The sequence below is a fragment of the Hevea brasiliensis genome, chromosome 8, assembly GCF_030052815.1.
Source record: "Hevea brasiliensis isolate MT/VB/25A 57/8 chromosome 8, ASM3005281v1, whole genome shotgun sequence".
Lineage (NCBI taxonomy): Eukaryota > Viridiplantae > Streptophyta > Magnoliopsida > Malpighiales > Euphorbiaceae > Hevea > Hevea brasiliensis.
The window spans coordinates 25626695-25698783 of NC_079500.1; the positions used below are offsets into that span (position 1 = coordinate 25626695).

At 32.2% G+C, this 72089-nt stretch overlaps 1 protein-coding gene across 1 annotated transcript; it reads right to left on the reverse strand.

The window, feature by feature from the left end:
* Window positions 1–33933: 33933 nt before the first annotated feature.
* LOC110651742 (scopoletin glucosyltransferase-like) lies at window positions 33934–36329 on the reverse strand. Its single transcript, XM_058151500.1, has one exon. The coding sequence runs from the start codon at window positions 35479–35481 to the stop codon at window positions 34039–34041; it is 1443 nt and encodes a 480-aa protein (XP_058007483.1). The 5' UTR covers window positions 35482–36329; the 3' UTR covers window positions 33934–34038.
* Between the last annotated feature and the right edge of the window lie 35760 nt (window positions 36330–72089).

Consider the following 72089-nt stretch of genomic DNA (forward strand, 5'->3'; position numbering starts at 1 on the left):
ACAAGCCACCATTGCCCTTTCCTTAGAGGTTTCAGAAAGCACAATTAGATAAGTAGTTTGGGAAATTCCTTGAAGTTTTGAAGAAGTTGTATATCAACATTCCATTCACCGATGTCATTTCTCAAATGCCTTCTTATGCTAAGTTTTTGAGGGAGATTTTATCAAATAAAAAAAGGTTGGAAGATTATGAAACTATTGCACTTACTGAGGAGTGCAGTGCTATATTGTAGAACAAGCTCCCACCTAAGCTGAAAGATCCTGGAAGTTTTCCCATACCATGTCACATTGGAGAAACAAGTATTGAGAGAGCATTATGTGACTAAGGGGCTAGTGTTAGCTTGATGCCACTTTCATATGTGATAAGTTAAAGGTTGGAGATCTAAAGCCCACAACTATTTCTTTGCAGTTAGCTGACAGATCTATAAAGTATCCAGTTGGGATTTTAGAGAATGTACCATTAAAAGTTGGGAAGTTTTTCATTCCAGTGGATTTTATTGTACTAGAGATGGAGGAGGATGTAAGAACGCCCATCATACTTGAAAGGCCATTTTTAGCCACTGCAGGAGCTAATATAGATGTAAAGAATGGGAAATTGAAGTTGACAGTGGGGGAGGAGGAAATAGAGTTTAATTTATTCCAACATTCCAAGGAACCAGCTATGATGAATTCTTGTTATAGGGTAGATGTTATAGAGCATGATGCTGAAATTGAAGTTACTAAACTAGAGGAAAATCAAGCTATTCCAATGCAATGCAATCAGCATAAAGTGCGAAAGAAAAAGTCAGCTTCACCACCTCATTTGATTAACAATGAAGCTTCGAAAGTTAAGCTCAAGCCTCCATCAAAATCACTCAAAAGAGGAGATTCATCTAAAGTTTGTATGAATATTCTTCAAGATATAGTTGGGATTCTGAACAAAACAACAGGTATTTTCACATATAATGGGAAAAAGTTGAAGTATAAATTCATTTCAGCACCTGTTGTGAAGGGAGGTAATATTTTCCAATTCCAACCACCATGAGCTTTGAAAGGAAGGTCAAGCTTAAGACCTTAAACAAACGCTTCTCAGGAGGCAACCCAAGCATATCCTTTTTTTTAGTTTATTAATTTTCTATTTCATCTCATTTTCAGTTTTTACCCTCATTAAACTCAAAAGTGACATTTGTTTATCTTCTATAGGTCATTCACGAAGATTGGGCAAATTGACACTTGTAGCAAAAAGAAAGAATTGGAAGGGAGCAAGTATAAAGCAAATTTCTGCACTTTATCCAGTCCCTGTGAATAGTAACATTTTTAAACTTGTGCTAACTTGCTGATATTGAAATCTACTTGATAGCACATGTTTGATTTTGTGTCTTGTGCAAATTTTGTGAAATGTAACATGAATGAGGATCAATTTTGATATTTAGGACTGATGTGAATTTTATTAAAGTGCAAAAATAGTGTTTGCTAAGTTTTACCTTTTAGTGTATATATAGTTTTTGTAGTCTGTTAGAATTTGCATGTTTTTGTTTGAGTTACTGCTAGTTTTTGTAGTCTGTTAGTTTTTATTACTGTTCACGCTACTGTTCATACTGCTTAAGAAGTCAATTTCTATGTCTTTTCTACAAGTTTTGAATGCTTGGAACTTGTCTCAAATATTACTGAAAATGTATTTTGGGTATAAGCTTAGGTATAAGGCAATTTCATTAAGTTTGCAAAGGGTGATCACAATCCAAGCCTAATTTGACCTATTTGCCTTTAAACTTTCTCATGGTTGTATTATGTTTGATAAGTTTATGAGAGATGATAAGCTAAAATTCTTTGATTTTATGGTGTTTGTGTATTTGAGATTTGCTGAGGGTTATGATAGCATTCCATAGCATTTGGACTGTTTTTTGTAAGTAAAATCACAATTTTTTTTCTAAAGCCTGCTGAAATTTGCTGATAATGTTGCTTACCCTAAGCTGTACCCTATGCAAATTCTGCTTAACCCTAAGCAACACCAGAATCTTTAGTTCAACAATTGCTATGTTGCTTACCCTAAGCTATACCCTTTACAATACATGCTTAACCCCAAGCATAACCCCAAGTTATCAATTGTCTATCCAAAATTTTAAAAGTCCCAAATTTCTGCCACTTTTATTCCACTCTCACTCTCGATAAACCAAAGCGCTGTTCCACTCCCTCCACCATTTTTTCAGGCCATGCTTGGGAAGTTAAAGAGATTATTTCTCTTTATTAAATGGTGAGAACCAAGATGTGGTCTACCCACAAACCCAAAAAATTCAAACACTCTGCTAAATCGAAAATGGCTACTCCATCTTCACCTTCTGCTAACCCTAACCCTGGTCCCAGTCCGCCGCCACCATCCCAGTCACCACCGCAAACACCACCACTGCATCGCCTCCACCGTCTTCACCACCACTACCCCAAAACCAAACATCGACCCTCATCCCGCTGAGTCCCCTAGCACCACAAAATGAAACCCAAAATGAAACACCCATTTTCGAAACCCAGATTCAAGAACCGATGCCTGAACTAGTGCCAACCCAAGCCAAATCTAAAGCTAAAACCAAAATGATTGTTGGTAGACCCAAGAAAGCCCCTGTAGGGAAAAGGAAACCCCTCTATTTCTTTGGACCCCGACTCTTCACATAAGGTTTCCTTCGAACCCGTTAGTAAAAGAACCAGGTCATCATCTTCAATTTCATCACCAGTGGCTCCAATCCCTGTATCGCAGTCACCCTTAGCCTCTCCCCAGCCTGCCAGTGCTCCAGTAGCACCTGCAACATCTGCCGATGACATAGAGGAGGTCCTTTATCCATTACCTTGGGCTTTTAAAGACATGGATATGAAAAATTCTTATGAGAGTTTAGCTTCTAAGCCCATTTTGGCAAACAAATATATGGATGAGTAGATTTTAAAAGAGTTAGGAATTTATGACTCTGTATTTGCTTATTTAGATGCTGTCAACTGGACTGAGTTTGCTAGGATTAGGGAACCAGTGTACAAAGATTTGACCTTGCAGTTTTTGAGTTCATTAAGATTAAATTTCAAACCTACTGTCCCTAAGCATAAAGATGTGATCTGCTTTAAATGCGTTGGCATTGATAGGGAGTTAGACATGGGTTCTATGAGTGCAATTTTTGGTTTTCAGGATACTGGCTATAAGAGCATTGAGTGGCAACAAACCATCTATGATCCTATTAAGTTCTGGAAAGAAATTGCACCTTACGGGGGTTATTATAGGCAGAGGACAGCAAAGGCCACTAGGATAGTGGATCCTGTGTTAAAATACCTCCATAGATTTATCTCCTACACTGTCTTGGGCAGGGGCCACAGTAATAGCATTGTGGGTGCTAGAGATTTATTTTCTTGTGGTGCATCAAGGAGAGAAAACCGGTTAGTACACCCCATTTCCTAGCTACTCATTAGCACCAAACTGTCACAAGGCATACCACGGGTAGCATAGTTTTTGGAGGCTATATAACTGCCATAGCCAATTCATTTGGCTTTGATGCTAGTTTACATAAGCTATTGCCAGTGTCTGGTGAGTCCTTCATAGACAGCACAATGTTGCTTCACATGGATATTTGTGAGAAGGTAGGACATACATATGTCTTGTTACAGCAGCATGCTGATGCTAGTGGGTCTGCAGAACCAAGTGCTTTTGCACTAGCAGAACCTCAAGCAACCACTGCCTAGCAGTTTTCAGTAGATATTTTATCCCTCCTAAGATCCTTAGAATCTAAAGTAGCCAGCTTCATTGCCTAACCATCTGCCCCTCACCTAACACCACAGATATCCTTGCAACCTTAAAGGGCTTAAAAGTTAAAATTGATATTGTGAGTCAGCAACAAGTCCACCAGCAGAAGAAGTTAGAAAAGAAGCTTAAAACGAGATTTTCATCTCTTAAAAAGAAGGAAAAGCAGCATCAATTTCAAATGTTGGAGCTCTACAACAAATTGGCCCAATCTTTCAACAATCTATATCATTAGGGCTAAGACATGCTCCAGCAAATGAAGGACCTCACAGAAAGCTTTGAGACTGCCTCTGAAGCTTCAGATCACAATGAAACTACTCCAAAACCTGAAGCAGACCCTGATGCAGCAACAAAGCCTTGACAGCAATAGCAGTAGCAGCAGTTTCTTTAGTTTAACAATTTCTATTTCTATATTTGTTTTTGTGTTTGTTCCAAACTTTGGTTTCATTTTATCTTTTGTTTGTTAAACTTTAAACTTTGGTAACAGTTGTGATTTATCTTATTTTATGGTTGTGCTCGCACTCACACATTTTCTTTAGCTTGGGTACACATTATCTTTGCATTTTTTTTAAATTATTTAGTTCTAATTTTATGGATATTAATGACTGGCACAGTTTATTTTGAGCCAAATCTATTTAATTTCATCATAAGGTACTGACTCATTTGCAGTTCTCGCTTAACCTTATGCAAATCTTGCTTAACCCTAAGCAACAGGTTAAGCAACATCTTAAGTAATTTCTTAAGCAGTGTAAATTCATACATTTGGGATACTTTTTCATATTTTTCTCTCTAAAGCTTCATTGTTAATATCATTTTGAGCTAATTTTGGAATTCTTGAGCTTATATAGATTTAATCCCCAATTGTATATATTTCATTAATTGATTAGTTCACACAAGTTTGCCCATCTTTGCATTCATTTTAGACATTGACGACAATGTTTCATTTGAGTTTGGGGGTGAGGGTAAAATTTTTGCAAAATTTTTAAAATTTTCTTTAAAATTTTCATTCATTCATTTATTGCATTTCATTCATTCATATATATATAATCCATACACTTATACATATACCACACACATGTCTATACTCAAACACATACATTTGCATATAGTTTTCATATAGATTACACTTAGTTTTAATTTGATTTATGCATTCATTTTAAGGTCATGCATATCATAAAAATAAATTTTTACCTTATCCTTAGAAGATTGAGAATTACTTTGAAGAGCAATTAAGCTTACTTTTAGAAGGGTTTGATGGATTGAAAGTTCTAGATAGGTGCAAAGTTATTAGATTCTTGCTTTAGTTTATATCTTCTTAGTCAAGGGTCACCCAATCAATTGCATTGACTTTGAGTGCCTAGAGAAAACTCTAGAGTGAGAAGTAGCTAATTGATGTCTCACCAATCCTAGAATAATCTTTCTAAACCTTTCAAGGCGAAATCATAGCATGCACTTGAGAAAGAAATGATCTAGGCATTCTTTGAATTTTAAACCCATATTTTAGCCTTAGCCAACCTCACTTTAAAATTTCCCTCTAGAACCAATTTGAGCCTATATTTATCCCTCTTATTCCTTTGGAACCCACATTAATGCCTAGCCATAAACTCAAACACTTACCTACCCTCCATGAGAATAATTCTTTGAGTGATAGATATATTTAAATAATAATAAAAATATATAAAAAAAAGAAAAAAAAATAATTAGTTGGGAGAAGTGACCAAAATAAAAAGACCAACAAATTCAATTATGGTATGTAAAGTAATTCACCACACAAGTACACAAAGAAATGAGTTTGGGGGTGAATTGAAAGGGACAATTGTAATTCAAAGTCAATGTTATTTATGTAGTCCCTCCAAAAGCTTCAAAATTATATGCTAGCATTGGTGAATAGTTGTAAAGTTCCTTCTCCCATTTGATTATTAAAAAAAAAAATTGTGTGTCTTGATCTTTTAATAATTTGATTATTCTCATATTTTGTTACCTTTATCCTTTCCTTGTTAGTCATATTATTACCCCCTTAGGCCCATTACAACCCTTGAAAGTCCTTTTGATCTTTTGATGGTGTTTTGCTACATTAGTAGAGATTGGAATAGGAGAATTGCCTATGGGATTGGGATATCATTCATCCATTCATTTACTTTCATCATTATTTAAGACACTTTAGTTTATGGATTACTCTATAGTCTATTTAGGCATGATTAATTTTTGTGATTTATGGGTTTGGGCTTGATGATATGGATAATTGACACAAGGATAAGCGATGACAACTTTGGTAAGGATTGAATTCTTTATAACTTGAAAGTGGGTATATGGTTTGTTGGTGGCTAAAAGTAAGTTTGAGAGTTTGGATAAGTAATTTTCATAAATTTAAGGTAAGGTACCCCAAATTGCATTAATTATTTTTAATTTGCTTGAGGACAAGCAAAGGTTTGAGTTTGGGGGAATTTGTTGCACTCATTTCATATAGGTATTTTAGGGTAGTTTTGCATCCATTTTGCCCTTATATTTTAGTATATTTTATATTTTTAGCTTTATTTTAGCTTATTTGTTAACTTTAGATACTTTATATTTGATTTTTGTAATTTTGTTGTTTTTGATAGGTTTTTGTGGCAAATCGAAGATCAACGAGCACATTAGGAAGTGATTTGAAGAAATTTGGAGTTCTTTAAGCATGGGGGAAAGTTGAAGAAATCAAGCCTTGAAAGAGCAAGTTAGCCAAATTTTGCTTGAAACTTTGCTTATGATATTGCTTAGGGGATGTCATATAAGCTTAACCTTAAGCCTATTCAAGCTGAAAGTCAAGCACGGCTTAAATCCTACATATTCAAGCTTTTACTCCACAATCTGCTGAGAATTGCTTAAGATCCTGCTTAAGGTAAAGTGGCAGTGCTTAAGGTGCAGCACAAGTCAAGCTGGAAGTCAAGCATGAGCAGAAAAGTCCATTTTACTCCAAGTCTGCCGAGATTTGCTGAGGGTCTGCTTAACCTTAAGCAGACAGTGCAACCAGAGGCTGAAATTTACTAAAGAAGCTGCTTAGGGTTAAGCAGTATCCTAAGCAGACTACCCAGAACGTGAATAATGCTGCTAACTTGGATAATTTTACACCTCATTTCCTATCCACTCCTTGGCTCTTATCCACTTTTAGGGCAACTTTTTGGGACCATATAAATTCATCATTTCCTAGCTTTTGCCACAAGAGGAAACGGAAAGAAACAAAAGAAAAGAAAAAGAGATAAATAAAGAGAGAGGAGGACGCCATTTTTCTAAGGAGGAGCTGCTGCAACCACCTTTTGGAGCTCCAGAAATCAGAGTTTTGGGTTCTTCTACTTGAGTTTTTCTATTTTTAGTCCTCTTATCATGTTTTTCTTTACTCTTTCTTGTAAATACCAACATGAGTGAGTAAACTCTTTGGATTTCAGAGTTGGGAAATATTATTTAGATTAATTTGTGGATTTAGATTGGATATTTCCTTATTTTATATAAATATGAGTTTTGATTCCTTCCTTGTGTGCTTGATTTACTTGCCTAATGTTGGTACCCATTGGGTATTGTGTTAATCTTTAATTAAAGGACCGAAAGGTGAAAGTCATTGATAGATAATCAAGGATTGGAACTTAAAATTACCTAGATTTATAAATAAACTAGGGTTTTAAGAGAAATTAATGATTGGTTACAAAACTTAATGGGTTTTAAATTAATCAAATATCGTAAGAAAGTAGGTTTGGCTATTTTAGAACACACTTTGGTTTGCTTGAAAAAGATATCAAAGGAATTTAGAATCAATCACCTTCAAACTCTATTTTTCCTTAAAAATTGGAATGCCCAAGATAAATCCCAATTAATTTATGCATAAACCCCCAACTCTGGAATAACTTTAAATATAATTAGACTTTGATTCAAATTACCCATTATTAATTTGGTTCAATTGCATCTAGATTTAGAATTTATTTGCTTGCTCTTTACCTATTCCAATTAGATTAATCAATTTACTTTGCTCATTTACATTTACTATTTATTCACTAATCATTAGCCCAAATAATTGCTTCATTCATAGTTTGGTACTCAAACGACAAATCCTCATGGGAACGATACTTGATTCATCACTCTATTATTTGAGACGACCCATATACTTACGGATTCGCCCATCACTTATCATGTATAAGTGCCCATCATATTTGTTATATGGCATGAGACTCACCATTCCATCTTATTTATATCTCATATAAATAACTTAGGAACAAGCATGATTACAATCTTTCTGGATAAGTCATGTCCTTATTGTGAAGTATCCTCGATTGTGAAACTATTTATGATACTTTGTACTAGAAATACTATCACTCATATTCTTAACAACTTAAGAATATAATTTCTAACAAAATATCAATGAACCTTTTCTATTACACATAAATATATTATGTAAATGGAAAAGTGAAAATGCATTTTATTAATAAAATATATACAAGATACATACTAAATGATATGCTCTAGGGCATACTACTAACAAAAATAACCTTTCTCAATGTTTATATTGAGAAAAACATATTCATGGAACAACCTAGGGGCTTTGAATCCCAAAAATGTTCCAAGGTATGCAAGTAAAAAAGGTCCATTTATTGGTTAAAGTAGGCTTCAAGAAGTTAGAACATCAGTTTTGATGAAGCCATTAAATCATTTGGTTTTATCAAAAATGAAGATGAGCTATGTGTATACAAGAAAGTTTGTGGGAGTGCAATCACTTTTCTTGTCTTGCATGTGGATGATATATTATTAATAGGTAATGATGTTGGTATGCTTACAACTGTAAAAGTCTAGTTATCAAATACATTCTTCATGAAAGACTTTCTAGGAATTCGTATCTAAAGAGATAGAGCGAAAAGAATGATAAGTTTATGCTAAAGTCTTTACTTGGAAAAGGTATCAAAGAAGTTTAACATGCTTAATTCCAAGAGGAGATTATTACCAGTAAGACACGGTATCCACCTTTCTAAGGAGATGTCTCTAAAGAAGCCTAAAAAGAGAGAAAATGGCTAGAATTCCATATGTTTCGGCAATTGGTAGTCTAATATATGCAATGTTGCATACTAGGCTGGCTATCGCTTACGCTGTTAGTTTGACTAAAATGTTTTGATCGAATCCAAGCTTAAAATACTGGATAGCTGTCAAGAATATCCTTAAGTACTTGAGAAGAATTAAGGATTTAATCTTAATGTATGGAGGAGGTGATCTTCAATTGTATGGCTTTACATATTATAATTTCCAATCAAACGTGGATGATAGAAAGTCTATCTCCAGTTTTGTGTTTATATGTAATGGAGGTACAGTTAGATGGAAAAGTTCCAAACAGAGTACAACTGCCAACTTCACCACAAAAGCCGACTATATTGCTACATCGGATGCTGCAAAAGAAGCTGTTTGGATAAAAAAGTTTGTAACAAAACTTAAAGTGGTCCCCTCTATTCAATCACCGATTCCTTTGTTTTGTGACAACAATGGTGCTGTGATTCAAGCAAGGGAACCTCGGTCTCACCAAAAATTCAACACATAGAAAGGTGCTACCACATTATCAGAGAAATAGTTGGGCAATATAGCCACGTAGAAAATAATATTAGTTGATAATCCAGCTGATCCATTCACAAAGTCCATGACACAAAACCAGCTAAACTGACATCTGGAGAAGATGGGTCTTAGATATTATAATGAATGGCTCTAGTGCAAGTGGGAGATTGTTAGTAGTACCTCCTAGAGCATATCATTTATTTGTATCTTGTAAAAATTTATTTATCAATAAAGGCAGATATTCTTTTCTATTAATATAAATCGTTTATGTTTAATGGAAAAAGTCCTTTAACATTTTGTTAGATGTTCTATTCTTAAGGTGTTAAGAATATGAGTGACAGAACATGCTTGCACAAATATTATAAATTATGGTTCACAATCTAGGATATTTTATATGGGACATGATTTATCTAAAAAAATTGTTATTCATGTTTGTTTCCATGGATTAGTATAAGATACTAATAGGATGGAATAGTGAGTCTCATGTCATAAGACAAACATGATGGGCACTTATATGATAAGTAGGCTGAACCAGTGACACTTATGACATGCACATGGAGTTTACTGTTATCAATGCAATGTCATAAAGATCATACTAGTGCATATAATTCCTTGACCTGAGATAACACAATTATCTTATATATAGGTGGTTTGAGTTTGATACTGCTTTCATACTTGTACTATTTATGAGTATATGGGCATGTGTTGGCTTTTACTAGTTATATATGGAGATAGGTGCTAGTCAAGATGGGATCCATTACCCTAAGTAAATAGGGATAAAATTCTATGTTCATTTAATTGTTCTTGATGATTTAAGTTCCTGACTAGGACAGATAGACTTTGCCAGAAAAGGGTTTCTAACAAAAAAGTCTAATTAATTAAGAACTAGAACTAAAAGAGAACATTACATTCGATACAATTGGAGTTTGACATAAACTATGACTCCAGCTATAATTGAGATTTTATAACAGAGAGATTCTAGTGCGTGGCATGTATGATCAAGGGTTCATGAATTTAAGATGTAATTCATAGCTAATTGGGTAGTCATAATACATAATGCTAGATGTCAATTATGACTTATGAGGACTTGAATGAAATTGGTATTTCATTCTAAGTTTGGAACGATTTCAATCATATTAAGAAGTTAATGTGATCCTCATTGCTAATTAGTGATGAACCTAGTAAGTCACACACACATGATAGCATTTTGATCAAAGCATAGTTAGTTTGGTTAATTGCTTAAAGAGTTTAATTGATTAATTGAATTAATAAATTTAGTTTGCAATAAGATTGTAAAGTATCTAGCATGACTTATAAGTTAATATTTAAATAGTTTAAATATAACTTGAAAATTTACTAAAGGAAGAAAATGAATTTTGGAGAATTTTGACTTGGTCAGAGTTTGATTCTTTGACTTGGTCAATGGAAGACTAAGATTAATTAAGTTAATGTTGATTAATTAATTAATCTTTGCATAATTAATAGTGATTAATTAAATTTTAATTTTTTTGATTAATACTTAATGGTGACAAATGGACCAATGAGATTGGGACAAGAATTTGGATTAGCCAATTAATCATCACCATTTGTTAAGTGTATTAATTGAAAAGTTAAGATATTTAATTAAGGATAAGAAGAAGAGAATTGTTCTCTTCTTCATCCAAGCGGCCAGCCACTTTGTCTTTCGTCTCTCCATTTTTAGTTTCATCTTCATCCTTGATAAAATTCAAGAAGACAAGTTGTTGTCTCTATTGATTAAATCCTTGGAGAAATTGTTTCTCTTCACTTCCACTTACAACATACTCTTCCTCCTTTCTTCTTGGCTGTTATACTTTTGAAGAATAAGGAAGAGTTCTTGGCTGTTCAAGGTTGCTTTGGTTAAGTGAAAGTATAGACAAGCTAGAGGACTAGCATTTGAGAGTCTTCACTACCTGAATTAAGGTGGAATTTGTGATTCTGTGCCTTGAAGGGTATGTGTTCTCCAAAACCCTAGTTACGTTTAATTTGGGGAAAATGTTTCCTAATGGCAATTAGGCGAGTCCAGCAGTAGAAATATGATTTAATATAACTAAATGATGTATTTTTCAATAGCTAAATGAGGTTGCATGATGCATGAAACCCTAGCTTAAAGAAAAATTTCAAATTGCTAAATTCTGCACTTCTTGATGAATTATTCCTTCAATTGGTGCATTAATCTTTCACACAGAAAATTGTTAATCCTTCAACTATTGTACCAGATGGAACAACTGGAGGTTATTATCAAATGCACCAATTTGCTTGCAATGCAACAAAGGATATTATTGGACAATATCTTTTTGTGCAGGTAATTAACTTGTTTATCATTAATTAGTAATTTTCAATTTATATTAAATTTCATATGAATATTGTTTATCATTAATTATTAATTTACAATTTATATAAATATCACATTATAAGGGAAATGATAATGTGAATTCAAATTAGTGTTTCCATATCAGTAAAGGGAAAAACTCCATCAAAAAGACTTATAGCAAAGCAATCTGAGTTGGTAAATTTACAATTTTAGTTAGATCATGCCATTTGTTAATCCTGCTTATCTCATTCTAATGAATTTTTTTTTCTCAAAAAAAGCAAATACAGGGAAAAGGGAATTTTTTTTTTATTGGTAATCAAGATGAATTAATTTCAAATACCATTAGGACTTCACAACCAATTACAACCACAGAGTAGGAAAAGCAATGTAACAAACTTTCTCCTATAAAAATTGCAACAACTCAACTTACATTCCAATCAACAAGCTTGGTAATTTTTTTTTTCTTTTTTTATGTTTTTATGGAGTTATGTTTAATTTGCAAATGTCATTAGTTACAATAAAACAAATCATAGGGGAATACAAATGCTACTAGTAATCAAGTTGAATTCCAAACACAGCCAATTGGGACATCCAAGTCGGATTGTACCTCAAGACCAATTGACTCAAGTTTAAGGAAATACGCAAAATTGGTAATAAGTTTTCATTTAATATTTGGTTTTAATGTATTAAACATTGAATTTTACTGATTATTAAATTTGTATAGGATATTAATGAGATGCGAGAAGGTGTTATAACTGGAAGTAAGGCCAAGGCTAATTCTAAGCCAACACAACCAGAAAATTTGGTAGACATAGTTAACTTGTGATTGTTATGTTGTCTTTTCTTTTCAACTTATTCTGTCAACTTGTGCTTGTTTTGATTGAATTTGTTTTCATTAAAAAAATTTTCAATAAGGGTTTTGCTAAAAATTTAGGGGGGGAAATATTATAGAAAGCCAAAAGGGCCTGATGCAAGAATGTGACTACATTATGATGAGGATACAGAAGCAATGATATACAAGGCACAATCATTTGACATTTTCATATAAATAATGTGTTCTTAATTTATATTGACAATTTCTATTCTATTGGACAAATTATTCTAATCATATGCAATATATATGTAGCTAAACATTAAGAGTAGCCAGCTTATTCATGGTGTGCAAATTAGGAGTAGTTAACAAGGGTCAACATCTAACGCAAGACCTTCTACTGGATCAAGGAAAATTGGTGTCTTTAATGAAGAATTTGGAAAACCTCCAAGCAATTTGGGATCTAAGTCTCCTAGTTCAAACTGATAAGGGCAACCATGTGTTACTAGTAGGCAATTGAATGAAAAAGGGAGAAGAAAATAGGCAAATCATCTAAGGGGGCTATGACTAGTGAAGTTTAGATTTGTCACATAGGTTTTTTTTTTTTTTGTGATGTATATTGATATGCTTATGCATTTTAAAATACAACTGATCACTTTTCTGTAGATACTTAACTGTTTTGAATGATCTTTTTTGAGGTTGATCATGTATTGACCAAATAGAATGGAAGTTATTGGTTTATATACTCTGTTTATCATTTTGTAAAATATTTATTATGGAATATATGATCACATTGAACTGCCATTTTGAATATATTTGTTGTTAATGTTTCTGTTTTATGTAATATCAAGTATATTTGTACATTATATCAGTACATTATGTGATCACTAGTGAAAAATTAATACATTTTTGTTATGGACACAAAAGTTATTGATCTTACCTAGAAATGACTAACATTATGTGCAATTACATGCTTTTTTTGTTCTATTTGATTACCAATTGGTCATTTTTCTATTGTGTTGTATATTAACCTATTTAGTGTCAATATAAAGTTGTGCTTAGTTCATTCATATGTTGATACATTTTTGTTATGGACACAAAAGCTATTGATCTTACCTAGAAATAACTAACATTATGTGCAATTGCATGCTTTTTCTGTTCTATTTAATTACTAATTGGTCATTTTTTGTTGTGTTGTATATTAATCTATTTAGTGTCAACATAAAGTTGTGCTTAGTTCATTCATATGTTACATTTCAGAAGTAAAAAATATTTTAGCAAACTAATAAATTTCATTAAACTAACATTTTTCATTACAACTTCCAATTATAGCAAAATCACTCAATCAACATAACTCTTCCACAATTCACTCACAAAAAAAAAAAAAAACTCAAAAAAGCCTGTATACCTAACAACCATTATTTCCTTAACATCCTTACTCCATCACATACCACAACCCCCAACAATCGCATCCAATCCCAAACTACAAAATAAACCAAATAAATGCAAACAAAATCCATGACAATAGTAATGCCAACATTAACAATTTTGCACTCCTATTGCTCCTTGTATTGTCTAGATCAACTTCATATTTCTTGCCTTCTTTTACTTACTTCAACTCAGCTCTCAATGACTTTATTTCATTGAGAATCAAATCTGCCATTTGTAGTTTCCTTTGCTCCATTAACTCAAATGTAGGTTTTTTTTTTCTTTTTCCCTCTCTCAACTTCTCATTGATTAGATCAGTTGCCCAAGCTGGAGCTTCAGCATTAATCCATTCAAAGTACCCACATCCATTGCACTCTGCATTTTGCCCAAACAAAAGATATACACACATTATCAACATACCTGAAAATTACCAATCATAAAAAAAATCTAGAAATTACACGAAAAAAACTTCCCTTACTCAAAAATTTGCACAACCATAAAACCTTTGCCCAGGATTAATCTCCTTTCAAGTTGTCCACTATTAGATTTATGACCCAAAATCCTAGTTGAGGATTTGGAAGACCCTTTCCTAATTTGAGTGGGAGAAATATTCCTCAATAGGATAGAAGAATATTTCCTATATAAAGTAAAACTCCTATTTTAATGTTATTCCTAAATAGAATAGGATTCCTAATTAGATTAAGATTGAGGGAATTAATACTATAAATAGATGAATGGTAGAAAGATTATTTTGGCTTTGCCCATGGAGAATGGCTTTCCCATTAAAGAGAGTGGCTTTCAACTCATAGAGTGGGGTTGTCGCACATTGTAGAGAGGGGCTTTGCCAATTGCTGAGTATTTAGCTCTATCTATTAATGAGGGGTTCTTGCCCATTGCAATCTCAGGGAGGGAAAGAGGCTTCGACCTAAGGTAGCGAAAGGAAATAATCCAAAAGAAAGGGATTATTGTCCATTATAGTTGAAGGCACACTTTATGGTATAGTAGTTAAAGTAGTAAATATATTAGATTATGTCTATAGGAGACTAAGAGGACAAACTAATATATTTGCTATGGGCAGTTATATAGTGTGGGTTCTCTTAGGTATAATTGGGTTGATGGGTAGTATAGTTTGAATTTATAATTGATGATTATATTTATTAATGATAGTGGAAGAAGGCACACCCATAGATATAGCCCTATGTTGAGAGAGTGAATCACATAAATATTGATGTTTTGTGTATTTACTTTATTTTTATGTAGTTTACACTCTTTTGCGATATACAACACCCACACTTTAGCGGGTGCTCAATAGTAACAACTCACTAATGGCTCACCAATGTCAACTGTTAACCTTCTTTATGAACCTAATCTTGCTAAAACAAAAGACCTCGTGGATGATGATGAAGATTCCATTTTCTCCCTTTAAATCACTCTTAGAAATTGAACAAAGATCATGAGAAAGTTAATAAGCAATCAAAAGCCCTAATGACTGTTGTCAATGAATGTTTATGAGAAGAGGATGGTAAGGTAGTTGTAATTCAACGTTCGTCCGTGGTCACATGACCACATGCATGTCCTTGATTTTTTCTAAACTAGTTTCTATCAATTCTAGTTTTAAATGGCCATTTTCAATAGTTCAGGGGGTCAATTGGATCCAAAAAAAAAAAAAAAGATTAGGGTGCAATTTGACTATTGGAGAATAGTTCAAGGGTCAAAATGGGCCTTTGGCCTTTAAAATATCTCATTAATAAATATTTTGTTTGTTAAATATGTGAACGTATATTATTACTTTTTTATTCAATTATAAGTGACCACTTCTAATAACAATTGTGATTATATGGATGAGTACTTTTACCTGAACACCAAATATATAGTAAATTAAAATAATTTATAAATTAAAATAAATTTTAATATAATATTCACGTTTATATTTAAGAACAACAATTGTCCTTTATAAATTAACATTAACAAAACTTTAATGTCCAATATATTAAATTAAAATTAAATTTGAGGACAATTAAATCTAGTTGTCCTCTATAATATGATATATGGGGACGATAATAGTCTCCCCCTCCAAGAATAGGACATTCACCCATATAAATTAAGGACCATAATTGTCCTTTGTACAATGAGGATAACTATCATCCTTATGACATAGAGATGACTTTAGTCCCCATTTTAGGTGATGATAATCGTCTCAAAATGATATATGGGGGCGATAATAGTCTCTCCCTCCAAGAAGAGAACATTCACCCGTATAAATTAGGGATTGTAATTGTCCTTTATAAAATGGGGATAACTATCATCCTTATGACATAGAGACAACTTTAGTCCCCATTTTAGGTGATGATAATCGTCTCAAAAAATGGGGACAACTGTTGTCCCTTAATATGGGGATGACTCTAGTTCCTACTTTAGGGGATAATAATCATCCCTAAAAATGGGGATGCCTCTAGTCCCCATATTAAATGACAATGGGGACGATTATCATCCCCTTAATATGGGGACAACTTTAGTCCTCATGTTAGAGGACAATAATCATTCCAAAAAATATGGATGATTCTCATTCCTGAAAATGAGTACGACTCTTTAAAGTTGTCCCTTAAAGAAATGAGGGAGCTCACTAAGGAGACAAATATTAGGGATGAGTTTTGTCATCTCCTAAACTTTAAGGGATGATTTTTAAGATTTTAGGGGACAATTTTGATGGTCCCCTAATCTCTTTTGCTTTTTTGCAGATATTATAATGAGCAAAATTTTAAGAATTTTAAAATTCTTAAAAGATGTGGTAAAAGGAATTTTAAATAAATATTAAAATTTTTGTATGAGATAAAATTTTAATGGTTGAAATTTGAAAATGTTTGGATAAAAAGTTAATATTTAGTATGATAAGTTAATTTTTATATAACAAAATATAAAAATAAAAATAACAAAGGTTATGCCACATAGCATTTTTCAAGTACTCTTCATATATATATATCATAATAAAATTATTTGTAATTTAAATAACATACAACATGTTTGGATTAATTTTCATCATTGTCACTAAATTTTAAAATAAAAGCAACTTTTAATTTCAGTTTGGTGCACAATAAAATCATTTTTGCTTACAATCACAAGTTTTACAATTAATAATAAGCTGACATGGCAGCTTCAACATGACCCGGTTGAGTAAAATAAATCCTCTTACCTTCACTTAAGATATTTCTCTCTCCTCAAATTTTTTTCTCCTCTCATTTTTCCCAATGAGCGACCAAAATCACATTCACCGTACCCTGAACTCATTAGCACCTCCCAACCTCTCAAGTTCGGCTCAAAAGATTCAAACACAATACAACGACTCATTAGTTTCTCCATGTCAGATTCAATGATGCTGCTATGTGTCTTTAGGTCACCGGATAGATGGAATTGGGTCTTGGGTTGCTTGAAACCAAGAAAAAGTGAGGTTGGTGGTCATTTGGCAACTACTCCGACGCTCAAATTAGAAAGATTTTTGTGAAGTTAATGGCAATGAAATAGTATTTTCTGCTAGAGTGTGAAAAATGTACTTGAGTAAGTGCATGAGGCTTATTTATATTATAGTAAGAGACGGTCAGTAATCAAGGGATTCTATTGGCCAACCCCTTGCTCTCCTTTAGCTATACATAACAGAAATGTACCTGCATTAGTGTGCTTCACTTTAACTGTGCGTTACGAAATTGTACCGTGTCTACATCATCCTGCTCTTGGTTTTATAGTGCCAATTTCCTAATTCATGGTTTTGTCACTATTCGATCTGTTCATGGTCTGTCTAGTCTCCATGAGATGGGAGATGGCTGGACTTGTCTTGAGTTATGCTTGGGCTAGTCTGTGACTAGGTCTGATCCATGTAAGATTGGGTATTGATATGATAAATCCGATCTGATAAGATAGAATTTTGGACTAGATCATATTTAATAGAATTTGCGAAAATTTCACCGATTTTCGAAAACATGACTTTCTAGAGCTTTCAATGAATTGCTTTCTAGATCGAAAAAATAAAATAAAATAAAGGATGACGAGGAAATAATAATGGTTGTCCAAGACTTTAACTTGGACAAAAGAAGTTTTATTGCATTTTATTTAAAGATGATTGTTTATATTTTTCATTTGGAGCTCCAATCGAGTAAATAAGTATTGTGCTATTTGTGTTTTGGGTTTAATTATTAATGTCGTATGCTTGTTTGTCTCCAGGCTATATTATAATTTTGTTGGTATTTGTTTCTCTCTTGTTTTTCTTTAATAAAAAGCTTTTAATGAATGAAATTAAAGATAGTAAATTTTGACCTCATTTAAATTTGTTGGATTTAAAAGTGATTCGAAATCTGTTTTATATAATCAGTATAAAACTTAAATAATCCCGACATTGAGGATTTTGTAGTAGGTCACTTATTTACATGATTTGATCCATTCATATTTTATTTAAATTAATAAAAAAATGTTCACAAATTTCAAATTTAAAATATTATATAAAACGTTTTTAGTAGGAAAATTAAAAAAAAAAAGTAAGGACTCAAAAATATTATATTAATATTTTAAAATCATTAAAAGAGTTATGTATAATTAGATTACATGTTACGTAAAAAAAAAAAAAAGAGGGTAGTATGGTAACAAGAGAAATAAATAATACACATTACTAGCTTTATAAGAAAATTAACCCCAACATGATGTAACACAATGATGCTTATAACAATGATATAATATTAAATTCATTATAAAATATATTTTAATTAATACTAAGTTATAAATATCTTTTATTCGAGGAAAAGTCATTATAATATTACCAACTTATAGCAGTAACTAAATAGAAAACAATATAAAAAAAAATGAACAATAACATTGCGTTTGAAGTTTAGGTTTCAAATGTCAATCAGATATCCTAATTACCATTTGAGGGAAGAGTTGGAACATCACTTACGAGAATGAGTCTCACATAGTAGTTTACAAGAAAATTAAAGGGCATTTTGATATTAATAAGTATTAACAAACCAAATCAAAAGAGCTTAGACCATTTTAGTAATAAAAAGTCTAATTTTAAATCTGATTTTAACTTGTAGCCTGTCAATTTATTATTCACACTCTTAGACTCATAATTCTTAATATGGTATCAAAGTAGGCCAAGCAGATTTCAATTTCAAACCATCTTTACTAGTTTGCATATGAATAAATCAAGCCAGACTATCATGAACATATTTGCAATTTTAATTTTTTTAAATGAAGGAAGCGTAGAAGCTTAATAATAGATAAAATATAGAAGCTTGATAATAGGAAAAACCATTTAGTTTCATAAAACTAGTGTACTCTAGAATATATATACATATTATTTTAAATTAATGCTTATAAACTATTTGATGATTTCACACTTTAGTAATTATTACCTTTTTTTATTTTTTGCATTTAATAAATTAACAAAATTCCAAGGCCCAGGCTCAAGCTTGGGTGAACGGGCTAAAGACTATGCACAGCCCTGAATATACACTGCAGACCCATGCATTTATGCCGAACAAAAAAATGGGGCCTTTTAAGCTTACAGATCCAGCATTTACCTTTTTATTTTTAAATTAATTTTCTAAATTATAAACTATATATATTAAAAAAAATTAAAATTAATAAATCAATAACTTTAACTTAGTAGTATTAGAGACATTCGTAGAGCTTTAAGATCTTGAATTTGATTCTCCATTAGAGTTAATTGCATTAAAAAAAGTTTTAAATTAATATATAAAATTTTTAAATAAAAATTACGACAACGCTTAATTTCATATATATAGAGAGATAGTAGTTTATTAAAATATCAATTTCATTATGTAGTTATAGTTTGTTGTATCTAATGTAGTACATATATATTGACTATATTTATATTGATTGAACTTATATTAATAAAATATAAATTCATATAGAACATAAATTAATGAGAATCAAAATTGAGCTTTAATTTGATTAAAATTATGTAGTTTTAAGTGAGCTTTTATATATATATATATATATATATATATATATATATATATATATATATATATATATATATATATATCTGTGGCGGTAGAACCAGCCACAGATATAGATATAAAGAATAAAACAATGAGTTATAAAAGCATAAAAATATGGGCGGTAGAACCAGCCACGGATATAGTTGTGAAGAATAAATACAAATAAAGATTGTAAGAAAACAGTTTTATTGAAGCTCTGATATCGGACACTCACAAGGAGATAGGATAAGGAAAGGGAGAGGTATTGTAACACCCCTAAGTTCGGTAGTGCGTTCCGCTGTCCCGGTGACCAGTGCTGTCCGGACAGCTAGGATGCCTAGAACTACACTTCAATATGAGTGAGGAGACATAAAATAATAAAATACAAGAAAATAAAATACAAGAAAAACAAAGGAAAAATAATAGCAAAGAAATGTGATCAAGTTAAGCGAGCCGGGAAACCTAGCGATGGTGATCAGGGAAGTCACGGCGTGGACCGTTGACTAGCCCTGGACTGCGGGGAACCCTGGAAAACATTTTTAGGACATAAATAGACCCTTATTGAAGTATAAATCTCATTAGAAAGATTAAAGAAAAATTAAATAATTAGTACAAAGAAAAGTGAGAAATCGAAAAACAGACAAAATACGGTGTTACCGAAAAATCGGGAATGCAACCCGAACAGGGGCATTATAGTCATTTGACATCCCGAAGTGTCTTTTGACCTAAATGTCCATTAAAAATAAATAGTATTACACTTAGAAAATAAAATGAAAAATTAGTTTAGTGGTACCTAAAGTAAATAGCAAAAATAATGGGTTAAATGTGGATTAAGTGAAAGTTAACTTATAATATGTTTTAATTTTAGTTAGTGGACCACTATAGGATTAATTAAACATAAAGTATGGCAGGTGTAAGTCCACTAAACCCATCAGATAGTTCATCTTCTCCAACTTACAAAGTTGCCGAATTTAAAGAAAGGAGAAAGCCACCATTAACGTTTTTCTTCAAAGCTCCATGCACTCCCCATTTTCAACTCCAATCACTTTGATAGCTTCATGAAAAATGGTCTACACACCACAAGGAAGATATTGATACCAATTTTGAGAAGTTTGGTGAAGGTTTAGCAAGTTACAATTAAAGGTAAGTTTGCATTTTTGAGAAATTCTTTGTTAAAGTTTATGTTCATGTTATGGGTGTTAGTTTGGTGAAGGAAAATTTTGAGTTTGAAGGGTTATTGTTGTCTTCATTTTGGACAGCCATGAGTCACGTTTTTGATGAGGTATTTGTGCATATAATTGATGAGAAATAATGTTAATCATGGTGATTTAGTAACTTAGTGAATTATTTCATGTTTATATGGTGAATTATGCACTTTGATGGGAATTGGTATATGGGACGGCAATGTGATGTTGAAGAATGGTTTGTGGCAGCTTGTGGACACTTAAGTAATGGTATATATTGAAGGAAGTGTGGGCAGAATATTGACCTAGAAAGATTGATGATATGTATGTAAATTAACATTGTAAAGTGTATGTAAAGTTTGTAATGTTTAGGTGTGTTTGTAATAGTACTTAAAGATTGTAATTGTGAATGATTATTGGTGTGTTGAAGGTGATTGGAATCTGCCCAAAATAATGCTAATGTAATGTAGAAAATGCTTTTGGTAATGTGCCAAAACAGTTTGGTAGGTAAGTAAACAAATGGCAAAGGTAAGTGTGTGTTTGAAGTTGGGGTGTGAAATGCATATTGAGGGCAGTGTATATTTTAGCCTATAACCTTAAATGTGTAACCTCAATTGGTATGAGACCAATTTGAGGTGAAACTAGGCACAAAATGTGCCAACTTTCATTGAGAAACCATGCCAAAATTCTGCTTGCAAGGTGACCTAAAAATGACCAATTCGGATTAGGTGCAATTAGGACCTGAAAAATGACCAATTGGGCAGCAGTGAGTGTTTAGGCCATAACTCACTCAAACCAGGTCCAATTGACCTGAAATTTTGACCAAGAATAGTTAAGACCCATACCTACAAGTCTTATGAAGACACCAAAGCCCAGAAATGACCATAAGCAAGTCAAACAACTTGCACAAGTTCGGGTCCAAAAACTGGCCGAACCAGAATTGACCAATTTGACCTAAAATTGACCTAAAATGGTACCACTTGACCAGCAATAGTGTAATGACCATAACTTGGTCTACTTAACTCGGATTGACCTGAAATTTTGCACCGCGTGCAATAAGACCTAGATCTACAAGTTTGTAGTTTCGACCGAGACCCGAAAACCGAGGGAACTAGATCGTCCGGTTAGGTCAAACCAGTGTTCCGGAATCCAGCAATTTGCATTAAAATGCACTAAACAAGGAAATGACTTTAGTAAAACGTACCAAACCTAAAACCCTATCGAATGTGACATATTAACGACACTAAAACCTAATTTACCTAAAACGCAATGAGGGTCGGTATATTAGGTGATTAAGTGAATAATTGAGTTCAGTGCATTATTTACCAAACACCATCGATAGAGACAGTTTAATTTAGTACTGAAACACTTCAAATTGTGTTTCTCAGTTACCAAAGACTCAGGAAAAGGGAAGGAAACACTGAGTCCAGATCAGGGAGACAGTCATCAGAGGTTTGTGCACAACTAGTTTTTAACTGATTTTGTTTTGAATATTTCATATGATTAAATGACATATTTTTCTTATGTATTATGTTTAACAAGCATTGGATTTTTTTCAATGATTATTGAAAATTGTTATAGTATGTATGAATTTAGCCTTGTGAAATGGTGTTTCCACAATTATTAAGCATTGTTATGGATTGAATAAATTATGTTTTGGAAAATTGTGATAGAACATGTTTTGAATTATGATGGTAATTTTCATGGAAAAATGAAAATTTACGATTTGAATTTTGATGAGCATAAAAATTATTGGATATCGAAATTGAATTTGAATCGAATTATATTGTGAATTATGCTCACTAAAAGGATTGTGATATTGTTTTATATCTCACTATAGATGCTTGACTAGGTTATTACCCGTCTCTCTCATTTGTTGAGAAGACAATGGAGTTAGTTGTGTTTTGATTACCATGGTACGTGCACAGGCTTAGATTTTCCTCTGATTTGAGGTTAGATCTAAGTTTATTTTATCGTTATGGCCCTTGCGGAAGATTCATTATTGTGATGGTACTGTGCACGATGATTCGACCTCCCCGACCATAGGGAGTTAGAATCTGATTTGACCTCCCCGACCATAGGGAGTTAGAATCACATCGAATATGGCCCTTTCGGATTAGTCTTGCATATTAGTGAGATAAAGATTGATTTTTGAGATACATAATGGCTTTTGAATGGTAAGAAATTGTGATTTCAATTATGGTTTATGTATAATTGATTTTGTTGGAATTACTTAAATGGATAGTCATGATTTGATAAATTGAAATTGTGATCAAAGTCATTTATACAAATGATTTACATTATTGGCAATGAATATTTTGAGTTGTGGAATTTGACGAGTATTCAGATTTTCAAATTATTTACTGTAAATTTTGTCAATATATATTGTATCATGTTTTAAATTATAGTTGTGCACCACTGAGTTCACCACTCAGCGATAGCTTTGTATGCTGTCGCAGGTAAGAAGAGCATAGAGCAGTGAGTAAATTTCTTTGAAGATACATTCAGATCAGCTCCAGGTATATCATAGATATACCCATGTACATAGGTTATGATGTATGTATGTAATAATATGTATGTAAATTATTTGAGCAGTTGTATAAAAACTCTTGTAAAATATTTTGGTATGTAATTAAATGTAAATTATTGTAAATGTAAATTTGAGATTTCATTTACTTGAATAGTTTTGTATTATATTTCTTGTATCTCAGTCTTTGAAAAATCACTGCAGATTTGAGTTGAGAAAAATATTGTGTTGAGAAATATGTTGGAGTTGAGATTTGCAAATACATATTGAAGTGCTTTTTACAGGTTTTCTGAAGAACTGTTTTGTCCAAAATATAGATGGCACTCTGCCAAAATTTTTACAGAAATTCCAAATAAATCAAATGAGTTAATTGTTTCACTTCAGTTCACCAAAGTCTTTAATACCTGTAAATAGTGCTCACCACTGTAAAAGAAGTAAGAAAAGTTTTTAAAATCCCTTGTAGTGTATTTAATGGGTTATCAGTAGACGGAGTTGGTAATTCATTAGGTATACTACGGGATCATGTTACATCTTACAGAGGGGTAGGGTGTGACAGGTATCCCTAAGAAAGACTTGCAAGGAAAAAACTTGTAAAATGAAGTAGAGAGCCTCTTCCTTTTATAGATGAAGGAAAGACGTTTACAATGATTATAAGTTATTATTACACATGTGAAAGTTAAAAAGATATATAAGTGGAGTTCCTGTATCCATGTAATGATCAAAGTTGTCTTGATGATAGCCAGAAAAGTTGATATCAAACTGTAGGCATGTGAAGAGTTATATATATATATATATATATATATATTGATATGAATCAAAATTTACTTTAATTCACAAATCAAAATAATTCGATATGAATCTTCAAGAAAAAACTTTGGGATTTTTGAATTCGAAAATGATTCAAACCTAAATTCATCAGGTTAATCCATTTGCCACCTCTTAATGAAACTCATATTAAAAGAATACAGTTTGATTTGGCCTTAAAATCATATCATGTCATAAAAATCTTTGATTACTTTATCTCTAAAATTAAATTTTAATGTTTTTACTAGTATAAGTTTTACAGTATTTTAAGAGTTTAAATTCATGTAATGTACTAAACTAATGTTAAAAAATTATATTGAAATTTAGATATTAATTATATTTTATAATTATCTATCTCTTAAATATTAAAAGCTGTTATAGCAAAAGAAGGAAAAAAAAAAAAAAAAAAAAACTCTTATATGAAAAGAATGAAGAAACTCTTACTATAAGAGATCCCAAATCTGCTCAATAAAAAGGAGAAGAAATAAATAAATTAAAAAGAAATATTCTACTTTATTAAGAAATGTAATTGAGAATAAGGCTTACACTTTATAAAAATAATTTAGTGGTGGCTCCCAAAGATTTTCATAAAAGAGAGGCAAAAAGAAAAAGGTATTGGATTTTTGCTGATATTATAAATTGTTCTTTATATTTTGAGAATTAAATGATTCAGTCCATCATTTATACTTTTTGTTAAAATTAGAGGTTTTTTCATTTAATATTACAATTAGTTTAAGTGAAAAGCTAAATACACCCTTTATTAATTAAGAAAAATTTGCTATTTAGTTCATGAATTTTGACTGACATTATAATTTGATCAATATATTTGATAATTATTAAAATTATTAAAATTTATTTTTTTTCTTTTATTAAAATTTTTTCTTGAATTCTTTTCATAAAATTAATTTATTTGATAACAATTAATTTTAATTAAAAGAAAATATAACTGAGGAGGGGTGGCAATTCGGATTGGTTGGTCGTGTTCATGTTGATATGACTCGGACACAAAAACGATTATGGTTCACATGAACATGACACGATTAATAAATCGTGTCAAAAATTGAAACACAAACATGACTCTTTTATTATACGAGTTACACGGTACGACACTATTAATATCAAATTATGTTTAGTTAATTTTATATGATACGATTCATTTAACATGATTTGATATTAATCAACCTATTTAACTCAATTTGACATAACTTATCTTATTTAACATGATTTGGTATGACCCAACATAATTCATTTCATACATTTTGATACGATTTAATATTTTTAATTTTTATAAAATAATATATTACATGAAATTTATACATATTAAATGCATAAATTTAATAATATACAAAAATAAAAAACATATATCAAAGAAATGATATTTTTAATATCTAGCCAATCAACATTTTAACTAAAAAGATTAAAAAAATAATTATTAAGTAATATTTTTTAATTTATAATATAAATTCACAAATTAAATTAATTTTAATAAAAAGAAAACAAATTAGTTATTACAACAAAATTCTAATGCAATAAATAATTAGACTTATATTTATTAATTCATTACTTTTAATAGTGTCATTTGCGGGTTAGTGGGTTAAATGGGTTAGTGAGTTAAAAAGAGTTGCCAAGTTAAAATGGGTAAGTGAATCGCTGGTCGACACATGATATGAATAATGAAGTGTGTCATAAATGCATCATGTCAGATTGATGGGTCAACTTATGACACGACACGATTATTTACCTGCCATAAACTGGTCGACATAATTTCAACATGAACATGAATAAGCTCAACCAAACCCTCTATTTTAGTGTCATATATTTATTTTTTCACTTAAACTAACGGCAATATTAGATGGAATGACCTCTGATTTTGACAGGAGCATAAATAAGGTATTAAATTATTTAATTTTCAAAATATAGGGACCAAATAGTAGATTTCCTGAAAAAAAGGAGGATTTCTTTCTTACATCAATCCTAAAAAGGGAGGAAATTGAAAGTGAGATCAATTAGATACTATATGGTTAGTTTTATTTTTTCTATTTTAAAATAAAATAAAATAAATAATGTTAGTTAAGACAATAGAAATAATATCATTTTATGAGAAGTTATAATTATTTTTTTTCTCATGGTCGGAAATTTATATATTCATTAGGTGTATGTTTCTTTATTATTGTATGGGTTAATTGTCAAAAAAAAAAAAAAACCCTGAAGCTTATTTCATCATGTGTTATTTCAATTAGCATTTTTTAGCACTTATTTAATCGTGTGTTAAGGTGAATTAAAGAAGTTAATTGAAGTCACATTTTCAATAGCATTCACAGGTGAATTGAAATAATTATTATTTTTTTATGAAAGATAATGAATTTCACTGATAAGTCTAAATATTTCAAGGTCAATACATAAAACAAGGCCTATGACAAAACAAAATAGAAACCAAGCTAAACCTTTCAACCAAACCCATTCCCATTAGAATTGTAGGCCCACAACCCATAATGGAAACTAAGAGAACTAGCTATTTGACCCAAAGTAGGGGATACAGGTAGAAGTATCCACACGCCGCCAAGCAAACACATAAATGATGCTGAAAAGTATGAATCATCTATAGGGAAGACATTTTCCAACCAAAATGCAGCATGTAAAATCCTCAGCTGTCAATCAAGACTCCTCAATCAATTAGTCTTCCTAGGCAGAGACTAAGCTAGAAACCCTTACAAATGTATTGAAGAGCAGGAACCAAAAATGAGCCAAAGGACTAAAAGAGGCAGGCAATGGAAAGCAGAGCTCAAGGGGTTCGGAACCCAAAAAAATGACATCATAAGCGCTTTTTGAGATACCAATTAGCCATCCACGAACATCTGCAAGTATAGAACCAAACAACACATCACCAAACAGCCAACAACTAGCAAATTAAAAAAAAAAAATAAATAAAACCACTCTCTCTTTGGTATAGCTCCATTATTCCTAAAAACCTAACCTAAAAGATCTATAGGGAAATTACAAAAAAAACTACCCTATAGTTTCATGTATTTTTCAAATAGGGTCATGAGGATAACTTTGTAACAAAAAGGTACCTCAAGTTTATGTGCCATTAGCAAAGAGGCGAAATGGATTATATGCCATTAGAGTAAATTACAATTTAATCCCTAAATTCTAGTAAAATAAACATATTAGTTTTTATATTTTTAAAACCCATTTATTTAATCATTAACATTTGATAAAGCTATATATTAGTCTTTGCCTAGACACATATGAACGTGAAAGTGTCCATATTATTATTTTTTATTTTTTTGATAATTAGAAAATAATATAATAATAAATTTTCAATTAAATTATTTTAATTCAAATATATAATATACCTAGAATATTGATAAAATAAAATGATAATATTATAATTAAATAATAAATATTTTAAAATATGGGGACTATTTTATAATAAAATTTATATTGTGAATATAATATTATTTTGATAATTTTTGGTATAATTGGACGGAAATTGGATAGAGGAACTAATCTATAGGTTTATTAAAATATCATGGACTAAATAGATGGGTTCTAAAAATATAATGACTAATTTATTGGTTTAATTAAATCTCAAGAACTAAATTGTAGACTTTTTTCTAATATTGTTAAGGCAATTTCCTCTCTTAGCTAACTGCGCATAAGCTTGAGGTATTTTTTTTTTTTTTTTCAAAAAGTTAACTTTAGGACCATACTTGAAAAATGAGCAAAACTACAAAATTGTTTTTTGGTAATTTCCCCAAGATCTATTTACACCTACCCAATGGTGGAGAGAGTGAACTCACTATCAAGTAGTAGGAAGATTGACCTTCCCCTACTCGTAATGCAGAGGAATGTTGATGGTGTGGCAAAAACAGATTGTTAAACCCTAGAAACTAAAACAAAAAAAGAAAAGAAAGGAGTTCATGTTTTCCATCATCCCTTAACTTAGGTAGTTATATCAGTGACGTCTCTAACTTCAATTTGTATCATAAAATCCCCAAATTTCAATATGTGCATTATTAAAATCCTTGTGATTTGTTATCACTAATTTATAAGTTAAGTTATATATGGCTATATTTTATTCATAATCCCTCAACTTAGATGGATGTACCACAACTATTCTTTCTTTAATTTGCATTGTAAAAATTTCTAAATTTCAATTTAATATATTTTTGAAATTTTTGTAAAAGTATTCATAATATGTTATAAATTATGATTATGTAATTTTTCTTTCAAATTTTTATAGTTAATTTAAAATTTAAAATTATTTATTTATTTATTTATTTTCTATTTATTTAAAATAAAAATCATACTTTAAAAAGTTATATATATATATATAATTATTTTTTTAATTTTATCCAATTAAAAATTATATTATTATTATTATTATTATTTTTATTACAATTATAATTAAAAAGACAAAAAAAAATAATATCATTTTTATTTGTATTACATTTTAATTTGATTTTAGATTAATGACTAAACGATTTATATCTAATTTATCATAATTTTATTGATTTTATTTTAATGATATTAAACTCTAATTAAGTCTGTATGATTTTATTTTATTTTTATATATTGACATTTTATATAGTTTTTTTTTCATTCTTTCTTATATTAGCCGAGTAATTCATTCAATGTTAAATTATTATTAAAAACATATTGTATCAAAATTACTTATATATCTATATAATATATAAATGTGTGAAAGCGGGGAGGGACATTAGCTTTGACCAAATTGCCCTTCATTATTTATAATATTTATAATTATATTTTTTTAATATTTAATTTAATTTTAGAGTTTATATAAATTTAAAATTTTTAGAATTTAAAATTTAATTGTTTATATAATTTTAGAGTTTATATAAATATAAAATTCTTAGTCCTACTTATATATAAAGTCTACTTAATTTAATTTTTTTATAATATAATTTTAAATAAAATTTTATAAAAATTCTTTTATGATTTATATTATTTACAAACATAGGGAGGTATTTTATTTACATAAATAACTTTTTAAATGAATCCTAATAAATTTTGATATCTATCTTATAATTATTTATGTAAAATTATTTTAATACAATTATATTTGAATTTACGTAAAAGAACAAAAAATAATTTTTATCAATCAAACATATGAATTCTTTTATTAATATTTTTGAAATTTTCATTTAATTTAATTTCTTATAAGTTCGTAAAAAAATATTTCATATAAAATAAATTTATACTTTTCTTAATTATAGACATATTTCTAAAATTCTTAATTATTATATTAATATATAAATTAGTTCTAATAAAAATTGAATTTATAAATCTTATATAAATACTGCTAATTTATATATCTTATATAAATACTGCTAATTTATAATATATATATATATATATATATATATATATATATATATATATATATATATATATATATATATATAGTCAACAAACAAAAAAAAAAAAATTCATATTCGTTGATTTATAAAAAGTATTTAACTAGTATGTAATATATATTAAAATTACATGAATATAAAAGTTTCAAATAATATATAATTACGTACAAAGTGTTAAAAAATAAATTATATATATGAGAAAAAAACATTTAAATAGATAAATATATATTATTTAAAAAATTAATAATTAACATAATATGTTAAGTTTGAATTTAATTATAAAATTAATATAGTTAATTTGGATGATTATAATTTATAATATTTATTTTTTCTATTTTAAAATAATACATTATTAAAAAATTAAAAATATTAATGTGTATATATATATATAAAATAATATTTTTTAATTTTTTAATATTATAATGTTATCCTAACTTAATAAGTAGTGAATACGTATAAAAAAAATTAGAAATCATATTTTGAATATAAAATTATTATTTCAATTTAATAAATTTACATTTAAATATAAATATAAAGTGATAATTCGATTAAAAAAGTCATAATTTTCATACGAATACAAGTATTATATTATTTACTAGAATTTTTATTTATTTGAATTCAACAATTTTTTTTATTGAAATTTACCATTTACTCCTAGAAAAATAATTATAAAAAATTTAACTTAAAAATACATTATAAGTTAGTGTGATAAAATATTTTACTGTAAATCAAATAACTATCTATACGTTTTTTACTATAATCATTTTAATTAAAAATAATAATATATTAATGTCAATATTTTTATTTTATTGACATCAAATTTTTTTATTTTTTATACAAAAAGAATATTTTTGTTATTAATTTATTATTTATAAATAATTTATTAGTATTAATATATTTTTCAATATTATTTTTAAAATTTTTCTCCATATATCATGAAAAAAATATGAAATTATATAAAATATTATATATCAAATAAAAATTAATAGTATTGATACTTATTAATATGGATGTGTATAATTAATTTTATCAAACAAAATTAAAAAATAAATTAAAAATAACTAAAAATAAAAAAAGTCAAAACTATATGAAATTATACTAAATTAAATTTATTTTAGTGTATAAATTCTTAAATAGTATTGAAAGAGATTTAAATTTTTTACGTTAATTATGTATGTGTAAATTCAACACTTATAAATGAACAAAATAATAAATATTTAAATTTACATTTTTAGAAAAATACAATTATAAAATTATATTATAATAATAAAATTTTTATTGTAAATTAATTTCTTATTTTTATTAATATATTTTTATTTTTATTAATTTAATATAAAAATAATAATATATTAATATCAATACTTTTTATTCTATTGTCATCGAATTTTTTTTATTTTTTATATAAAAAGAATATTTTTGTTATTAATTTATTATTTATAAATAATTTATTAGTATTAATATATTTTTAATATTATTTTAAAAATTTTTCTCCATATCATAAAAAAATATGAAATTATGTAAAATATTATATATCAAATAAAAATTAATAGTATTGATACTTATTGATATAGATGTGTAAAATTAATTTTATCAAACAAAATTAAAAAATAAAATTAAAAATAACTAGAAGTAAAAAAAATCAAAGCTATATGAAATTATACTAAATTAAATTTATTTTAGTGTATAAATTCTTAAATAGTATTGAAAGATATTTAGATATTTAACGTTAATTATTTATGTTTTATAAAAATTATAAAATGATAAAACTAATTAGTTTTAATAAAAAATTTAACTTAAAAATACATTATAAGTTAGTGTGATAAAATATTTTAATGTAAATCAAATAATTATTTATACATTTTTTACTATAATTATTTCAATTAAAAATAATAATATATTAATATCAGTACTTTTTATTCTATTGGCATCAAATTTTTTATTTTTTATATAAAAAGAATATTTTTGTTATTAATTTATTATTTATAAATAATTTATTAGTATTAATATATTTTTCAATATTATTTTTAAAATTTTTCTCCATATATCATGAAAAAAATATGAAATTATATAAAATATTATATATCAAATAAAAATTAATAGTATTGATACTTATTAATATGGATGTGTATAATTAATTTTATCAAACAAAATTAAAAAATAAATTAAAAATAACTAAAAATAAAAAAAGTCAAAACTATATGAAATTATACTAAATTAAATTTATTTTAGTGTATAAATTCTTAAATAGTATTGAAAGAGATTTAAATTTTTTACGTTAATTATGTATGTGTAAATTCAACACTTATAAATGAACAAAATAATAAATATTTAAATTTACATTTTTAGAAAACACTTACAATTATAAAATTATATTATAATAATAAAATTTTTATTGTAAATTAATTTCTTATTTTTATTAATATATTTTTATTTTTATTAATTTAATATAAAAATAATAAGTATATATACAAATAAATATCATCAAAAATAAAAAATATTATATTGTCATAATAAAAGTTAATACATTATAATAATATATAAAAAATTAAATTATAAATATATATATTAAGTATAAAAAAAACGTGCATTGAACGTTTAAAAAATAAAATTAGTTAAACTAAGCATAAGAACTTTTTAATATAATTTAACGTTGGAGTGATATTTATGATACATTTATCTGAATTGAGAAATAATTAATAAAATTTAGTTATAAATTAATTAGTAAACTAACAGTATTAAGTTGTAGAACCTTTAATAATATTTAAATTAAAATTTAAAAATTTTTATAATATAAATTAAAATTTAAAAATAATACTAATACAATCATTTAAATTGACCATAGGTGAATGAAGGGACGTTCTCTTCCCAAAAGTTTTTTCTTTTTTTAACAGATCTCTCTCCAAAAGTTTGGAATAGTGTTTTTAGTGACGGTCAAAAGCCGCTGGCACGATATCGATAGACGAGAAAAAGCCACTTTATTTTTCCTAAAATAAAAAAAAAGCCCCTTTATTTTCATCTCGAGGGGCAAGTTGCTAAATACTAAACGACACTCCAACATACTTTTTTTTTTTCCCTCCTAAGGCCTGATATAACACGTCTCTTTGTTCACCGTTTTGATTTTTATGGCTGACACAAGCGCTTACGTGTTGCGAGAAAACGGTGGTGAAGAGTTTTTGAAAAATCAATGTACTCCAAAGAAGTAGAGACATCAGTCAATCACCTAATTATGCCAAAAATTGGAGTGAGGCTTTGAGCTCAAGCACCTAATTGCGCAATCTTAGACACATTAGTTTGATGAAAAAAAAAAAAAAAAAAAAGGGAGAAATCAGCTCATGGCCTTTTAATTGAGGGTTAAATAATTTTAGAAATTAAATTTTAAATTAAATAAATTTGTGTACATTTTAATTAAGGTTAAATAAATTAAAATTTAATTAAATATTATTTTTTTAGTTTTTGAAAGAACAAATTATTAAAAATAATAATTTTAATATTTAAAATTTTTGTTTACAATGTTTTCCAATTTTTAAATTTTATGTTAATTAAAATTAATAAATAATTTTTAATATTTAAAATTAGAAAAAAAATATTTTAGTATTAAAAAAAATTTTGTTAAATATAAATTTATTTAACCTAATTAAAAATTACAAAAACTTATTTAATTTAAAACTTAATTTTGATCTTATTTATCCCTTTTAAAGCACAAAAATTTATTTGATCAGTTTAATGCATGATTAAGCTGCTGAGCAACCACTCTTACATGAATTTTTATCACAAGAACTGAATCCTGACAATTATGAATAATTTAGTTTCTTAAGTGAAAATGAATTCTGAGTTGAGGATCACAAAATTTTGCATACATATTTCTTCATAACCAAATCTTCTATTGTCAATTAGACAATGCCCACTGTTAGAAAAAAATATTTTTTTTAAATATACTAATAAAAATATTAAAAAATAATTTAAAATTAACTTTAAATAAATTTTAATAAAAAAATATTAAAATAATAAAATAATTTTTTAAACTGTTTTATAAATAATATTTAAAATAATTTTTTTTTCTTAAAAAATAATTTTAGCCTCCATCCTCATTACCAAACAATACCAGACAACAGTATGGATCGCCTATCGCTTGCTTGACAACGTCAGTAAACATACCATACCGAGCAGGACCTATCTTCATGGTAATCGCTTTCCAATAATTTTATTGAAAAAAAAAAAATCCCTTATTCAGAACACGCTGAAAGGAAGTGAAAACAAATCAAATTGGGAATAATAACATTCTACATTCCCTTACCCCTCAATTCCTCAATCAAGGAATTAAAATCAGAATGAGATGATCCATTTACTTCAATGGCTTTCCTTGCCATTTCTCCAAGCTTTTTTGCTCTGAATCTCATTTCCTCTGCTTCTTCACTGGCCATAAGATGTGTCACTGCCTTCTTTATGGCCTCTTTCTTCACACTATCATCTACTACTCTTGCCCACTCTTGTGCACCCACGGCAACCCCAATTCCTAGAACCTGTGTCACCAACTTTTCGTTATAAAACTGCTCTGCAGATACTGGCCATGTTACCATTGGAACTCCTGCAGAAATTGCTTCAAGTGTAGAGTTCCATCCACAGTGAGTCACAAACCCTCCTACTGCTTCGTGTTCAAGAATCAATACTTGCGGTGCCCACCCTCGTATGATTAGTCCTTTGCCTTCAATTCTCTCCTCAAATCCTTCAGGCAACCACACTTCGTTATCCCGCACATCATTCTTGTTTTTCCTCACTACCCAGATGAATTGCTGTCCGGAATCTTCAAGAGCCATTGCAATCTCAAGAAGTTGTGAAGCAGGAAATTTCGCAATACTTCCAAAGCATATATAAACAACCGAGTTGTGTTTCTTTGAATCGAGCCACTTCAAACACTGATTTTCATCTATTGAAGCTTCTTTTCCTCTCTTTGCCTTATCTTCAATGTTACTGTTGCATAGGAAAATTGGGCCAATATGCCATGCCTTTGCTCCCAAGACTTTCCTGAAATGATAAGCATAAGTGGGCTCGAGCTCATAGAAGCTGTTGACAAGAACCCCAAAACTTTTAAGCTCTGCTTCTTTCACTTGCTCATAGAATTCGGCGAAGCTAGTTTCTTCTTTCACAAAGTCTGGTAGTTGCTTTCTTGTCAACTTGATCTGGCCTGGAAAATTGGGGATGATGAAAGGATCTGTATCAGATGATACCTTTTTGTAAGGCTGATACAATCTCATACACTGTGAAGCACATGAAGAGAAGAAACAAGTTCCAGAGAAAACAATTCTAGGAATTCCTAACTTGGATGCAATTCCAGTTGACCATGGAAAGAAAGTATCTGCAACTAGACAATTGGGACGATACTCTTTCAACAGCTCTTCGAGTGGTTGAACAAGCATGGTGGTGGCCTTGAAGAAATTTATCCCCATTTCAGGTGATGTAACCAAGTCCAATTGCTCACATCCTTCTGGTAATCCAGCCTCCACACAAGGGAATTGGATGATTAGAATGTCAATTTTGTGACCCATAAGTATATTTCTCTCTATTGATTTGCATAAAACTGGGGCGTTGACAGGTGTGGTGATTATGCTTACCTTCAGGCCTCGCGAAGCAAATAGTTTGGCCATGTCTATGAGGGGAATGATATGGCCTTGAGCCATGAATGGGAAGAAGAAAACATGAAGCTCATGTCTTTTTTCACTGTCCATTAGATCTTGCAAAGATGATCTAACTGAAAGCTTATTAAGCTAAAATTTTGTTCCAAGAAAGAAGTCTTAAAAGGGTTGAGCTACAGATTTGGAAAGGAAATTCTTGCCTTTCGATTTCCTTATCAAGTGCCGTCCTCAATCCTCTTGAATAACATCCGCTAGATCATGTTGACATGACATCATCAGTCTGACAAAAGTAAAAATGGCCGACCGTTAGATCATGTAAATTTGTGTCATTACCTGTAATACGGATGTAGGCAACGACTCGCACCCCTAAGTTAATTATCCCCTCCATCAATGACCAGAAAAGGGTTGGATCCTGCGAAAGTGGACATCTGGTCTTTGTGGGGTGATTGTTGTTTGTGGTAATGGCTGGTTACTCGCTATTCCGTGAACAAAATATCATGGTGATGTACAAGATCTATAACGGCGAGTTTCTGTGTCCTACATGGTTCTCTGTGGAACTCATTAGAATCCTTTCGAAGCTTCTTAACGCAATAACTCTGAAACTCGAATCACAATCCCCTAGATAATGGAGAATGAGTGGTTCAAAAAGGAGTTCAAGCATATCAAAATTTTCATTGTGGATGATAAAGTTTTTAGTTTTGACGTTGAGGACAACAGGATGATAGGATTCCTTCATTATAGATCTGCAAGTTTGAATGCTTATGCTTTTGATGTTATATCCTTCTCGATCGCCTGGGCTTGATTTATCTGGGTTGTTTGAAGACATTGGAGAGGGATCAAGATTTGTTTCAAGGGTTCCTATATTCAAGATTATATCAAAACTGGAGGAAATTGGTAAAGTTGCGAGCTTCACAGTGAGGAAAAAAGGTCAATTACCGCAGCTGAGATATTTGAGCTGACATCAAAATTAGTGGCGGTGGAGATTAAGAAGAAAAGTGGGGATGAAGGATGAAGGAAGTTAATCCACCCACGTCGGCTTCAGCCCATCACGTGACAAGGGCATTAGCCCATCTTATGGCCAGCTATTGTTTCTCTTATAAAGAAATTATAAATCCCCTGTTGAGTACAACTCCAACGCCAAGGAGTCAATTTTTGGAACATTAGATTTAACTCCTAACCAATGAGGGGTAGGAGAGAGGTCAATATGCAATAGAAAGAGCAGAATTTTTAAGATAACTCTGCCATGAAATTCGGCTGGTACACGAAAGAAAAATCAATCATCCTTCAAGTTTTTTGGGGAGATCATAACTTGGTGCAACTTGATACAATATTGGTGCTATAGTTTGGTGATCTTCTTCCTCTATTTTTCTTGCAAGAAAACACTGCAATTTAAGTACATCTAAACTGTGAAATTCATATTTAATTATGGATAATATGTAATTAAATATGGGTTAGTGATACAAAATTGGTTGTGGGTTATTTATATATAATTCGATATTGTTAGGGCCATAATAATTTTTCTAACATTGATAACAGAGCCGAGTTTTTTTTTTTATTAGTCTAAATATGTAAACACACGTTAAGTGATTAGAATTAAATCTAGGATTTAGTTTTGTAAATATGAATTTATTGAAAAATATTCAATATGTCTATTTTGAGCTGTTATATCTCTTTGTTTATTTATTCTTTATCTATGAATTTTATACCATTATAAAGTAGACATTATCAAGTAGATATGATGAGTTTTCCATAAATATATTATTTGTATTGTTTGGATAAAAGATGAGAGAATTATGTTTTCAAAGTTATCAGAAAATCACCCGAAATCTAATATTAGAAAAGATTGAAGAAGACTCATGGTTTATTGACGGTTGGATCAATTTGAGATATCAATCAAACACGAAGATTTAATTGATAATTATGCCAATTTCAAGATTTAATTACAAAAATTGACGAATTTCATAATTTTTTTTTTTTCAGTTACCCTTATTATTATTATTATTATTATTATTATTATTATTATATGTTCCTCTTGCTAGTTCATTTCCTGTCATTTTCATATTTAGCCGTTCATCAACATTCTGAGGTTTAACACAATTTTAATTCAATTTTAAGCCTCCTAGACATGAGAAACATAATATGCGGTTCTAAATTTTATTTTCAAAGCTTTCCATCATTTACGGCAGCAATTCTCCTCAATTTCCCTATCACTTTATTGCTATTTTCATCCATTTTACTGAAACTTTTGATATTCTCGTACTCCTATTCAGATATACCTATGGCTGCTAAGTATGGGTAAATTTTTGTAACTGTGTTATCATTTTAAATTGCTATTAATCATTTTAGCAGTCTATGCCTACATTACTTGATCACAAGATGAAGATGGCGCTATATATAACTGTAGTGGGTCCAATATAAATGCGAGGAACATAAACTTGCAATGATTAGGCAAGGCATGGTTTCATCTCATACCTGAATGTAACCTCCATTTGTTCCTGTTGCCTCTTTTGTGGGAATGGAATGACTTTCCTGTTGTTGTGAATATTCTTGTTTGGGATTTTTTTGTTTATGATCTTGCTTGTCTTTGCAATTTCTGCTGCTTCTTGCCAATTATGGAGTTCCTCTACAATTCTGCAGAATTTAATCAAGTATTCTCTGAGGGAAAGATAACATAGAACTTTCTCTTGTTACCTTTTTAATTATTTCTTGCCTTTTTCTCTTCTTATATTGCCTTCTCTATATTCTTCTTGCTATCTTGTCTTCTCTTTACTAGATTGATTTGCTTGCTTGTTGAATTGTTGGAGTGCACCTTTTGTGATTGGGCATGGTTAAATGTTCGTCAAAGGTTGGTTTTGTTGTTAGATATTGTGATTTGAAAATGGTATTGGCTCTGAAAGTAAAGGAATTATCATTCCATGTTTATACGATGTGATCACAAGATTGTTTGTTTAATTACTTACGAATTCAGACATCAGACATCCCCGATATAAGCCTTTTTTTTTTTTTTTTTTGGTAGGAACAAGGGAGAAAGAAAAACCAAACAACCACCTACGTCACGCAATCTCTCATGCAAGAGATACTTGTAACATCATGACTAAGCCAGGAACACAACCCAAAAGGAGGGACCTAAAGAACATGCACGCCCAAAGGCAGAGAAGACACAAAGTTTGCCAACCAATCACTGCAAAAGTTAGTTTCTCTGTATATATGAGATACCGAAACCTTCCATTCTAGTTCTAACAAATTCTTAATAGAAACCACAAGGGATCTCCATATACTTGGAACCTCATACCAGCCCTTAATTATTTCCACAGTAGTCTTATTATCATATTCCAGCAAAACAGAAGAGAAATGCGAGGTTTTAGCCAATTTCAGACCCTCGAAAATAGCCCATAACTCAACTCCAACACCGACAGAGAGCCAAAACCATCAAAAAAACCACCCCTCCACGCCTCATTATGATCCCTCAGCAAACCTCTTCTATAGGCTAAATTATCTCTATTAATAATGGAATCATCTGTATTTAACTTAATAAAAGGACTTATTAAGCGCATTCAGCTAATCCACAAAGGCACCCTTTCAGGCTTCAAACTGCTAGAATTCTACTTAGTATAAAATGATTGATATTCCAAAGCCACTCTTCAAATGGACAGAACGAAACTATCCACGCTTTCCACTTCAACCCCAAAAGTCCATTTGTTCTATGATTCCAAAGAAACCAGCACATGACCCTAAACAAAAAACCCCACTCTATTTCTCCCAAAGTAACCTTCTCGAGATAAATTGGACTATAGTCAATCCCTTACTGTCCAGGCAGAATAAAAAAAACTACCCCTATAATATTTAGGTATAAAATGGCATTAGGCACTCTTTGCAAGGGGACAATCTCTAAGAACATGGAGTACCGATTCCACACTGCCCCAACAAAAGCTACAAACTTCAATTTCACTCAAATGCCTTCTCCTTCTTTTACAATTTGTGAGAAGTCTTTCATGCAAGCATAACCAAAGAAAGGAATGAATGCGCTACGATCCCTTTCATTTCCATGCTAATCTCCATTGAGGCTCCTTACTTCCCCTAGTCAACCCATATAGAACCTCATAAGCCGACTTAATAGTAAAAGTATCAGATTTGGAAAAATTCCAAATTATACTATCTTCGCCCAACACAAGAGAAGGAGGGGGTATAGCTAAATGCTATTAAGAACAGTCTGTAGCAGAAGAGGTCTGAGCCACTCCCAATCTCGCTCCCCATGCTGTGTTACAAGGGAAGCCACCCTATCCTCTTCAAACTCATCCACCCATCCATCATTCACCATATCCTTCCAAATAATCGCACTAGGTAACCATTTCTCCATCCAAAAACGCACCCTAACACCATTACCCTTTAACCAGCTCAACCTTTTCTTAATATCCTTAGCTACGCTATTAATTCCTTTCCATAATTGAGAAGCTCTACTCAGTCTCCCTTCAGATGTAAATAAGTCATCACCCACTTTATATTTAGCTGAAAGCATCCTAACCCATAAAGCCTGAGGATTTTTAATAACACCCCATCCCAACTTCATAAGGAAGGCCTTATTCAAGAGATGCATACTACGAATACTTAGACCACCTCTAGCTTTAGGCTTCTAGACATACTTTCGAGGCACTAGAGACAACTGCCTCTTCTCCATAGTCATCCCCCAGATGAACATTCTATCTCATTACAAATTCGTAGTTTGCATAATAAATGTGGGCCTAGCAAAAATAACAGCATATGCTAGGGTAATCCTTCCTGCTAATGACAATTGCTTAGCATTCCAGCCTGACAATCGCTACTTAACCCTATCCAAAGTATGCTGATAAGTTGATTTTCACACCCTATAAAAGATGAGGGGAGCCCCTAAATACTTTCCTAGCTGCATCGTCTCTTTAAACCCAAACAAATTCCAAATTGCACTTCTATCATTCGGCTGCATATTCTCCTAATATAAGCTTTTAATGTGTGAAATATTATAGGATGATTTCATGTTCGAAGATATTGCACTTCCTGTCAATATTGCTATTCCTATCAATAGAATTATAGCTATAATTCTTGTTTGTTGCACTTCATGTCAAGAGAATTATAGCTATAACTCTTGCTGATAGAATTATAACTATAATTCTTTTCGATATAATTATAGCAATTTCTGTCAATAGAATTTCCAAATGGGACTTCTAACCCAATTCACTTTTCCAATTCCAAAATCTTTGGCATACTATGTGACACATTAATTTCAGCAGAGCAACATATTTTCTCATTACTGTTTCTACATGAAGTTGCTTAGGCAGACTTTGAGTTTAGGATAAGCTAGTGTGTAAGGCTAAAATTTCATGCAGCATCAACTGCTGTCTTATTTGTGGAAGGAATTGAGCTATAAAAGCTAAAGTCATTTTTCTGGTGCTTGTGCAAAAACTGGGAGTTGACTGCACCATAGACTGGGTTACAAATTAAAGTACCAATGAAGTATATTGTGGGCAACCTAGAAGGAGTAACTTATCATAATTTTGAATTGAATGGGCTAATGTGAATGAGTAGGCAGAGGTAAGAGTGAGATGAACTTACTTGGGCTTAAACCAACCATTACAAAAATGGTAGAACTAGCCAAGTAGTTAGCTAGCTCTTCACCCTTGTAAACCTTTAAAATTTCTTGTAATTTTTAGATGTAGACTCCTGACACTTGAATTGATGTAGCGACAACACCAGGAACCTTGACACTTAAATTAAATTGGCCAAACCTGTTCTGATATCATATCACTGATATTAATTAAATGGGTGGACGCCAATAAATAAGAAGAGGCAACAGTCTGTGAAGCGTAAAATGGGCTTATTTGGGCTTGAATGCACTAATCATTGTTAAAAAGTTAAAAATTGACCAATTAATCAGCTGAATCTCCACCCTTATAAGCCTTTAAACTCCTTATAATCTTTAGATGTAACACACATATAAAAAAAAAAAAAAAAAAAAAAAACCATAAAGGAAGTAGGTGCATGCATTTAGGACTTCAATGAAGTGCCTAACTAGGACTCCTTTGTGGTTGGGCACGATTTCATCCACTGTGTTATGTTAGTTTCTGGGAGTTTATTGTTTTGTTTTCAACATTCTAAGAAATAAATAGTCATCATTGGACCAAGATCGAGATTTGAGACAAGACTACAACCAGTTAATCACTATGTTAATGCATACTATACAACCCACTTAACCTTAATTATTCGGGTTAAATTCACATGTGCTCACATGGAAAACTTTGGAAAAAAATATGTCAAAAAAATAATTCAAGTAGCACACTATTACAATTAGAGTGTGTGTGTATACATTTTTTGTTATTAAATTTTTCACAATATTATGATAAATAAAATTTTTATATGTATATAATTTAAATAAAATTATTATTAATAATTTACCGTAAATTTTATTTAGTTATTTCCATTTTTAGCACACATAAAATATATCCATGTATGGTCTAATAAATAATTATAGTGCTATAATTTTATAAATGAATAGACTAAAGAGAATAATTAGGAGTTTTTATTATGAAAAAAAAAAAATTCTATCTCAGTTTCCATATTCATTATAATTATAGTATGATTTTTCAATTTTTTTTTATTTTAAAAATAATAAATGTAATTGAGATAAATGTTATTATTTAACAATTAAAAATAATTAAAATGAAATAAAATTTGAAAAATTATATACTGCAATGGAAAAAAAAATCAAAGATAGAAATTGTGAGGGTTCAATCAATTGTAATAAAAAGAAAAGGAGAAAAAAAAACACCTATAAGTTTTTTATTATACTATCTTTAGAAAAGTAACTCAAAATTGAGTTTATATATATATAATATTTGTGAAATTAATTATGTAATGTTAAAATTTACAATTTTAAGTGTCAGTGGTATTGATTACTTTTAGTTTACTATCAATTATGAAATTATATTTTATAAGTTATGTTGTTAATGTAACACCAATCATTTTTCAACGTTGGAATATCAGTCACAGATGAAATATTCTAGAGAATTTGAAGATTTCGGGAATGAAGGGAAGGAAGGGTGGTAGAAGATGTATATATTTATGCATATGTGTGTTTGAGGTATTTGAAATGTAATTAAAAATGAAAATATTTTAAATGTTTTCTTTCCTAAAAGCTTTTAAGCGTGTGTTTTGAGCATAAAGAATTTCGACAACTGAAGGATGGATTTTTAGTAGCTGAAGTCCCTTTTCTTTTTTAAATACTCTTTTTGGATAGAGTGGACTCCGACAGCTAAAAGCCTCGACAATGAGGGTATAAAAGGGATCAAAATCGTGTTTTTGGCAAAACACTTGGGTCTTTCTCTTCTTCCCTCTCTCTCAACTTCTGGAGCATGCAAGGTTTTGAGGAGATTTCCTTGGCTTTTCAAAGTTTAAAGGTGGATTCTTCCATTTTGAAGTTTGGGAGAGTAGATTCAAACTTTGGATCTTTGTTTCTCTCACTTGCAAGCTCCAAGAAAAGAGGTAATATTCTTTCCTTCTTGATCTAATAGGTAGATCTAAGTAGGTTGTTGAGGAATTAGGTTTCTATAACTTCAATTTTATATAAAGTTATTTTTAAAATGAGATTTGGAAAGTTTATGCATGTTAGGGTTAGGATTTTGTGATTTATGTTGAAATTGCATGTTTTTATTGTTAGTTTAGTCATTTTAAGTGTTATGAGTCTTAAATGGCTAGTTTTCCTTGATGGATTTCAGGGAATCTTTATAAATATTATGTTGGGTTTAGGAAAAACTTAGGATTTGAGTTTTTGGTTAATGTATATGGGAATTAGGTATGTTTTCAAGTTGTTTTAGGCCTTAAAGATGTGTATATGTATTTGGTTTATGTTTTGGAACTTTGGAATGAGTTTATATCTTTTGAGGTGTTTGAATTTGCAAGTTTTTTACTTAAGAATTCTAGAAATTCTTAGATTCGGCCATCGAAAATCATAGTTACGACAGTTTAAGCATGCAGTTTCTCGAAAAATCTAAAAAATTTTTAGGTTCAGTAATTGAAGTCCAAGACTTCGGTAGCTATAGTCAACACTGGATTAAAAGGCCAGCCGAAGCCTAAGCCCAAGTAGGTTTTGCCTGACTTTTTCTTCCTTCTTTTCTAAAGTTCCAAAATATAGTTTTATAGTTTCTAAGGGCTTAGAATAAGATGTTTATTCTGTGTATAGAGTTTTAGAACTTTATATAACTCTCTAGGGTTTGATTTTATAGGATCGGACTTGAAGGACTCGGAAGGTTAAGGTTTCAAGGATGGCTACCAGTCAAGATAAGAGGTTGATAGGCTACAAGAGGTGAGTAACTCTAACCTTAATAAAATTTAAACTTCTAAATTTAATTTATGATCATCCTCATGTATTATGTAATATTTATTTAGAATATATGTATCTAGAACACGAATATATTGCATAATTGCATAATTGTTGTTGGTGCATTTGATGGATGATGGATAACCCATTGACTCCCCCCATGTTATGACTACAATATGTTATATATGTTATGGATCCATAAAATCCAAAGGGAGATCTTTACGATGCCCCTGGTACATGACATAGGTCATATTTTAAATAAAAGTCCTAAGGAGCCTCTGTATAAAACATGCATTCATACAATCTTAATAGAATCAAACCACTGGTAGGTACTGTCTTCCCATAACACTACCACAATACTAAGGATTTATGCCACGAAGGAATAGATAGATAGGAGTCACCACCCGGGTAATAACCGAGATATATTCAGTATTTCTTTCGAGGGTCATGGATGACAACTTACTCCTTGCAGAGTTTTCACAACCATAATTACCATAGCCTAATGTCTAAGTTTGGGATAGTGGGTACGTAAGAAGAAGGTGTTAGGCACCCCTTGCGCCTGGTCTAACCTCGTTAATTCGAGCGCCAGTCCTCTACTAATGTTTTTAGAAGTCTTGTTTATTATTCTTCTTTTAAACTTTATTCTAAAAATGCAATTCTAATCCTACACACATAAGTAATTCACAAAATGGTTGTTGTTTACAAATAATTTTCATGCACAAGTAATTCCTATCTATGGGGTTGCTAATTATTTAAATGATATTTACCAGATGACTAAAATTAATTTATTATTGAGAATTTAATTTACAAACAAATTTAATTTCAAATAATCCTAAGTTTCTATTTAACCTAATTAATTAATTTTCACTAAATTGTCCTAAGGATAATTAAACTAAATTAATTATGTACATGTGTAATTTATTCTAATATCACATAAGGCCCAAGCAATTACAACCTAATAAAGATTTCTAATATGCTAATTTATTTTACAATTATCAAGTATTAAATTAAATTTATTTTATATGCCAAGGTTAGTTCAATTCATAAACAAGATTAATTTTAATTTACCAAGTATTTATTTAAATTAATTACATGCAAAAGTCAGTTAAATTAAAAACAAAGTTAATTTTAATTTACCAATAAAAATCCTATTATTACTACAATTTCATGCCAATAGTTATTCTAGGAATTTATGATTACTTACTTGTTAGTAATTACAGTTGTCATTGGGGCAAGCTACCCTTAAAAAAGGGCATGCTCTTCTAGTATGGCAATGATATTCCTGGCTTACTCCCATTTAGCTCCATGTAAGCTCCACACAAATGCCCTCTTTGGTACTTACCTTAGGGCTACTTACCAATTTTGTTTGTAATAAAAAATAAAGAAACTAAAGAAAATAAAAAAAAAATTAGAAAATACTAATAACAATTCACATTGGATTCTAACTCTAGTCTTCTAAAGGGGTTAAAATTCATAATCAGTTACAACTAACTAATGGTCTAAGTCTTCTAACATGATCCAAACACTTCATAACACCTCTTAAATTAAAAGAACACAGAAAAATAAATCAAATATCAATTAGAACCCAAGAACATGCATAAATATACAATTTTCAGATTTTGGTAGATTGATAGTAGCAAGAAATGCAATTTTTGAAAAATAGTTAGGCATGCCTAAAAATCATGAACAAATTATAGAAGACAGCCAACACATCATACAAGATCATAAAATTTATAAACCAAAACAAAACCTTAGCCGAATGGTCCACATAAATCGTAACTTTTCTAAGTGACAAAATCACACTACTTTTTTGTAAAATTCATAACTTATTAACCATAATAGATATGAATGTAAACTAATTCGAAAAGATTCATAAGATTCTGAAATTAATTTTAGACACCATATTCGCACAAAATCATTAAGAAACAAGGGTGATATAGGCTTTAGAATTCGGGTATACTGCAAATCAGATTTTGCAGGAATCCTAATTTTAAACAGCCATAACTTACAAAATATAAAAGCTTTTTCAGTTATTCTTGAGCCTAAAATTAATAGAATTTTATGAAGAATATGAATATAATTTTACTAAAATTTTTACAGATTCAAAAAATAACAAAAAAAAAAATAAAAACTTGAGAAACAGAAAACTAAATATGCGCAGAGTTGTGTATTTCCTCAAATTAAACATGATTACATGATCCACATGAATATGCAAGATGAATTAAAAGACAAAGAATATAGAATTAAATATTATGTGGCATAGATCTTGAAAAGAAAATAAAAAAAATCAACCTTCTAGAAATCTTGCAAGAAAATCTTCCACTAGAATAGAAAAGAAACAAGAAAGAACTAAAAGAGTTTTGAATATCTCTAAATTTTCTATAGCTCTTTTTGAATATTTCTGAATCTCTTTTTTTCTCTCCTCTTTTTTTTCTTCTCCTTTTTTTCTTTTTTTTTTTTCCTTTTTTTCTTTTTTTTGTCTTCTCCTCTTTTTTTCTTCCTCAGTAGAGTATTTATAGGGTTTTGAGAGAAAGAGAGATATGGTAAGGTTTGGTCTCCTAGGGCGAGAAGGTTCAGATAACTTAAACAACTGGGATCGCAGAATTTGGGTGAGATTGGGATATGTGTGAGGTGTTTAAATCAATAGAAAGAGAGGAAAAGGGGGTAGCACCAATAGGGAGTGAGGAAGAGGTGGGGCCAAGTGGGAGAGAGAGTTTGTATGGGAGAGGGAGAGAGAAAAAGATATTTGCTTATTTTAATTTTCAAAAAATAAATTAAATAGGTTCTATTTAAAATTCCTAACTGGGCTTTCTTAGGCCCATAGGGCTCAATTAAACTTAATTAGGTCCATTTAAGAACTATCCATATTAAATTTAAATAAAATAAAATTTTATTTAAATTTAATTAATTTTTCAAAAATATGTTTTTATTCTTTTTTCAAGATCATGCCACGAAATTAATAATTCAACTCTATGCCTCCAATTACATCTTACAGTCATACAATTTTTTTTATCATCGGGTTCCCCACAGTCTCAATGCACATACTTATAATAAATCACAAACTAAGGGTTTACAGTTTGCCCTCCACTTTGGCAAAAGTTCAAATCAATGCGAAGGCATTGCTCAAGTTTCGTCAAAGTGTAACTCAATCTTCTAATAACTATGAAACATTAGCTACAAGGATTGAGTATATCTTGCTTAGTCGATATACTCGAAGTTATGAGACTAGATACAGTCTCATAATAGTGACAACTGTGTCATGTAAAAATCGAGTGCTCATAATAGTGACAACTGTGCCATGTAAAAATCGAGTGCATCTTGCTCTGTCGATACACCCTGCGTCATGAGACTAGCTACGGTCTCATGACAATGGCAACTGTGTGATTTGAAATGTTGTGGATTCATATTTAGGATCGCGATCCTAAACTACCTATGTATCCCCCTCACTATCCTAAGGAAAAATTAGACCCACTCGTAGTTCGACACTTGAAACTATGGTGATGCATGTTCTTCTACGCCTTACACACTTACAGGTGACATGTTGATGCGTATTCTTCTATGCCTTCCACAACTATGCCATATGCCCTAAACAACGTCTAAGGACTTACCAAAAAATATCTGTCATGAAATGTTATGGGTTTGTATTTAGGACCGTGGTCCTAAACTACCTATGCATCCCCCTCGCTATCCTAAGGAAGAATTAGACCCTCTCATAGTTCGATACTTGAAACTGTGGTGATGCATATTCTTCTACGCCTTACACACCTACAGGTGACATATTGATGCATGTTCTTTTACGCCTTACACAACTATGCCTTATGCCCAAAACAACGTCTAAGGACTTACCAAATATATCTGTCTTGAAAAGTTGTGGGTTAGTATTTAGGACCACAGTCCTAAACTGCCTACGTATCTCCCTCACTATCCTAAGGAAGAATCAGACCTTCTCGTAGTTTGACACTTGAAACTATGGTGATGCATATTCTTCTACGCCTTACACACCCACAGGTGACATGTTGATGCATATTCTTCTACGCCTTACACAACTATGTCGTGCGCCCTAAACAAAGTCTAAGGACTTATCAAAAAATATCTAATTCATGATTTGAAAAAATTGGGATGACTAGGTCTCAAAACTCTCTCTGATTTTTGTACTTCTTGTATGCTACTTCCTATCACAGGCATGCTGATTTTGCTGGAGATTCTAAAAAAAACTTAGTCCTCTGAGAGACCTCTTTTTTGCAAAAACTTTCTTGTAACCTCAAAATTTTTGAGGAGAACTGTTCACCAAAAAGACTTCCTTAAGGTCACAATACAATTTCCCTCTGCTTTTTCTTTTTCTGCTCTCCCCCCATGGTTTCTGCCTTGACTCATTTCTCTTCCATGAACTTAATTCTTTGTGCCCTAACTTTTGCCTGAAATGCCCTTTTGGGTTTCATTTCAGTGGGCTTGCTCTAACTTTTGCCTAAGCGGCCCTTTTAGGTTTTCCACTTAGCGAGCTCTCCTTTTTCTTTTTCTTTTTTTTTTTTTTTTTTTTTTGCTTTGAAATTATACAATCATCAGAACATTCATATCAAGCACCTATTCTGTCATGCTCACAAGACGTAGGTTAAATCAAAATTATGTAGTTCAATTACTTAATCATTTGATGTATCCCTCAAGACACAAATATTTGCGATCATAATTAAATAAAACCTATTCCTAGTTAATGCAATAAAAAACTACATTATTTATTTAGCTACACCATTACTCTCTCTTACATTTAGTCTTGCCAAATTTTTAACCTTCCAAAGTTATAAATAAACTTTATAACCTGCCGAATGGCTTTTTTAGGTTTTTCTTCCTGATCTTCTCTTATCTCTTCTTTTGCTTAGACCGCCTTTTGCAAGTTTTCAGTCTAGCAATTTTTTTTTCTTCTTTTTTTTTGATCTTTACTTTTGCCTAGACCGCCTTTTGTAGGTTTTCAACCTAGCGAGCCTATCTCACACAAAGTACCGTTTGAGCCTGTCTAAATTGATTGGTTCTTAAAATTCATTCCCATCTAGGTTTGATATTCTTACAACACCTCCTAGCAAGATCTTTTTGACTATCTATGGACCATCCCAGTTTGGCTTAAACTTTCCTCTTGGATCAAAAGGGATGGGCTAGGATTCTTTCAATACTATATCTCCCTCTTTGATCTTTTTTAGCTTCACCTTCTTGTTAAAGGCCCTGGCTATCATCCTCTAATAAGCCTACGTATGATACAAGGCTCACATTCTCTTTTCATCAATCAAAGCTAGTTCTTCATATCTCTTCTGGGCCCACTCATTTTCCAGGATCTTAGCTTATAGCATCACTCTCAAGGATTTGACCTTCTGCTTAATGGATAGCACTGCTTTAGTCCCATACACTAAAGAGAATGGGTTTGCACCTGTGGATGTTCTTGCAGTACTGTGATAACCTTAAAGAACATAAGGGAGTTTTTTTGGGCTAATCCTTATATGTTTCGAACATTTTTATCAAAGTACCCACTACTCTATAGGATTCAGTCTCAACCCATTTTGTGAAGTAGTCCCCACCATTATAAATCTATGGCCATTAGAAGCTATGGGAGAAATCTTCCTAATGATGTCTATGCCCCAAGCCGAAAATGTCCATAGTGAAGTCATACTATAGAGTTCACTTAGAGGTAATTTGGATTCCCATGGATTTGACATTCATGGCATTTCTTAACAAACTTAACACAGTCAGTCTCCATAGTAGACCAGTGGTAACCCAACCTTAAAACTTTTCCAGCCAAAACCTTTCCATTCATGTGAGGACCACACATTCCTACATGTACTTCTTTTATTATTTGCTCAAACTATTTTTCTATCACATATAAGAGTTTGTATAGTTGCCCCCCAGCTAAAGTAAATTGAGTGGCTAATCTACGAATTGTTGATTTATCTCTTTTGTTGGCTGATTGCAAGTATTCTCTTACTTTCAGAGACCTCCTTATTTCTTTATATCATTTTCCTTCTCCCTCTAGGTCCACATGTGCTACTACTAATCCTTCATAGCACGGAATTTTACTCCTCATTAGGATAACTAGCTAAGTCAACTTTTGATCATCCTTTTCCTATAGGGACACCAGTGTGGCTTGGGAATCAGCCATCTGATTCTAAGCTCGAGGCATGTGCTTCATGGTCACCTTATCAAAAATTAGCTAATAGTTTCTTTATATATTCCAAGTATGGCCTTAATTTTGCTTCATTCAATTCGCATTCAACTTTAATATAAGAGACTACTAGCATCGAATCTCCAATTAACTCTTCTTTTTTTTTTTTTTCCCTAACAACTATCAATGCTTCTAGGTCACAGATGCAGACCTCATATTCAGATATGTAGGGATCTTGTATTTTACTATGTCTCAATCAATTCCTGACATATCTTTATAAGACTAGGCAAATACTTTTTGGTACTTTATCAATAAGGCTATAAATTTATCTCTTTTTTCTTGGGTTAAATTTTCAGCTAACTTAATGTCTTTAGGATTATCTGGTGTATCCAAAGTATAGAGATCGATTTTGATGCATTAATAGATATTGATTCTAAATGATTATGAATGTCATGCATATGCCCATTAGAATAAACATCAAATAAGTAAGTAAAAGGATTGGTCATATTACTGATCCTTGCTTTAGAATTGGTATAAAGTATATCAGAAATGGAAACATCAGTATCACTATTGTGAGCATTACAAAAGACAAACTCAAACTTAGAAGTGCAACTTTAAGTGCTTAGCTTCCATGTAGTCTTTAGATCAATGGTGCTGATTTTTTGCTCTAGCTCTTTCACATGTGGTAACTCTTAATCATATGTCTAGGTAATTGTCCCTTCTTTCAAGAACTTAGGAGGCTTTGGCTCTTCTTCCTCTTCAGTTGGCTCATAGCCTAAACCATGACTCGTGATTTACCCCTTTATCTTAAGAAAAGTCACTAGGCTATCTATACTTTTTCCTAAGCCTGTGCTAAGAAAAAAACTTCATCCCTTTCTTCACAGTAGCCACTTTTGGATCCATTTGGTTTTCATAGATCTCAGCAACTTGAAAATTAGACACTAGTGGAACTAAACTATCTTGTTGCAATATAACTATCTCCTCATCAGAATCGGTCCAGACATCCAAAAGACCCTCATCATAGCTAGAATTATTACAAATGTCAACAACCATTATAGACTGAGGTTCATTGGGCTTTTGGATGGATTGGATAAAGTCAATAATCCTATCAAGGTTATTTGGGGTGGCGGAGATCATGTAGAGACTTGGTGGAGATGGAAAATTTGGTTAGGCATAGGGTTAGTGCAGGTGTTTGGTCAATTTTCTGGGTTGATTATCTTTTTGGGCATCAATTAGGTCTTAGATATCATGCTTAAGTTGGAAGCATCGATTGGTGTCATGATGGTGGGTTTGGTGGAACTGGCAATATTGGTTGATATCATAGCTAGGTTGGAGTGGATTTGGTAGTGGTTTGGGTGGTAGAAGCTACAGGAGGTCTTAAGCTTTAAGACACTCGAAAACTTTGGATAAGGGTTGGTTGCATTGCAAAAATCTCCTTGGGTTGCGAGACATAATTTGAACCTCAATAACTTTAATGCCACTTAATTGACCTACCTGGGAGCCTCTTCCCAAAGTTGACTACAATTTTCTCTTCTAACTCAAACATCTTGGCATTCAAGGTTTCATCAAGCATGGCCATAGTTTCTTCCATTTAAAGTAGTGCAAGTGAAATCCTTACTAGTCTCTTCCCTTCCCTAACCCAATTGACATGATCGAAAGTCTCTTTGTTGTGTTTCAAGGCTATGTTATTTAAAAAAATAGGAATTAAGGGTTAACTTAAACATGTTATGTACATGAATGCAATGCATGAATGGACCTTTTTTTTTTTTACCTTTACAAAATCAAAACTGAACCATACCAATAGAACTAAAACCAAACCATATAAACTGAACTAAAATCGAACCAAAGACTGAATCAAAACCGAAAAAAAAATCTCCAGAATTGAATCTTCACCGCCTTATACCTTCAACTCTCACATGTAGAGTAAGAAAAAATTCTATCCTAGGCTACGGTACACTGGATACAACAATAGGGGGTGGTCCAGGATGATCCTTCCCTCACAAGAAAAGGATTTATATTCTTAAAGTTTAACCATAAGTAAGCATCCTCTTGCTTAACATAGGTTTTGAAATGGACTTGGGCCTATACACGCATTGGGCCTATGCATAGGCCTAGGTTTATCTCAACTACTACTAGAACTTATGGTTTGCATAGTAAGGCTATAAATCTAACACAACAAAAATCTACAGGGTACTTAGGGCTAAAATCGATGGCTCATGAGCTTCATCGGGTAGGAAAAGGGTCACCCATGCGAGAGCTTTTCCATTAAGCACAACGACAGGAGCTGTGGCTTTTTTATATACTCAAAGGTACAGGCATGGGGTGCTAGCATTCACCAATTTGTCATAGCTCGAGTGGAACTATGGTCTCCTTGGCTAGTACTAACGAGGCTAAAAAGGGTAAGGGTGATCCGTGTGATAGTGTAGTGGAATGCAAAAAGTTTAACAAATGAATAATATTAGACAAATAGAAAAATGTTGGACTAATTATCCATTTAATCCCCAGTGGAGTCGCAAACTGTAAGAGGGGGCGGGGTCGTTGTAAGGCGTGAGGAGAAATATCATCCACTAGAATTATATAAAATACACCAGGTAATGCTCAGAAAAAATGGTGGAGTCACAATGGTCTCACTTAAGTACCACCTCCTTAGACATGCACTTCATACAATCCTAATAGAATCAAACCACTGGTAAGTTCCGTCTTCCCATAACACTACCATGGTACTAAGGATTTATGCCAAGAAAGCATAGATAGACAAGAGTTGCCACCCGATAAAATAACCGATACATATTCAGTATTTCTTCCGAGGGTCATGGATGACAACTTACTCCTTGCAAAGTTTCCACAACCGTCATTACCATAGCCCAATGTCTAGGTTCAGGATAGTGGGTACATAAAGGGAAGGTGTTAGGCACCCCTTTCGCCTGGTTTAATCTCGTTAATTCGAGCGCCAGTCCTCTACTAATATTTTTAAAAGTCTTGTTTATTATTCCTCTATCAAACTTTATCCTAAAAATGTAATTCTAATCCTACACACGCAAGTAATTCACAAAAGGGTCATTGTTTACAAACAATTTTTATGTACAAGTAATTCCTATCTATGGGGTTGCTAATTATTTAAATGATATTTAACAGATGAATAAAATTAATTTATTATTGAGAATTTAATTTACAAACAAATTCAATATCAAATAACCCTAAGTTTCTTTTTACCTAATTAATTAATTTTTCACCAAGTTGCCGTAAGGATAATTAAACTAAATTAACTATGTGTATGTAGGGGTGGCCACGGTTCAGGAACCCCCGGTTACGGTTCCTAAATCGCCGGTTTAGGTTCAATGAAATCATGAACCTGAACCAAACCACCAGGGGACGGTTTGGAAGACGGTTCCTGAACCGCCGGTTCCGGTTTGAGCCCCAGTTTAAAACGGTTTGAAGGTTGGTTCGAAAAAGAACGGTTCAAGACAGTTAGGAGGACGATTTGGAAGTGGTTTAAGGATGGTTTAAGGGTAGCTTAAACAAAAAAAAATTAGAGAAAAATTTTATTGATTCAAAATTTAAGTTATATTTGTAAAAATATTTTAATTTTTCATAGAAATCTTTAAATCAAAATAAAATAAGAAAAGAAAGAAAGAAAATAATTTATCTTTAAGAAAAATTTAATAAATAAAGACTTGAACCTGATTAAAAAACTAGAGATGAAATTAATTTTTTTTTAAAAAATTAGCAAAAAGTGTATGAACTTAATTTTGCCTAAATAACCCTTTAGGATTTAGAGGAATAAAAATTTCTAGTTCTATTACTTACCTTTTTTAAAAAATTATATAATAATTGATAATTAAAAAATATAAAAGAGAAAAAAAATTAAAATAGAGGGTATTGAAAATTTTATTGAGGATTTAAAGTAATAACAAAGTAATTGAGATAGTTATTGAAAATTTCAGTAAGTATATAAAATAATAATGTAGGAAAATTGAGAGAGTATTGGAAATTAAAATGAGTGTAGAAAATAATTATTTAGAGAATTTGAGAAAAATTGAAAAAATATTAAGAATTGAAGAAAATGCAGAGAATAATTGTGTAGAGAATTAATGATATATATAAATGAATTAGGAGTGAGGTAACATATTTATTGAATTTTTTTTATATTTAAATTGCCTGTTTAATCCGGTTTGAAATCATCGATTCAATCCGGTTCGGAACCGTCGGTTCACGGTTCTTAAAAAATATGAACCTGAACCAAACCGCAGAAGGACGGTTTCTGTTCGGTTCGAAGCCGGTTTCGGTTTTGACCGGTTTTGGTCCGATTTTGATTGAACCGATTTCAGTTTGGTTCCGGTTCAAAACCGGACCGTGGCCACCCCTATGTGTATGTGTAATTTATTCTAATATCACATAAGGCTCAAACAATCACAACTTAATAAAGATTTCTAATATGCTAATTTATTTTACAATTACCAAGTATTAAATAAAATTTATTTTATATGCCAAGGTTAGTTCAATTTATAAACAATATTAATTTTAATTTACTAATATTTATTTAAATTAATTACATGCAAAAGTCAGTTAAATTTAATTTACTAAATAAAAATCATATTATTACTACAATTTCATGCCAATGGTTATTCTAGGAATTTATGATTACTTACTTGTTAGTAATTACAGTTGCCATTGAGGCAAGCTACCCTTAAAAAAGGGCATTCTCTTCTAGTATGACAATGATATCCCTAGTTTACTTCCTTTTAACTTCATGTAAGCTCTACGCAAATGCCCTCTTTGGTACTTACCTTAGGGCTACTTACCAATTTTGTTTGTAATAAAAAATAAAGAAATTAAGAAAATAAAAAAAATAAGAAAATACTAATAATAATTCACATTGGATTCTAACTCTAGTATCCTAAAGGGTTTAAAATTCCTAATCAGTTACAGCTAACTAATGATCTAAGTCTTCTAAGATGATTCAAACACTTCATAACACCTCTTAAATTAAGAGAACACAGAAAAATAGATCAAATATCAATTAGAACCCAAGAACACACAAGAATATGCATAAACATACAATTTTCAGATTTTGGCAGATTGACAGTAGCAAGAAATCCAATTTTTGAGAAATAGTTAGACATGCCTAAAAATCATCAAAACATTACAGAAGATAGCCAACACATCATACAAGATTATAAAATTTATAAACCAAACAAAACTTTAGCCGAATGGTCTACATAAATCGCAATTTTTTTAAGTGATAGAATCACACTACTTTTTTGTAACATTTATAACTTATTAACCACAATAGATATGAATGTGAAATCAATTGGAAAAGATTTATAAGATTTTGAAATTAATTTTAGACGCCAGATTCGCACAAAAGTATTAAGAAACAAGGGAGATGTAGGCTTGAGAAGTCGGGTATACTGCAAATCAGATTTTGCAAGAATCCTAACTTCAAATAGCCATAACTTATAAACTATAAAAACTTTTTTAGTGATTCTCGAGCCTAAAATTAATAGAATTTTGTGAAGAATGTGAATATAATTTTACTAAAATTTTTACAGATTCAGAAAACAACAAAAAATAATAAAAACATGAGAGACAGAAAACTAAATATGTGCAGAGTTGTGTATCCTCTCAAGTTAAACATGATTACATGATTCACATAAATATGCAAGATGAATTAAAAGACGAAGAACATAGAATTAAATATTATGTGATATAGATCTTAAAAAGAAAATAACAAAAATCATCCTTCTAGAAATCTTGCAAGAAAATCTTCCACTAGAATAGAAAAGAAACAAGAAAGAACTAAAAGAGTTTTGAATATCTCTAAATTTTCTATAGCTCTTTCTGAATATTTCTGAATCTCTTTTTTTTCTCCTCTTTTTTTTCCCCCTTTTTTTTTTGTCCTTTATTTTCTTTTTTGTTTTGTCTTCTCCTTTTTTTTTTTTCTTCCTTAGTAGGGTATTTATAGGATTTTTAGAGAGAGGTGTGATAGGGTTTGGAGTCCTGGGGTGATAAGGTTCATTCTAGGATTGCAGAATTTGAGTGAGACTGAGATATAGATGAGGTGTTTAAACCAATAGGAAGAGAAGAAAAGGGAGTAGCACCAATAGGGAGTGAGGAAGAGATGGGGTCAAGTGGTAGAGAGAGTTTGTATGAGAAAGGGAGAGAGAAAAAGATATTTTCTTATTTTAATTTTCAAAAAATAAATTAAATGTGTTATATTTAAAATTCCTAACTAGGTTTTCTTAGGCCCATAGAGCCCAATTAAACTTAATTAGGTCTATTTAAAAACTACCCATATTAAATTTAAACAAAATATAATTTTATTTAAATTTAATTAATTTTCCAAAAATATATTATTATTCTTTTTTTAAGATCATGTCATGAAATTAATAATTCAGCTCTATGCCTTCAATTACTTCTTACAGTCATACAATTTTTTCATCATCAGATTTCCCACGGCCTCAATGCACATACTCAGTATAAATCACAAAATAATAGTCTACAATATAGCCACATGTATTGCCTACAGCCTTCCAGACTTTAGTTTCAAATTTATTCTTATCTCTTGATCCTCCTGTACAATTTTCATCATCTCTTCACAATTATTGTGGTCTATCTACAGGATTTCAGTGCACCAACTCCTTATTGTATCACTGCTCTGCCTAGCATATAATCTCATAATTTACTATATCTGTTTATTCTTCATTTGTATTTCATACCTAGCATTATTATCCAGTATTCCTATCTTCTGCAGTATTTTGGAAGATACCTCTGACTATTAAATCCTTTCAGAACTATCTTTCGTCTCCATTCATTACTTTGATCTTTGTACTTCTTAGTAACTTGTGAGTAACATTTATACCTGTCCTATCTTCTACTATTATTCTATTACCTATTATCAAACTATCAATTATGTTTCCTCACAAAGTTACCCAGTTGGTCACACTAAAAACACTGCCTAACTCCTAATTACAAACTTAGGTCTCACCATTCTAAATTCTAGCATCAAATCTCTGTGCCATTATCCCTCATTCTTTTCTCTCATAAGGCATATTTGAATCCATTAGGTTAAGTTTTGTTCAACCTACTATCTACTGACTTTGCTTCTTTGTCTGATAAGACAATTCAAGTTACCATTGAACACCCTCTGGTTACTACCTACTTTGGTTGCATACCTTGCCTAACTTTCTTCATACTATTAACAATCTAAAATTTACTCATCTCATTGCCCCTCATTCTACCTTAGGGACAGAAAATAGACAAATCATATCAACTACGACTTGCTCTGAGTTCTGCACTTCTTAGTTTTATACCCTGACAAATGTTCTCCCTAATGCTATCCTTTTATAAGCTCTCTATCCTTACTTTTCTATTCATCTTGTTACCTTTCCTAGAACTGCACTTTGCCTCCTCTATATCTTGACTCTACCCTTATTAATCTTATTCTAATTTGAGCCTTTTAGTTTGTTCTTTAGCCAACTCCTTTTATCTTACCCAAATCTGAACTTTAACTATTCTATTCTTTAACTCTATTTTCTTTCTTAATCTGATTGTCATGTTAGAAGCTTATATCCCTTCATTGCGTTTATCAAGTTATCAACACCTTAATGTTACTCAAAATTGGTCCTCTGACCACTCTAGCTAGTACTTCTACTGCTATTTAGGTTATCTCTCCTACTGCATTTGATCTAATTATTTTATCTTTCTCTTCAGCACTTCTTTTATATATATACATATTCTATGATTTATCTATGCTAACTTATGTCCTTATCCTTTCCTTTACTTAGAGTATACTTTTATCTCGACTAATAAAAAGTTAATGAGGAACTCAGGGAATAGCAATCATATATTCACTATGTGATCTTTATTCCTTCCATTAGACTACATACTACCCTCAACTACTTGAAGAGGAGATCTATAGGGATTCTATTTTTGAATATCAACTCAATTAGCCAAAATTTAAGTTACTGGGCACCATAACCCTTCATTCAATTCACAAACCTTTCATCCATCATGATCTGATCACTTATGGTTCCTATAATAGTACTTGTACCCTTTCCAGGATACCTGAGTTAACAACTCTCTACCACGCTCTACAGTCCCATCTGGGACACTATTCCATAGGTTACCATCATCAGTGGTAACCTTCTATCTCTCCTAAAAGGATAAGACCATACCCTACATCACAACTGATTGCAAAAGAGATACTGTATTTACCACCTTGCCCTAACTATGTCAGGCTATCTGCTCTCTTATCATACTGTAGACCCCCTTAAAGCATCATTTCATAGGCTATGAATATCATTCATAGCATTTGATCTTTTTTTAAGGAAGTAAAGTCATACTTTATGCCTTGCTGTCACACAAAAAAGATACTATTTTTGCTAAACTTTAAGCAGAACATCCATTATAATGCTAGAACTTTCTAAGACCCCATATCAGAAACCAAACGGTCTCACTCTGTAGGTGTTACCTTTACTTTGTGACTATACTAAAACCTCTAGTCTTATGGTAACTCCTGATATAACTCTAGTTCATGCTAGGGTAACTGAGCCACTGACCTAGTTATTATCCAACTGTGACCTTCGATATTCTAAGTCAAGGGTATAAACCCCTAACTAGGAGTCCTAAAACTCTTTTGCAGAAATAGGACTTTGTTCTGGCATAATGGTACCAAAACAAAGGTTGTCTACAGCCACCCACATCTTGGTGGCCCATGGGGAAGCACGTAGCTCTACATAATAATCCCATGTCAGTACTGTAATCTGCAGCTTACAGCACAAATATTAAGAACATTACATAGTTACTATGGTACGTCCCAACAGACTAAGTTTCCCAATCTCTTATCTCTCTTAAACCCACTAATATCATAAACTTACTCTGAGTGGACTATCTACTAACGACTGTCAATAGCGTTACCCTTACCCCTATCTAGGGTGACTGTACTGTCATAACTCACCTTTATGTACTCATGCCTTATGCTAGATAGGCATGCCACCTAGCCTCATACTAACAAAAATTCAAAACTTCTTGGAGTATGTATTCTCATGGCAAACCTCAATATGTCTGCTAGCCATAGTTCACATCACCATGTACTCCACGAAAATCAAGACACTAAACTAAAGTACTCTTATACTACCCAAGGAATAATACATAGTCTAAAAATAAGGAATTACAGAAAAAGACAAAACATGATCCTATACTCTACATGTGATAACTCTAGGTATACACTTTTCCATAAATATAAAGCCTAAGCTCTGATACCAACTTTGTCACGATCTAAATTATGGATTGGACCGGTACTAGAATTTGGGTTAACATAAGGCCCCTAAAGCCCTTAGTAAGCCTAATAGTTCTAGTCCAACCATGAAGCCCATACTCTAAGTCCCAATTAAAAAAACTAACTGGATAGAATTAGATCATAACCTGGACTATCCAATGGGGAGTTCTTGACTCACCTGACCTATAATCACAAAATATATCCATTTTGGGAGCTCAACTCACCCTCATAAAACGCAACACAACAATTTAATTAAATGAGAGCTCAGCTCCCTTATCTAAGACAAATACCCATTCTATATATCCATACACGCATAAATATTAAGTTTACAATTTCAAAAATAAATAAACGATTACAGCCCCAAACCAATTAAAATACTTTTAACACATGTGGAGTTTTAGATTTACAATCAATACTATATAATACTAATATTTGCTGCTAATAAACCTACGAGGAAGGAAGTAATCTAATCACAAAACGAATTATCCTGTATCCTCAGAAAAAAAAAAATGGGGTGAATAGGAGTGAGCGTTCGACTCATAGAGTAAGATATTGATTTTAAATATAATTTCTATAACTGTCTAGGGCTAATGCATTCCTAAGGATGAAATACAACATATATCAACTCATTTAACTAAGCTCAAACAATATTCGCACAAAAAATAATTTGGAGCACTCACACACCCATGTGTCACATCAATCAAATATATATATATATATATATATGGGAGCTAATCCCCTATACAGCTCTCTTAATTCCAACTCTGCTAGCGAGATCAACTCGAGACGGACTTTCTCTTAATAATCTAAATGCAGGGGTTAATGAGATCAACTCAAAGCCGTACTCACTCTAACTTATCACAAAAAGGATTAGGCCCTAAGTAAGACTAGCTCAAGCCGATCTGCTCATCCTATCCATATCCAATACCACACCTCACGCATGCCGACACACTCACACAGCTCCAAATTACCTTAAGATAACACCCACATCAATTTCATCAAATAATAACACAACACAAAGTGTGCCTATAATAGCTATCTACATATAATTATAAGTGAATGCATGAGCATGCTTTATATGTATTATAATATTGAAATTATAAATAAAATCAATCTATACTCACTAATCAACTAAGGACTACTATGGCGATTAAGTGGAGGAAGATGGCTGACCCTGATCACCTAAACAATTATATTAATGAATTTATCAGTATCAACACAAAATAATTATTTAAAAATTTGGGGTGTTATAATTCCCTTGGAGGCTGTTGACCCTTTTTGCTACACTTTTTAGAGCTGATGGTCCTCCAAGTTTCATAACGCTGTTGTTAGACCTTTGGCCTCAGGTACCTACTGTTTTGCTATTTTTCTTGTTATACTTATCATTTTACTAACCTTTTCTATTTTTCTCTAGGTTTTCTTTCATGCACTCCTGTTGCAACCCAAAAAGCAACTCCTTCCAGATCCACTCCTCTTTCCAGGAAGCAGGAGAGTGTTCCTTCCCAATCATAGCTTCTTCCACCCAAGAAGACTAAGGCACAGACTAAGAGATATAATCCCAAAATTAGGAAGTCACTTTAGAAGAAGAAGAAGCAGTAGGGAAGCTCATCTCTTCCTTCTATCAGGCATTCCTGTTGTCATGTACCTAAGGCCAAGAAGCCCCAAGCTCTCTCTGTAGTTCCAGTAGAGGTTCTCACACCAATGATACTGACTTGAGGACTCCTTCAGGTGTTAAGTCATCTTCTACAGGCAATGCTTCTTCTAAGAGACACTTTAGGACTTATGAGGAGGCACAGAGCCTAGTCTACTCTGAGAATGACCATGCTACACAGGAGTTAGCAGACATTGGTGATAATGATGGTCCTCTAAGGGATATTCCTTTGCCCAATTCTCTTCATGTATGCATCTATTATTTACTGAATTAACTTTCTTCAATATGAGCCGGTACTCACCTTTCTTTTTGCAGGTACCTGCTACCTCAACTCAAGCTCTTGTGACTTCTTATACTTCGAACTCCTCTGCTATTTTAGGACAAAGAGCCATCCCTTTTGCTAGTATAGTTGATTCTCTTCAGGATCTTGACTTTTTATTTTTGGCTTAATTCTCTAGTAGCTCCAATGCTCATCTTACAACCAGACCATCTGATACCACGATCATAGCAGCCAAGAACCAGCTACGCTACTTGCTATCTATAGAGTTTAGTTCTCATACATAGGAGCAAAGGTCAGTACTACTTTCTACTTTATCCACCCTGAATGTAGTAGGCACACTGCTCCAGGATGCACAGACACAGGTTACTGAGATCTTGCCTGCTCATGCTAAAAGATTCAGTCTTTTGTAACACTCTCTGCTTCTATTATAGACTTCTCCACTAGGCACTATAAACTGAGAGAGCTTATTTAGAAGGCTCAATTTTATATGGTTTAGGCTAGGGAGAGGGAGGATAGAGTGAAAGCCATTAGGGATAAGGTGGTTGACCTAGAAGAATAGATATTTCGCCTATAGGCAAACATCACAAAGCTAAAGGTAGAGGAGGCCTCCCTTATACAGCTAGAGGATGATCTACTAGTTGAGCATATGATAGACAAGGGTGTGATCTTGTTTGAGAGGGATGCTTTGAGGGAGTTGGCTGTACTTACAGATGGGAAGATTCGGGAGCACCAGTCTTGTTCAAACTTTTAAGCTTCCTGCAGGAGCCGTTGGCTTTTCTATATGATTCTATTCTTTCTCATCTGTAGATTCTTGGTCTTATGAACTAGTGTTCTAACTACTGTTGTAGTACATTTATTTTATTTTATGATATGATTTGATTTTAACAGTTATATTATGAATGATAAGTCATGTGTTGGTTTTTTTTTTTATTTATATGTTTTACAGGTGGCCCAAGAACCAACCTTGATTATAGAGCTCGTCTTATTTGATTACATTGAATGTCTAGTCATTATGTCAACTTTGATTACATTGTTTGTATAAGAATCTTAGTTGGCTTTTAATGAGGCCATGGGTCAGCCCTAACCATTTTCTTCTGTTTATTTGTCTTGCATTTCCCACATATGGGGAAAGTATTTCTTCAGGTGCCTGCCATTGATTGACTTCTTGTGTGGCTCTCCTACAAGGCTTGCTAACCAATACACATTACCTCTGAGTACCCGATGCACCTATTAAAGACCTTCCCAATTTTGAGACCATTTGCCAAACCATCTATCTTAGGCACTAACAGGTAACACAATCTTCCAAACTAGGTCTTTGATGCTATTTTCCTTCTCAATTTCACTGTTCCCTCCTTTAGTCCATATATCAGCAAAAAATTGGAGCACTCATGTCTCATACTTGTTCAAGTTTTGGCCTTTTACTTAAAAACTAACTTGGCATTGATTGACCACGAGTTGTGAGTCAGAATATATGATTAAGTTAGTTGCTCCTATTTCTTTTATGATCTATAATGACATTAGCAGTTCTTCATATTCGGCCACATTATTAGTGGCCTTGAATGTTAGTTTGACTGCATATTGGAGTTTATTCTAGTATTATGCCAGTACCCGCTCCCTCTGAATTTGTTACTCCATCCACCCGTACTTTCCATTCCTGCTTCGAATCTTGTTCTAGGCAAGGAACTAATGTGAGTTCCACTACAAAATTAACTAGGGCCTGTGCTTTGAGTGCTAGTCTGGGGCGATGTCGAACATCATACACTACTAAGTAAATTGCTTATTCTGTGACTCGCTCAGTGGCCTCTGGCCGATGCAGGATTTTTTTGAGTGGGCAATTGCTTCGAACTTCAATTGTATGAGCTTCAAAGTAAGGTCTAATTTTAACGTCTAAGTTTTTTAGCGGTTATAACTACTATAAAGGCTAGCTTTTGTAGGGCTAGATAATTGCATTCTCCACCTTTTAGTACCTAGCTAGTGTAATAGATGGGGTATTACTCACCCTATTCATTCTTGACTGGCACTGAACTGATGGTTGCATTAATTATAGACAAGTACAACTAAAAAGTTACACCTAGCTTGGATGTGTCTATAAGAGAGGGCTGAGTGAGAAAGTCCTTCAGTTCCTGGAATGTTGTTTGGCAACCTTCTTCCCATTTAAATTGCTTTTTGGCTTTGAGGGCTTTGTAGAAGGGGCGGCATCTTCTGGCCGAGCATGAAATGAATCGCCCAAGTGTGGTTATTCCCCCATTTAACCTTTACACATCTTTAATGATTTTTGGAGGTTTCATTTCCATGATTGCCCTGATCTTTTCTAGGTTTTCTTTGATTCCTCTTTTAGATACCAAGTAGCTAAGGAACTTTCAAGCCTTTATGCCAAAGGGCATTTTTATGGTTGAGCTTCATGCCCACTTTGTTTAGGATATCAAAGGCCTTAGAGATGTCACTTGCATGATCTTCCAACTTATTGCTTTTGATTATCATTTCATCAGCATACACTTCAACTGTTTTCCTGATCAAGCCTTTAAACATTCCATTGACTAACCTTTAATAGGTTGCACTTGCATTTTTGAGTTCGAAGGGCATGACTTTGTAGTAAAACACGCTCTCGTCTGTTATGAAAGCTATTTTTTCTAAGTCACTTGATTCCATTAGTATCTGTTAGTAGCTGAAGATGGCATCTACCAAAGAACATACTGCATGGCTAGCTATTGCATCTACTAAGTGATTGATTATTGGGAAAGGATAATGGTCTTTTAGGCAAGCTTTATTTAAATTTGTGAACTCGACACATATCCTCTATTTACCATTTGTATTTTTTATTAATACAATGTTTGTGACACAGGTCAGGTACTGGACCTCTTTGATAAGCCCGCTTTTCTCAATTTGGCCACTTTATTAGCATTCACTTTCTATCTATCAGGTGTGAAATGCCTTTTCTTTTGTTGGATAGGTTTGATTGCGGGATCAACATTAAGTTTATGTGAGATAACTCTTGGATCAATTCCCTTCACATCATCTGGTTTCCAAGTAAAAGTTGATATCCTAGTTTTGAGTGTCTAGATTACTACACCCCTGTTTGGACTAATGACTGCTGATCCAAGCCTTATCTTCTTTCCCTCCCCTAATTGGACTTCACAAACATCATCAATTAGCTTAGCATTTATCTTATCCTCTGGCTTTTCCAGCAAATCATTTGGTAAGGAAAATTGAGTTATGGTTTTTGTGGACTATCTGTAGCACTCCTGGGCAAATATTTAGCTTCCTTGAGCAACTGCTATTCCTCCTATTACTGAGAGTTTTAAACACAACATTTCCATGTTAATGACTATACCATGGTTACTCAAGACTGGCCTTGCCAAGATAACATTGAAGGAGAATGGAATATCAACCATGACAATCTCGGAGTACATCATACTTTTGATTTGCTCATCTCCGATGACCATTGACATGTGTGTGGTACCAAAAATAGGGACAGATTTATCACCATGTATTTATTCATCCGAAGGGAAATGACCAGGGGGTCACAGTGTGGGTGGGTAACCATGTCATCCTCCACTGTAAGTACTATGTTAGGATGATTTGTTGACCTTCTCCCTTTCTCTTGTCTAGCAAGATTAGGACCTCCTGTTATTACATAAATGGTACTGATGGGCTCTTCGTCATCTCCCTATCTCAGCCTATGCTCAGGTCCTTCTCTTTGATCTCTATCACAGTCAAATCGAGTGTGGTGAGTGAAATACCTTAATGCACCATCTTTGACCAGCCTCTAGATTTCATCCTTCAATTATCTGCATTCATAAGTATTGTGGCCAAAATCATCATGAAATCTGCAAAATTTACTCTGGTCTCATTTTTCTACTGTTTTGGGATTTAGTTTTCTTAGATACTTGATTGACTATCCATTCTTCTGAATCCACATTAATACTTTAGACCAAGGTTCATTTAGGGGAGTGTAGTTTCTATATTTGTCTCGCCCTCTTTCCCTTTTTATGGAAGAATTGTTTTGTCTTTTTAAGGTGTTATCCGAGCTACACTTTTTCTCCTCCGTTTTGATTTTTTTTTTTTTTTTTTGTCTAACTTCAATAATTGCTTTTCATCATCTTGGCGGATGCATTTCTAGGCTCACTCCATGAGTTGGTGATAGTTTCTAGCAAGGTTTTTGAAGAAGAAATCTATAAATTTGACATTTATGGACTCCTTTTTAATGGCTTCACAAGTGGTTTCATGATTGAGCTGCTCGACCTGGGTGGCTTTGGCATTAATAAGATTGATGTAGTTTCTTAGTGACTTGCCTAGGTTCTGCCTAACCTTGTAGAAGTTAGATGATAGTTTCTTTGGTGGGATGCAAGTGATAAATCTCTATTTAAACTTCGAGGCTAGGTGTTGGAAACTTGGGATTAAAGTAGGAAGAAGGTGTTGATGCCAATTCTAGGCAAACCCTATCAAGGTTAATAGGAAAACCCTCGTAATTTAATAAAGGCAATGACATTCTGTAGTTGCATTGTGGTTCTAAAATTTGCTAGGTGACTTATAGGGTCAGATCTGCCATCATATTTGTCAAGGGTGGGCAATTTGAACTTTGGGGGAAAAGGTTCATCCAGGATTTAATCTGACAAAGGAAAGTAATCTTTTACACCAAATTCCTTTTCAAGGTTGAAGTTGTTCTGAAGTTTTTGGTAAGGTCTTGATTTTGCCTTAATCAATACCTCCTCTCATTAAATTGGCCTTATAATCATCAATTTTCTCTTTACCCTTCAATTGTTGCAGTTTTTGTGGCTCTGGAATGGCACTATTTTCAGGGGCTCTCAAACTTTCTAAGTGAGCATTGAGGTTTTTTAGTTCTACATTTTTGGCTTCTAGTTCATTAATATGTTATGTCATCTACTCTAGAGTTATGGGAGGAGTAATTTTAGTGATATTGGTGCCATTGATAGTGCCATTACCATTGGGAAGGTCAGTTGAAACTGGTTGCAGTTCCATGGGTAAAAGATTTGGAAGAGGATACAGTGAACACAGAGATTTGTTTTTATGAGAAAGAATTATCAGACTAATTATTCCCATAAATGGCGCCAATGATGGTATTCTCCTTTTTAGAGATGCATAGGCTAGATTCTAAATGTGGATGTTGGATCTACAAAGAAGAATAGCACCGAGTGGGTTAGATGACCACCACTCTGATGCCCAAGTCAGTAACGAGAACTATATAATAGGATCAATAGAAAAACTTAGTTAGTATGCTTACCTGAGGGCCCTTATATAGGCCTTGGATGTAGTCTCCTGTTAGGATTAGGGGTTTTATGAATGAGTGGTGTTAGGAGTCTACTTGGTCAAGTCCTTATGTGAATAGATCTATGATCCATAGTAGATATCATGGCATCCTTATCTCTGAGGGTGACTCAAGTATAGTTTGAGCAAGTAACTTTTTAGTCCAACTATTTAGGTGTTGTTTAGTTTGGACTGCTCCTTGCCTGTGTTGCTCGGTATCATTTTAATGATTATATTATTAGTCTCCTTGCTAAAAATTTTACCTCTTTATCCTTTTATTGTAGATACTTGACACTTTCTTCTTTTGTGCAACCATGTGATTGAATCCGAACTTTGTCTAAGTCTTTCAGCTCCATAGCCATAGCATGAGTGTATTCATCTGGAGTACAGCTCTTTTGCAAAGAGATTCTGAAAGAAGGGACTACTACTTCCATTGGGAGTACTGCATCATGCCCATAAGTTAAGGAAAAAATGCTTGCCTATGTTGTATCCCGTTTAGAGGTCCTGTATGCCCATAAGATCTCTGATAAGAGTAGATGCCACTTTCTTAGGTTTCGGTTGATCATCTTCTCCAAGATACTAATTAAGACCTTGTTGGATGCTTTGCTTGCCTATTATCCTGAGCATTATATAGAGTTGAGGTGAGTTGTTTTATGCCATAATCCTCTGCAAAGTCCTTCATATCTTGACTAGTGAACATTGTTTCCTGGTTAATTTTGATGGTCAGAGGGATTCCAAATCTGTGGATGACGTGTTTTTTGATGAACTAAATCATGTCACTTTGTTCCACTTTCTTTGCAGGTACTGCTTGCACCCACTTAGTGAAGTAGTCTGTGGCAACAATAATAAAAGTATGGCCCATTGAATATGGTGGATGAATTTTACCTATAAGGTAGATGGCCGTGGCTTCAGGACAGGGTGCATCTCTTTAGCTGGTCTCTTCTTTATTGCACCATATCTTTGGCATTACTGGCAACCCTTTGCATATGTTATGCAGTCTTTGAGGATCTTTGGCTAGTAATAGCTGTGTCTCTTGATAAGCCATCTTATCTTAATACCTACCTGGTGTACACCACGGATCCCTTCATGCACTTACTGCATCACTTTCATAGCCTCAAGAGAACCAAAGCACCTGAGCAACAATCCATCAAAGCCCTTTTGGAAGATTTCACCTTTAAACAAAAAATAGTTCATAGCTTAGACTTTGATGTGGTGGGGGTACTTTAACTGATAGAGACTCTAGGTACTTCTTCAATGTGGATCTCCAGTCATCTACAACATCTAGGTTAATATTAAATAAATTAATCTGTATACCTCTTTCTTCAATGGAAGCATGTTTCCTGTTTCTTACTAGAATCATCTTGTGTGTCAGCTCCTAAGACATTCTCAAGCCAGAAGTTAGCTGAGCTAACTCATCAGCTTTCTAGTTGGATTCCCTTGGCACATGTGTGAAAGAAACTTTCTTAAAGTAGTCCAGAATCTATATAGCAGCAGTAAAATAAGGGCAAAGGAGAAGTTGCCACATTTATATTCTCCAGTCAGCTGCTTGATGATTGATGACCAGTTACAAGTCTCCCATAATGTGTACCTCCTCTACTTCTAATTCTTTAAGGATCTCCAAGCCGATGATTAATACCTCATACTCAGCTTGGTTATTGGTACATTAGAATTCTAGACTAAAGGACAGAGTTGTCCTAGTACTAGCAAGTGACACAATGATGATCCTAGCAAGTGACACAATGATGATCCCTGCACCTACTAAAGCCTCTGTATTGGAGCCATCAAGCAATAGGGACCATGGTCCCTTTTTTATGTTGTAGACATTCAATCCTTCTTCCATTGAGTCTATTGCCTCCATACATAGGTGGTTAACCAAAAAGTTTGCTAGTATCTATCCCTTCACAGCTTTTTAGGGAAAATAAATCAAGGTAAATTTTGACAAAGCTAATAACCACTTCCTAATTCTTTGAGTAATCAGTGGTTTGGACAATATATATTTCATTAAATCTATTTTTGAAACTACATATACCTTAGAACTATTAAATAATACCTTAATTTTGTATAGGAAAAATACAAGGCCAAGTTGAATTTCTTAATCGGAGAATACCTGGTTTCTGTATCTATTAGGTTTTGACTCAAGTAGTACATTGCCTGCTTATGTCCCATTTAGCTATCTTGTGCCAATAGACACCTAACAGAATCAAAAGTGATATAAAGATAAAGCTTCAATGGATCAATACCTTGGAGGAATAAGTATCAGTGCCTTAGTTCTTGATTTTGTCAAAGGCCTGCTAGTACTTATCTTCCCATTTGAACTCACTCTCCTGTTTAAGCCTCAACAGGTTAGAGAATTCTTAGTCTGGGCTGGTTTTACTTCTTGGATGGCTTTGGTTTTATTCTAATCTACTTTTATTCCCTTTTGATGTACTAGGAAACCTAATAAGTTTTCATCTTTGACACTAAAGGTGCACTTGAGAGGATTTATCTTTAGTTGATGCTGTCTTATCCTTTAGAAGCTTTTCCTCAAATAATCCACGTGTTTATCAAACCTCTTAGACTTCACCACTATGTCATCAATATAGACTTCCATGAAGTGTCCTAGCATTTCATGGAATATTGCATTCATGGCCCTCTATTATGTTGCACTTGCGTTCATCAAGCCAAAAGGCATGACTAGCCTCTCAAATGTCCCAATGGAACTAGGACAACTGAAGGCAGTCTTTGATGCATCTTCTAGAGTAATGAAGATTTAATTGTATCTTGAGAAGCCGTCAAAAAAGGACATCAGTTCATTCTTAGCTACAACATCATTAGGCAAATCTGCAATTGGCATCACATACATGTCCTTTGGCATTGCAACATTCAGGTCCCTGAAGTCAATGCAGAACTACAATTTTTTATTTTTCTTAACTACAAGTACAATGTTAGATAACTATTAACTGTACTTGGTTGGTCTGGTGAATCTTGCCTTTAAGAGTTTTTCTATTTCCTCTTTTACTTTTAGGATTACCTCCCTTGACATTCTTTTGGGTGCCAGGCAGTGAGGTCTATAATCAGGCTTAATTGGTAACCTGTGCTCTGCCAAGCTTATTTGGAGACCTAGCATCTCATGGTAATCCTAGGCAAAATAATTTTTGTGATCATGAAGCAAAGAAATTATTTTTTATTTTAAGTCTTTCCTTAACAGAGAGTTGATATAAGTTGCCCATAGTTCTTCAGATGAGTTGAGGTTTACCTCTTCTAGAGGATCTTGTACACCAGTCAATATGTCATCTAGCTTTGTAAGTGCTAAATCCAGGTCCTGAAGTTGTAGTTTTCCAAGTCCCTCCTCCTCTGGTTCTTTTTCATGTATGACCCCAGCTCCTTCTACCTCTAGGATTTCTTTCATCTCCATTATGTTAAGGAGCTGTTACATCTGAACTCTAGAAATGATAGTTGTAGCTACTGCCAACTCCTCCTTAATGTGTTTGCTATTCATCCTAGAGCTTTTTAATTAAGGGCTCCTTCATCAGCCAATGGTAAGGCATGATTGCAAGTGATTTTTCATCTTTTTTTTGTTATCTCCTCTAATTCCTCCTCCTACTCCTCTTCTATAGGTGAGGAGACTGTTGTGGTCTTAGCATATACTAGATGACTTTTTGCAGGGGCATTGTGAATTGGTGCCCCCTAAGCTTTCTTCTTGAGGAACTAAATGGGACTGATATTTGCATCATATTATTGGGCCTCAATTGCTTCAAAGTTAGCTACAAAAGGCTTAGCATCTGCCCATACCACCTCTATATCGTTCCCTTTCCAAAATAGTAAAAATTGGTGAAGGGAGGAAGGAATGCACTAGTTTACATGTATACAATCACTCTCCAACAGAGCTTGATAAGTTACAGTAGAACATCCAACAAAAAATGTAGTATTAGAAGACTTACTTTCCACCATTACCTCCACTGACAGAACACTGAGAGTTTTAGATATAGCTCCAGTGAAAGCTATTACTGAGAAATTAGTGGTGATTAGGTCCTCTTCTATTTTTTCCAAGGTTAACAGTATCCTAGATGGCATAATGTTAATTGCTGACCCATTATCGATCAATACCTTGGAAGTGGGGCGGCCGTTAAGATGAGCCATTATGTATAAAGAATGCAAGTGCCTGGTTATCCCTTTTAGATGGTTTGTCAATTATAACTTTTTTTCGTTCCCCTGGGTTAGTGCATTGTATGGTAACTCCACTGCATACTTCAACTTCCAAGGGATCTGTTGGTTTGTCCAGAACCTCCTCAGGTTGTTCCATTATCACCTTCTAGAAAGCAGCGAGTAACGACATGCAAGTAACATCACAATCAATAGATAATTTCTTACCTCCCTTTCCTTAGTGTGTAACCTCTTATGAATTTTCCACTGACTCTAAATCCTTTATCGCCTTTCTATTGAATTTGCTTTTTGGCATAGGCTTTTCTTTTTCAATTTCTTTTCATCTTCTTTCTGCTTCTTTTTGCCTCTAAAACCTCCTCTTCTATGTTTGGCTCAGTGGCTATGGGAATTTGGGATGGTACACTACCTATCATTTTTTACTTAGTTGTACTGGAAGTGGTGCTATGAACTTGGGTTGGTTCTTCTGGAATTTCACTATAGGTGCAGTAGGTGTGATAGGTGTAGGATTTTTGACATTTTGAGGAAAGCGATATGGTTAGTAACCAACTCTCCTATTGACTCCCCTGGTACCTTGGTATTTGTTGGAACTCTAGTACCTATCACCTTGGTACCTGCCATCCAGGTACATGTCACTTGGCCATTTCCTAGATGGTGATTGAAAGTGGAGGCGTCTCCTGACTAAACCCCTAGTAATCCTTGGAAGAGTTCCATAGGTTGAAAACCTATGAAAGAAACCTCTAGATTTCTGGATTGCCTCAGTTTGAACCTACAATCTTCTTAGCTTGTTGATGACACCCCTTAAATCCATAGTAGCTGTATTGATGTGAGCCATAGGAGGAAATGGGTCTTCATCAATGAGCATTGCTTCTTTCTTCTCAGGGAACTTTAAGACGCCTTGTTGATGCAGTTCTAGATCACTTCCCTGAGAGCCCAACAACTACTGGTGTTGTGATTCCAAGAGCCATGGTACTTATAGTAATCTCTCCCTTTCATCTCTTCCAAGAGCCATGGTACTTATAGTAATCTCTTCCTTTCATCTCTTTTCTAGTTAGTAGCTTATGGTTAGGGAGAAGATTAATGAACTTCTCTTTCAATAGGAAGTTAAATATCTCCTTTATTTTGTTGGTATCGAAGGCATACTGAAGGGGTATATTTGAAGTAGACTGTGTCTTCCTCTATGGAGTTGGATTATTTGGAACATTTAAAATAGGACAAACACAAGTACCAATAGTCACCAAGTCAGTAATAGGAAGTTCATGGTTATTTACCTCCTAGTAGTAGGTTCCCATAGATGCCCTCTTCTGGTGTGACTCTTCCATTAGTAGCTCCTCGTACTCAGCTACTTTGGTAGCAAGTTCATAGAAGTCCCTGAAATCCATCCCCTGGAACTTCTTCCTCAGCTTGATGTCCAGTTCCCATTAGGCCATCTTCACATACTCGGTCTCTGGTAAGAACACCTTGCACCTACTCCTCATTTTCTTGAATAGAGTAATAAAGCATCAACCGTCTCTCCCCCTCTCTGTGTCATCCTTAATAGTTCAGCAACACATACTTCTAGCTCAGGTCTAAAGAATTGAGTATGAAATAGCCTCT

Coding starts and splice junctions, on each gene's coding strand:
- LOC110651742 (XM_058151500.1), bottom strand. CDS start 35,481: ATGGACAGTGAAAAAAGACATGAGCTTCATGTTTTCTTCTTCCCATTC.